General features: G+C 42.6%; 1 protein-coding gene across 2 annotated transcripts; it reads left to right on the forward strand.

Moving 5' to 3' along the window:
* The first annotated feature begins 11,360 nt into the window (after positions 1 to 11,360).
* ARHGAP36 (Rho GTPase activating protein 36) lies at positions 11,361 to 41,301 on the forward strand. Of its 2 annotated transcripts, XM_047844264.1 has the most exons (12): positions 11,361 to 11,418; positions 34,281 to 34,439; positions 35,649 to 35,714; positions 36,212 to 36,447; positions 36,691 to 36,883; positions 37,097 to 37,152; positions 37,397 to 37,547; positions 37,999 to 38,147; positions 38,324 to 38,500; positions 38,733 to 38,830; positions 38,967 to 39,073; positions 41,082 to 41,301. In XM_047844264.1, the coding sequence occupies exons 1-12, from the start codon at positions 11,361 to 11,363 to the stop codon at positions 41,237 to 41,239; spliced, it is 1,608 nt and encodes a 535-aa protein (XP_047700220.1). In that variant the 3' UTR covers positions 41,240 to 41,301. The 2 variants fall into 2 exon arrangements, with proteins under 2 accessions (XP_047700220.1, XP_047700219.1); XM_047844263.1 differs by lacking the exon at positions 11,361 to 11,418 and having other exon boundaries at positions 34,187 to 34,439.
* Positions 41,302 to 72,089: the final 30,788 nt, after the last annotated feature.

A 72,089-nucleotide genomic window follows, 5' to 3' on the forward strand; every position in this document is an offset into this window, starting at 1 on the left:
TGAGAGACAGTATACTGAAGAGGGTCACTGTCAGAGAGTTTGAAGGCTGGGTCTGAGTCCTGATTCTGCATTAGCCAACTGTGTGGCCTTGGGCAGGTTGCTTACTCACTGAGAACCTCAATTTCCTCCTCTATGAAATGGGAATCCTAATAAGGTTTTCTCATAGGACTGTTATGAAGATGAAGAGAGATTATGCATGAAAAGTGCTTAATATTGTGCCTGGCTCATAGTAAAATCTCCATGAGTGTTAGCTATGATTATTACTACTGCCTGTCTCTTTGTAGGATGCTGAGCGTACTCATGCAAATGCATGAGAAAATTCGTCTGGGGGAAGGGAAGACATAATTGATGAGCCAGCTTCCACAGAGGTGTCCCTGAGGCCATCGATGGGGGAAGGGACCCAGAAGGGTGAATTCTAATGGCAGAAGGAGCTAGGTATCTGCATGGGCTGGGGGGAGGGGTACTGGGCTGGTTCTAGGGAACTGGAAACAGGCAAAAACAGGAAGGAGCTTGGGGGATCTGTGTTCATCCCTAGACATGTGTCAGTAGCATGTTGTTCAGCAGAATCAGTTGCTGGCCTTCAATTCCAGCCAGCTAGTGTTTCCCTTCTCAGGGTCTCAGCTGTCAGTTTATTGGGATGATTCCCTTCCTCAAAAGCTGGACAGAGGACTTTTTCTTCAGGGAATATTGAAGCCAAAAAGATTTTGCCAAAGGCCAGAACAAACTAAAACTAATGAAATCTTGTGCAGAAGCCTTTTGCATAAATGGAAGTTCTCTGTACAAATAAATGTAAGGATGATTATTAATATTCTCAATAATAACAGAAACCATCAATCTTTAGAGCTCATTCTGTGGAGTGTGGCTGCTAGAGGTTGACACATCATCTCAGATGGCAAGAAACATCCCCAGGGTCCACCTGCGTGCAGAATCACAGCCTGCATTCTCCTCCCGCTTTACTGGGACCTCATCCTCCTAGAGTCACACACATAATTCAGCCTTCAGTGAAATATCCTGACGCTATTGAGGCTCCCTGGAGAATGGATGCTGTGCAGAGGCGGGGAGTGTGGGCTCCTGACTTCAAGCTGCGGGAAGGTGAGGAATTGATACATCTCCTAAGCACCAAGGGCTCACCTCCTTTGGAGATGAGAAGGGCTTTGTCAAAGCCTGGTGGTTTATTAATAATTCTCTCAACTGAAGAGAGCCCCGTGCTTACCAACTGACAAGTATTTAGTGAGAACCCTCTGTGGGGGATCTAGGTTTGGCAGAGCTGACAATGTGGTTGAGAAGACAGACCACAGACATATAAAGATCATTGACAATACAAAGCAACCCCTTTGACAAAGAGATACAAGCAGCTGGAGTAAAGTGAAAAAATATAAGATACAGAGTCAGGAGACTTGACGTCACTTAATCTCTTTGACCCTTGGTTTCCCTATCCTCTTGGAAATGCAGCTAGGTGGCATTGAAAGAACATTAACTTTGGAGTCAGACCAACCTGACTTAAAATTTCAATTACCTTACAAACTAACTAGGGGTCCTTGAACCTGTTACTTAACTCCTATGAGGCACAATTATCTTATGTATAAATTGGGGTATAATAGTAGCCCTATGTAAAGCACTGAACATAATGCCTGGCACACGGTAATCATACAATAATCAGTTCCTATTATTATAATATGCAGGGAGAAAGACAGGGAATGTTTAGAAATAGAAAGATTTTATTTTCCTTTTCAGCTCTTTATATGCCTGACATTACATTTCATAGGAATGCAAACTAAAAAAAATACTTATAGGTAAACAATAATTATGATATCACTCTGTGATACCTTTTATATGCCTCCCCAGTATTGCTCACTAAATTTGGTGTGATCAAATTTACAGAACAATGAAATAGTAGAGGAGGGAAATTATATACTCCTTGAAATCTTAGGCATCTCTCTGAGCTTCAGTTTTCCCATCTGTAAAATGTAGCTAAGAACAGCTACTTCACAGGGCTGTTGTGGAAATTAAATTAATATACATATAAGGCATTTGGTATAGAATAGGCAGAAAACAAATGTTAGCTCCATTCCCCTTCTCTCTTATAAAAGTGGGAATGATAAAGAACCAACCTCACCAGGTTATAATAAGGAGGAAGTCAGATGAATAGAGAATGTTTGTAAACTGTAAGACCCCCAATACCAGCCTTTATGGAACATTTATTATGTACAAGTCACTGGGCGGTTAACAAATGTTAATCAACTGGATAAACATTAATTGTGTCCCATATACAGGACACCATTTTAGGTGTTGTGAGTAATCTAGAGAGATCAGGACCGTGGGAGTGGATGAGCTCCTCCACACAATAACAGAGCATTAAGGAGAGGACCTTGAGGGATGCTCCTGTTTAGGGTGCCAGAGGAGAATGCAAAGAGATAAGGAGAAATCACTGATAAGAACATTAGTCTATCACAATATCCTCAAAGACATATGGAAGAGTCTGAATATCTGTGTGGGCTATGGGAAGAAGCCCATGGGGGGAAAAAGAAGATGAGTAAGCAGGTGAGAGAGAGGAATAATGAATAGGCAGCAGTCTGGGAGGTGCAGCTAAGGAAAGAGGGACTTTCAATTAGTATGGACTAAGGAATCGTGGGGCAGCAAATGCTGCCACTTTGTCAAGAAGATTGAGAACTGGCAAGAGGCCACAGCATGTAGAAGTAGGAATCAGTGAGGGCTTTGGGTAGTGGGTGTGGAGTAGCAAGAAGTAAAATAGTGAGTGGATAGCAGAGACCATCCATTTGAGAAGCTTTGTAGACCTGAGAGCAGGTAGAGAAAGGCTAAGGGAAAGACTGTATTTCCTAGGGAAGGTTGAGATTTGTGTAGGCACAGAGAAGGAGTCAGGGGAAGGGGAGAGGCTGGAGGGACAAGGAAGTGAGAGGCTCCTTAGTGGCTGGGGGGGCACCAGTAGGAGGGGCTGAGTATCAGTGAAGAGGGCCCCAGAGAGGGTCTTTTTTCTTTTTTTGAGGCAAAAGGAAGGACAAAAGAACTGAGAGGCCAAGGTTTGGCATTCAGTCCTTGAACCTGGCCGTGAGTGCTAATATCACTATTCCTTCCCCCATACATTTCAGGGCATCTCATTACTACTGAGTAGATTTGAGGGAGAATCTCTGAGGACAGTAAGATGTGCAATTTGGGTGGACATACTGGTGGATCTCTCTCTAGAGAGGTGGAGGAAGCTGTAGACCCATTCCTAGGAAATGGGGCCCCAAAGCGTGGCCCAGCCTTCCATCCATGACCTATACCAATGCCACACAGTCTTTCTCCCCAATTTTCTTCCTCAAATCAGCCCTCTCTTGGAAACAAAGTCAAGGCCACAGTCACTCATAGGCTTGCTCAAATTTTCTTGTTTTTTGCTAAGGCACTGGGGGCCCACCATCCTGTGATCTAGCCAAATATTTCTTCTACTGAGGACAAGAAAAAGACATTCTGAATATAGCCTGGTCTTCAGCTTTTTGACATGCACATGCAGCCTTTGAGTGCATCATACAGCCTTACTGCCATTTGATCTGGCCCCAACTATGGCCCTTCTTCTCAAGCAAGGCTGCTCTCTGGTCCTAGGCAGATACAGCTCTGGTGGCTCTCCTTGCCTTGCCCCTTAGCTTAGTCTCTTGGGGTTTAGAGGGTGGATAAGCACTGTAGTTATAAGCCAGGAGTGGGTGAAAGTAGAATAGTGTTCTGGGCCCCAGAAGTAATGAGAGGGGGGCCTTGGGCTGATGCAAGACCCAAAGTAGCTTGGCAGATAGTCAGTCCTTACAATCTTTTGTCCTGGGGCCAGATCTAGTGCTCATATATGCCTCCACAGTACCTGGAAGATAGGAATGCAGGGGATAAGGACAAACAACTCAGTAGCTAGGGAAAATTAGGGCTTTGGGGCTATCCCTGAGTCCTTTTTTAAGGCCTGAGTTGTTCCAGGATTGAGTTATAGTGGAGAAAGTCTTATTGAACTGACAAATGGCAATTAACAAAGGAGGTGTTAAAAGTGAGAGAAGCTACAGGCGCAGAAATGTCAGAGAATTCCTTCTTGCATTTTCCTCTCCCCTCTCCTTCCTCTTTTTCTCCCTCCCCTTTTGCTCTTCTCCCTTCCTCTCCTCTTCCCTCCTCCTGCTTGCTCCATCCACCCCCACCCACAGCTACTGATGTGATTTCTCATGATCTACAGTCAAATGCCATTAACCCAACAGGCCCACGAGGGTCCAGCTAAGCTGTCCCATGAACCAATCCTGTGAGCAGACAGACCATGGGAAGTGTCAGGCAGACCCCTGCACCCCGCCCCCTCAAGAGCAATGGCAGCTAAACCAATGAACCAGAGTGGCTTCCCTGCAAATGATCAATAAATCACTTGGGGTCCAAGAAGGATGGGAAACTCCTCAGCAAACGGTGCTCAGGACATTTTCCATGACCTCCTCTGCCTTGAGTGTCCATGGTGCACCAGCCACACAGGCCTGGACTGACTCTGCTCTCAAGGTACTGCTCCCAGATTCTGCCTGGCCCATCTCAGTTTCAGAGGGAGGTCATTGATTCCAATGGGATGTGACAGGTGCCATCTTTAGGCATCTGGCTCTGCTCCCAGCGGCAGGAGCTGTCGCTGACTGCAAATCCCCCGAGTGCCATGCTGGTCTGAAGAAAGCAAGACCTAGGATAAGCAGATGACCTTTCAAGAACCCACGATCCTAAGGTGGGATGGCAGAATGATATAATGGACCCAGCCCTGGACTAGAAGGCTGGACACTTGGCTTCTAGTTCCATTTCAGCTACTAACTTGCTGGGCGATGTTGGGTAAGTCACTTTCCTACCCTGAATCTCCCTGCCCTGCCCTGGATGTGAGGAAGTTGGACTAGATTATCTCTAATGACACTTCCAGTCACGGTAAGCAAACCCTGATTTTTTTTCAAATCTATTTTTGGAAAAATTCCGATTAGAATTTTGGGGGGATTCCTTCTTTAGGCCTTCCATTTAGCTGCTCTGCCCCCAAATAACATCACCCTAAACTCCCACTCAGCACACGCAGACATTTCCCAGCACCCAAACACCATCTAAGACATCAAAACTACTCATGGGTCTAGCCTGCCTCTCTTACTGAGCTAGTTCTGTGCTTGGGGCTGGGCCATCTTGATGGACCCCTGAGGTGGGACCCTGTGGGAGGGTATATGCCTTTGACCCCCAGAGTTTAGCATAAGCAGATAAGATGGCTACTTACATGGAGAGATTTCCCCCAAGTGTGTATTTTCAAACTTTTTACCATACAGTAAAATTGAAAGAATAGTACACAAATACTTGTACACACCTTCATTAATAATTTGCCATGTTTGCATGCTCTCTCCTCTCTCTGTCTTTCACTCTTGCTTTCTTGCTTTTGCTCTCATTCTCATTCTGAGAGTGTATCACAGATATCATGACACTTCCCTCTTAAATACTTCAGTATATACCTCCTAAGAATAAGGATGTTCTTAGCTGGGAAGCTTTTTTAAGGGCTCTGCAATTCTCAGCTAGGGGAAAGTCTTCAGTCTCTGGAGTCTAAAAGGGGACAGAAAGTATATACGAGGTCTAAAGACCAGATTTCAGTCTGGATATGGGTAGTGCAAGAAGAAGCTAAGCACAGGAGAAAGGAGGCACAAACAGTGGCTCAAGTATAGGCTCCAAACCAAAAAAGAAAAAAAAAAAGAGGAAGAAGCAAAATGACCTTGGGAAAGTAACTTCCCTTCCTTGAGCTTCAGTTTCTTCATCTATAAAATGGGGATTGTGCTAGTCTCTGTCTTTCCAAAGCTGTAGAAAGTTTAGATGTGAAAATAGATTATGAGAACACACCAGGAGCTGCCACACTTAAACATGTAAGGGCAAGTGATTCGCAGAGATGACCTTCTGAGCAAGTGAAGCTAGGGGCAATACTTCCCTGGCCCTGGGCCTGGAAGTCTCTGTTAACACCTGAAAATGGACAGTCCCCCTGCTCAGCCCCCAAATTCCTGCTAATGGAAACCACGGAATTTTCATCTATAATGGAAATCTCAGTGGCTCACATCTCTTGCTGTTTTTCAAAGACATAAACACACACCCCAGTTTTTTCTAGTTCTTTATTTCAGAAACTCCATTTTCTCTTATTGATTGTGGCATCACTTATCTACTTTTTCTTCTTTCTGATTATTTTTTTTTCTGTGCTCCTTTCTTACTTCCTACTATTCTCCCCCAACCTTGTCGAAACTTCTAGAGTTGGAAAATTCTCTCATCCTACCTAGCCCTAGCTCAAAGAGCAAAAATGCTTTACAAAATTAAGAGAGCATTTGGGATTTTTAACTTGATTTTATCTTTTCATTCAACCAGAGGGGGTATGTGTGTGGGAGATGCACTTGTCAACTAAAAGCAATTTCTCTGCCTCCTTGGGGACTGAAGCGTAATCGTAGCTCTGTCTTCCTGGTGTCAGGATGAAACTTGCATTTTCCTGAGTGGTGTCAGCACACTGACAGACAGCTCCTGGGATCTAGTGAGAGGTACTGGAAAAGAACGGGATGGCAGCAGTGGGGGGGGGGGGCCAAGATCCAGAGGCTGGCCTTGGCTCTTCTCTCTTCCCCTGGGTGACTTTGGGCTAGTCACTTAGTGTCTTTTGCCTCAGCTCTTCTAACTTAAAAAATGGGAATAATTCTCTCCCATTTCTACCTCATAAAGACGATGCCAGGACCTTGTCAGGCTTTGGTTAATATGACAGTGTTTGGAAGCAATGGAATTATGGGAGGAAAAATGTGCTACGGAAGCAGTGTATCCTAGGAATGCTAAGTAGCTAGAAAGGAACTTCAAGTTTTCCTTGTACAATCCCATTTGGGAAATGAGGAAACTCAGACCTTTCTGAGGTTCAAAAGGTCCCCCCATAATTTCGCTATGTTTCCCATGAGCCCAGATAAATCTTTCCCAAACAGAAAAGCAGAGAGGCAAAGTCCGAGGTCTTAAGGCTAATAGCCCCTTTTAGAGAGCACAAACAATCCCTGTGCACACCATGTAAACCTTCTAATAGGACTCCTCAAAAGGGAGTGCTGGGAGACAGGGTTGCTAATCGCCAATTCCATCCAGGGGCCTGGAGGTAGAGTCCTCTGCCATCTCACCCCTGAAACTGCGGAGCCTTCATGACAACCTGTTGAAGGAAGTGAGCAGGGGGATAAGGATCCCCATTACATAGAGGAGGAGCCCCGGGCTCAGATTGGGAGGCAGACCTGCTTTCATTCATCCAGCTAGTCGGTCAGCACACCCAGCCTCACTCCTGATATTTTAACTTTAAATGCCATGCTTTTTCCACTGCACTCCAACTGCCTTTGCGTGACTCAAGGAACCCAACAGGTAGGGAGTCTCAATGAGATAAGCAGACTGAAAAATGCTATGTAGGCATACACCAAGTTCTCAGAAAACCCAAATGGATGACTTTTGTGGGGTATGCTATTTTGATACCACTAGACCTTTCCAAGTTTTGAGGTTTGTTCAATTTCTCATTCTACATATTTACCCACACACCAAAAGGAAGTAGAGCGGGGTGAAAGGGATCAAGTTCTCCGGATGGCTGCCCCAGTGTTCCTTGTAACTGGAGTGCCGTGGGGAGATAGTGCTGAGGGGTTTTCAGGGTAAGACTTCTTTCCTTTATATTAGAGTTTCTTTAACTTCATTGGATATAAGAGCCCCATGGAGAGCTTACTAAAAATGTTTTTTTTCTGGTCCCCATGCCCAGAAATTCTTGTTCAGTAGGCCTGGTGTGGGAGCAGGGAATCTGCATTTTTACAGCACATCCAAAGTGATTCTGATGCATCTGGTCCAATGGGCCATACTTTGTGAAACCATGATTCGTGACAATCTTTGATTCTTGGAATCCCATTTAATTAGCAACTGTTTGCCTGGGTGACAAGTACTTTTGAGCTTCAGAGAAAAAGATAGGAAGGTTTGAAGCCTTCCTTCTCACAGTCCACAAGCCTTCAACTTGACTTCGTCACTGTGCCTTCTTCCCAGTTAAACATATATTTTCTCTCTGCTAAAGACCTCATGGTAAAACAGTGACCTAAGTAAGGAGCAGGGTGCCTGTCTCTTAATTGGAATTGCAATGAGAGACCCTGAAGAGGCAACTAGCTGTCAAGCTCGAGGCTTTGGGCTGTCAGAGTGAGGGCAGATGTACCCAACCTTCCCCTTGTGAGCACATGCCTTAGGTTGAGAGGTTGCAGACCCAAGCTAGCAGGCTTCTAACTGCACATAGCAGGTGCTAAGGGCCTCTGCGTTCTGGGGAAGGAGGTATCATAACCAGTTATGTGCCTCTGCACAGGAAAGGCACCTTGCATTTTACTCACAGACCAACTTTCAGCTTTTTCTGGGTCACCAAAGCCAGCCCCAGTGTCCTGTACAATAGTACAACCCCAGCCTAAAGGCACCAGTCATTCCCTTATCCTTTCTTCAGCAGAGACAGGGTTATAGAGTTTCTTTTCTTTAGGTAGTATCTTTTAACTCCAGAAATAAGATATGCTTATTAAAGAAAGCTTGGAAAATACTAAAATATGGAAATAGCAAAACAATTAAAAATTACCCACAATTGCATTGCTTAAATACAATCAATATTAAGATTCTGGTGTGTTTCCTGTTATCCTTTTTTCCCCTCTATGTGCAGGCTTATTATTTATTTGTACTGCTTATGTAATAATGTACATCTATTTTGCATTTTGATTATTTTTCATTTAAAATAATCATTAGTGTATGCTCAGGTTATCACATGGGCTTTCAAATTATACACTTACAAATAATTGTGCAATCATTCATTGAGCCAATTGACATTATATACATAGCTCAGTGTCTTGCATACAGAGAACATTGGATATATATTTATTGAGTGAATGGATGGATGGATGGATGAATAGATGAATGCATTCCCCTTGTGTGTGACATTGAGTTGAGGGTAAAGACTTTCAAAGGAACTAAACAGTAATTACGTAGCAGAGGAGGTGGATCAAAGGAAAGGGAGGGAGAGAACTGCAAACTCAACTGCTAAGTACATTTTCTTGAGAATTCTTAACTTACGTTTCTCCTTTTATTTATTTTTTTTCAAGAGTTGGCTTTGGTTTGTCTGGAGCTCATTCACAACCATTAATATCCCCACTTTACAGATGAGGAAAGCCAAGCCTCAGAGAGGCTTCCTAAGTAATTTTCCTGAGATGACACAGCTAGTATACAGCAGAATTGGGCTTTCAGTGTAAACCTGTGAGCATCCTTAGCTTTGTTCCTTTGCCACATCACATCTCTTGCAAAAAAAGGCAACAAAGAAGGATAGCTGTCAGGAGTTTGTATCTCTAGTAGAGCTATTCTGGAAGAAGAGAAACTTCAGTTACTAAGGCTCATTGGATTGCACTGGGCAGGCAGCCTCCTTGTGAAGGAGCCAAAAAAGAAAGAAAGAAAGAAAGAAAGAAAGAAAGAAAGAAAGAAAGAAAGAAAGAAAAGAAAGAAAAAAAGAAAAAGGAAAAAGCTCATTCAGCTGGAAAAAAAAAAAAAAAACAACAACCCATTGACACCATGACAAAAGCTGGTGGTGGATAAGCTCATGGGAAGAGGTAAGGCCAAGATTTCAATACCAGGGCCCGAAACTGGACATTTCTAGATGTCAGACTTGTTTGGCTTGGATGACGGGTATTTGTACAGCAGAAATTGGTAAGAGAGCAGGTCTGGTGAATGTTTGTTGTCTTTGATTGCTTTTAGAAAACAGAAAATTGGAAATGATTCTAAAACACTGGTGCAAGGCAGAGTGGTACCATGTTTCCCAGAAAGGAAGGCAAATGAGTGGAACCCCTTTAAACTATGACTAGAGCCTTGACTTTGCTAAGAATTGCATAACAAAGTACAGGTGATTTTTTCCATTTTATGCACCCCTTTTGCAGCATTAATGCTAATATCAGCGGTTAACAAAGCAAATGTAATAACTACTCTCCCCAAAGGACCTGTGATTGTAGTTTCCACTCCTCAGGCCTGCAAGCAAGCTGTTGGAAGAGGATTTTTCATATTTCTTGCTACCTTCTCACTAAAATTTTGATAGAGCCCCATTTTCCTAGTGGAGAAAAACAAGGCACAGAGTCATGGCCCTACGACTGCCAATGGAGAATTGGGGGAGAAATTAACTTGGGTCCCTGGACTTAAGGAGCTCAGGGCTGGTTTACTACTGCCAGATGCCCTACACACCAAACCCATCATGGCATGTGCCCCCATATGTATTTAAAATTTTAATATGTAAAGTCATAGACAAAGTGTAATAAAATCCAACTCGTACCACCCCCCCAGTGAAATATCAAATATCAAATTCTTTCTAAAAATAAATGTTGGTGCCCCTTCTGTGCCAGTTCCCAGAGCAAAAGTATAGGCAGCGGAATCTGTAAGTCAGCGGCAACTGGGAGCACTCCATACTGATACATACATCTTTCATCTCACTTGGAGATCAATCCCCTAGAAAAGGAAGGTTCTTTCACGTCACTTGGAGATCAACCCCCTAAGACACGAAGGTTCACCAGGAAACATAGCATCTTCCTCTTTCCTGAGGGATCGTCAGGGTAGGGAGTGTAAAATTACTCTCAGCTTTCAGTCTCCTTGGGGGACAAAGCCCTTTTCTTCTACTCACATTCTTGGTTCTGTAGAATGGAAGAGGGGCTTAAAATCAGATTTGGAGCTACCCAGGGCTGAGGTGATGTCTCTCCTAGAACAGAAGGTTCCCAAGGGCCTAGGCAGTTCTTCCCCTTCAGATTCGGGGCTCCTGGGGCAGACACCGCTTGTCGCCTAGACTCTCCTCAGGGCTGAGACGATGTGTCCCCCCAAACGTGCGGGTTTTTTTAGGTCTGGATATACAGCCTCCCCCCTCAGATCTGAGGCTCCTTGGGACAGGTGCACCACCTCGCATGCAAATTCCAGTTCCTGGGGACAGGCCCGCTTTTACGCGCCGATCAGAGGGCTCCTGGGGGCAGAGACCTCCCCTCCCACTCAGATTCGGGGCTCACCGGGGCTGAGGTGGCGTCTCCCCTCAGACTCGAGCTCCCCGGGGTAGGGGCAGGGTCCCGTCCTCAGAGTGAGCTCCCCGGGACGGGAGCTGCATCTTGGCCTCCCTCCGCGTGGGAGAAGGGGCTGCAGGACCAACGGCCTCTCCTCCGGAGGGGGGCGGCCTCCCCTGAGGCCCTGCCCCCTTCGCGACAAGCCCGAGGTGTCCGGTGACCAAGACACTCTGAGCTGGGTGCAGGGTGCGGCTCAGGGCGTGGTCACCGGGGGCTACTTAGGGCGGCCCTGTGCGGGGACAGCGCGGAAGCCAGCTGCGAGGCGGCCGGCGCTCGGCGCGGGTCATGGCGTGGATTCTGGACTGCCTTTTCGCCTCGGCCTTTGAGCCCCTCCCCCGCCGTGGTGAGTGGGGCCCACCGAGTCGGGGGGCTGGGGTGCTCGGGCCCGGGGCGGCCGGCGGCTGCGGCCACCATCTGGGCGCCCTGGGGCTTGGCTCGCCGCCCCTTCGCTTCCCTTCCCGCTGGCTTTTAGCTAATTGTTCCTGGCTCAAGGGACTGCCCCGTCGAGGCCCCGCATAAATCACCAGCTTTGCCGGGAACTGCGAGCAATCGCGCTAATGGCCCGGCGGGACGCGGGGCGAGCGCGGGGGCGGAGTCGCTGGCTCTGCCGCGCCCGCGCCCAGAGACCTCGGAGCCCGGGGCCCGACGCGCCGTCCCGCAACCCAAGGGCCCTAAAGCCCCGAGGATGAACGTCCCGCGCAGGGCTGCCGGGACCCAGGGACTCCAAAGATGGGGCGGGGGAGGGGGTCCTTTTGACTGAAGCTTGTGCCTCGCATCCCAGCCTTAACTACGGAATATCAACATGGGCCCCCTTAGAGTCGTCGAATTCAAGCCCTTCATTTAAGAGATGGCGACACTGAAGCCCAGAGATGGCGAAGGCCTGTCCAAGGTCATACAAGGAGGTGGCAGCAAACCTGGTTCTGCTGAAGCCCTGCCAACTGCCCACTGCCCCAAACTGCCTGGCGGCAGAGGCCTAGGGTCTTCAGCCTGGGTCTTTCCTTGGGTGCTTGAAATCAATGCGCGGTTCCCCTATCCCTGTGGAGCTGAGGACATAGGTGTGCAAAGATCACAGCACGAATCAAAACATGTGGGTGGCGTTTCACCCCTTTCCTGGAACTGCTTCTACAAAGTACATTGTGGAAACCGATTATTTTTTTCCTCCTTAAAATTTCAGGAGACTGATTTTTTTTTCTTTTTGAGGTTTCCCAAGACCCCCACCCACACTGTCCTTCACTGCCCCTTGATAGGCCCCACCCCTTCCAGGCTGCCACCTGCCCCCACTGCCACCTGTTTCTCCATAGTCTCCACCTCCAAAATCTATATTGGTGAGAGTGCGTCATTGGTCACCAGCCATAGACCAAACCTGGGGCTGTCTCCTCTTTCCTCTGCCCCCTCAGAGGCGGGAGGAGAGGCAGGGAGAGGGTGGGCCTCAGCAACTTATTTCACTAAAAACTTGTTTTTAGTTCTTTTCTGCCCCAGCACCCTGCTGAGAACCATCCCAGGAGTCTGACCTACTGCTAAGGGACTACAGCTTGCTTAGCAAATTCAAGTACAGTCTGGCAAGTCATAAGATCCCTGAGAAGGAAAGAAATATGCATACACAAAGAAAGTTTAGTTTTTTGTTCTGTATATTCTTTCAGGCTTATGTGATCCTGGTAAAATGATAAAAAGGCAGGAGGAGTTTTATGAATGCCTTTTAAGGCCTTATGCCTTAGGCACCCTATCTTTAAAAAAAGGGTAGGGGGAACCATTCCACCCCTACGTGGCCTACAAGGTTGTGATGTGACTCCAATGAGATCAAGGATACAAGGCTTTCTTTATGAATAGCCCCATTGAGAGGGGGTTAGTAACACACAAGGAAACCCACCCCCATCCAAAGATATCTATTAGAAAGTGAAGGCTTTTCCTTAAACCAAACCCAAATCTATGTCCTTCTGGCCCAAACACTGACCTTCATGATCCTTCCAAGGGAACAGTGCCAGCCCTCCCCATTCCCCCACCCCCACCCACCCCTGTTCTTATCCAGGCCAAACTTCCCCAGTTCCTTCATCTGTTTAACATGTGACATGGCTGCAAGGCTCCTACCCATATCTAGCTGCTCTTCTTTGAACATGCTCCAAGTTGTGAATGCCTAGTGACCTGGCCAAAAGAGGATTTCCAGCTGTGCCCCTGTAAATATAGTCCTGGATGTCTGACTTTCCCTCATTTGGAAGCCCGCATTACACTCGTGGTGCACAGATATGTAGCCATAAATTACATACATACATGGACATTCCCACACTCACACATGCCCATGTACAAATCACGAATGCATAAACACACACACTTCAAATGCATGACATACTTTTGACACACAATACAATACACCCACATCATACATAAGCACACCACACACAAATCCCACATACATACCACAGAGTTCATACAGATAGTTTATTTATATTGGAAATACTTTCAACTGAGGCTACCTTTTTATTTTTAAAGTAAACCCAAGTTCTTTTCAGAGTGTCCATTCTGTATTTAGTTGGTGTTTGAACCCAAGTGCAAGACCTTAGATTTGCTACTGAATTTCCAGTCTGGTAAGACCTGTCATATGCCAGAGGCACACCGCTGCCCACACCAGCTCTGTGACTCATACAAGAGCAGCCAATATACGTGAAGTGCTTCCCAGATGCTGGGCCCTAGACTAAGTCCTTTACATATATGATCTCACTTAAGTCACACAACATTACTCTGAAATAAATAACTAGTCTTTGGGTACAGTTTTTTAACCAGGTAAGAATGAATTCATCAAACTCCCCCTCAGAAATGCTGTGCCACCTGGAGAGTATCTGTTAATATTCTGTAGGGCTATAATTGTCCTGGATGCCTCCCTTCAAATGTCTTCCAGAAATCCTCTGGAGTCAGAGGTGGGGGGATGTAGCTGGCCACTGACTGGAAAGAGAGGGGGAAGTGTTCTAAATGTTCTTTCACTCACCCACCACCACCCCTGCTTTCCCAGGAGATAGTTGGTATGTCAGAGCCATCTTTTGAGGGTGCAATGGACAGTGGATGAGCATCTGAAGACATCTGGATGAGGCATCATTGAGATCTGGGAAGAACGGCGGCCCAGAAAGGTCTTCTTTCCCAGGGAAAGGGACAGCACGACTGACCCACTTGAAATTCTCTCTCCAGTTCACTTTTGGCATTGGATTTAGCCTCAGACAGTTGGACTTCTGTAAAGCAGCCAAAACTCTAAAGCTGAAGGGACCCTGGGGCCCACTTTACATACAAATTTGATCTTTTCTTGGAGATGGGACTCAATCAATTTGCTAAGACCGGACCTGGTTGAGCTGTAACAGGATTTTTTTTCCAGAGCTGGGGCAAGTTTGCCAAAGCAACACCCCCATGCCCCTGGTCATGCTATCAGAATAGCACCCCCATTCACCAATGGCAGGACTTCCCGAAGTTCCTTTGTAAATCATTTGTTTGCACCTTCAAAGACATTTGTCCGCAAGGAAAAAAAAAACAATGTGGCGCTCTTGAGCTTAGGTTCCTGGGTTAGCCCACACTTTACACACCATGAGGATAAAATACAGAATCTGTGTGATGAAAACTGGCAGAAAATACTACTCTTGCAAAACATACCTCAGGTTCCAACAGTAGAGCTGACATTCATCAAGCTTAAATATCAAATGATGAAAAGTGCACTGGGCATTGATAGAGCAGGACACTAGGTCCCTGAGGTGAAAGCAACATCATTCTGTTCTTCACACTTACCTACTGAGACAACCTAAATGTCTCTACCACTACCAGTGGTAGTGGAATGGTTAAATAAACTATATGACACGCCACTTGTTAGATTAGTCTATAGTCATAAACATGGTGTTCATGAAGAATATGTAGCAACGTGGGAAGAGGTATGATTATAATTGGGTCAAGTATGCATTTTTGAGAGACTGGAAGAAAATTCAGCAATGAGGTAAAGTAAGTGATCCTATTAAGCTGGTGGGATAATAGTTGTTTTTTTCCTGTTTCTTAAAATCTTTATCAAGTTTGTTTTCACATTACCCTTATAATGTAAAAAATGTTTTTAAAAGGGTCATACAAGGCCTATGATATGCAAATAGCCCATACAGTGATCTAGAAACCTACTATACACTGTTTAATTCAAGGGATTTTTTCCTTCAAATTTTACTTTAAATGTAATGACTAGAGCAGGTCAGCCAAATGTGGTCTTCTCAGTGATCATGAAATGTCCTCTAAAATTGAGTGGGAAGAGGCAGAACTGGTTTGAGTCTCAGGCCTGCTTTTGTAGTGTTGCTGTGAGCAAGTTATTTAACCTCTCTTTAGATGATATAATAATACCTACATTTCCAGATTATAAATAATAATATTAATACGGTAATATCAACTACATTAAATACTGTCTATGGCTCAGGTATCAAAAGGTATGTTTTGTTCCTTCTCTAAATATTTACTATGTACCAGTCACTTTACATAAGTGATCTCATTTGACATTGTTTACAACTCTCTGAGATAAGTATTATTTTTATTTTAAAGACAAAAGCTCAGAGAAGTTAAATAACTTGTTCACTGCCACACAGTAGCTGAAGAAGGATTACAGCCCCCTTTGGTATGATTTCAAAGCTTGAGTGACATTAAAAGAGATAACATTTGCAAAGCCCCTAGCACTATGCTGATACATAGCAGACACTAGGTGGTCAGTATGATGTTGATGCTGTTCCCTTGCCCAGAGTCCAAATTCTGGTCTTTGATCTATTTGATTGCTTATAGATTCCTTTCTATGAAGAAGTGCACATTTCAACTGGAAGATGCAATGCAAATACAACCTGTGTTCTCATTGCTGGGACTCTGAGTCACTAGGAAATGATTTCTGTCTCCTTCTGGCAGTATCATTTGTTCTCACATGTATCAGCAGAAGTAGGTAGATGGCATGTTTGATGAGCCTTGGCAGCTACTGTCACGTCTCAAATACACCTCTTGAGAAACCACCACACGGCTTCCTTGGGATGGGCACCCAATACCCGGCAACCAGTAGGTCCCTGAACTCAGGGAAGCTTATTAAATTGGCCAGGGCCAATCCTAAACCCCTGCTTCAAGAGAGATGTGGTAAGGCTGACCCTTCGTTGTTACTCCTGTCACTTCCCTCCTCAAAGCTGAGGAGGCTACAGGGCTTCCTCAGAAGCAGAGATGGGTAGGAGCTGGAGATATTTTTCTAAATTCCTAAGTCCTCAGAGGGACTCACGAATAGATTGTCTTGCATGCTGGAGTCTAGGGTTAGTGAGGGCAGCATGCAGGATGAATAAGAGGGGTGAGGGCAACGGAGTAGCTGAAGGCATCTTTCAGAGACAGGGAACACCTGGAGCCCAGCCTCTCAGACTTTTTTGGCCTTGAATCTCAACGCTTCTCTTCTCTGTAGCCTCTTTATCCCTCCCTGGGATTATATCCACCCCCTACCTTCAACTTTTTCACCTTCTTCCCCTACCACTCCCTGCTTACGTGCAGCTTTAGCTTGTAATGACTTGATTTTGTCTCTAGAGGGAGACAACAGCATCAGGGAGGAAAGGGCACATATTGGGGTCTTCTCTCACCTTACCATTTTTGGCAAAGGGTAGATTTTAGTTTCCTTTAACTGCGAACAGATAAACAACGAATTGGAGCTGTATTTTAGGTGCTGCAAAGTATATCTCAGAAAAACACCCATCATCTCTCTCCTCGTCGCCCAATCTACCTCCCAACCTTGGTGGCTGCCAGAAAAAGGGTGACCTTTGAAACCTTTTTTAATGACTAAGGTAGAGGTGAATAAACAAAACAAAACGGAAGTCGTGGGGGCAGTTTAGTCAGGAAATAGTCATGCTGTCATTCTCTTGAGTATAATGGCACATATTGGGGAGACAGGGTTGGGACTGGGTCTGCAGTGAGGGTTGGGGATTCAGGCCATAACTGGGTTGGGGGAGCAGTCCAGACAGTGGGCAGGTAGTTTGAAACTTTCCTGCATGGAGTATTATAACTGAAACGTTGGTCTCATTAACACTGACAAGAGAAACCGCAGAGTGAGAATTGGACTAAGGGTCCAGTTCTTCCTGGGCTGCATTAGGCTGATCAAAACATTGTCCGAAAAGAAGAGGGGCTATTTCAAGAGTGCCAGACAAACCAGTAATGAGGAAAATTGGCAAGTCAGTCAGTCAGCTTCAGTCTCTGAACAAAGTGGTTGAGACATTCTGAGGTATGTGATAAGGGTGGGGGAATACAGAGAGGGAGAGAATTAACCTTTTCTTGTACATGTTAGGCATTTGGCTGGCACTTTCCATATTTTACCTCTTACAGACCTGAGCATTTCTAAGGCAGGTGTTAACATCTCCAATTTACAGATGAAAAAACTGAGAATCAGAGAGATGAAGTAACCTTCCCAAGATCACACAGCTAGTAAGTGATGGAGCTGGCCTACAACCTCAAAGCTGTCTTACTGCAAAGCTCCTCTGCCACCATAGGAAAAAAAACAAAGATTCTCATCTTTAAAGGGCTTTACTCTCATGGGGAAACCAAGATCCTTCTCCACAATAAAATTCACATTTGTGCCTTGCCACTACATATTCTTGTTGTTAGGATGAAAACAAGCAAATTTCTGGTCACATTTGAGAGTAATGGGGATTATTAATGCATTTTCCATCTTTACAATTCTCCATATAATCCTCATGTTATGAACTCCAAAGAGAGAGAGAGACATATAGTGGGGGATTTTAAGCTCCAAGTAGTGTGTGTGTGTGTGTGTGTGTGTGTGTGTGTGTGTGTGTGTTGGGATGGGAGGCAGGAAGAGAACCTTAGAAGTGGGAGAGCCTCACAGGAGTGACTCTCAGGAAGTGAAAGTGAAGCTGGTATATTCAGAGGTGTCAGAGAGACCCACAGCAGCAGGAAAGCCAAACGCCTGGAACCAGATGCTGGGAGACACCAAAGTTTGCATCAACTGCTTTTATGGACTTACCAAAGAGCCTCAGCCAGTCTGTGCCCTGCGTGACTTAGACTGGCCTCTCCATTACACCCCCCCCCTTTTTTTTTTTCAAAAGGAGACTTTCTGGCTACATATTAGTTTAAGCAATGCTTTTCCTGCCCACCCAGGATGAGGTGCTGACCCAGGCCCAGCTGGGGGGAAGCTTTATGGATGTTCCAGCTGCTTTTCAGCCGCACACCAGGCTCATTTGTGCCAGTTGAAAGGGCACAATAATAACAGTAGCAATTTAAATCGTGCTTCTCACTTTCCCCCCTGAATAGTGGTGAAGTGACTCACCACAGCTGAATTGTCCCTCTCTAACCACCCCCTGACCTCTTTGCAGCAGTCTAGGCTGGTTCCCTGGGGGCTGAGCTGGAAGCTGTAACTTGCCTGACACCCCCCCCCCCTCATAAATGTGTTTCCCCCAAATTGCAATGTATTGTTTTAATTTGGATTTCTCATATGAGGCTGCTTGGAAGGCATTAGAGCAGCATGAGCCCCATTAGGCAAGCACAGTGCTCCCCCCCAATTCAGAAATACAAAATGGGGCCATTCAGGAATCTTTTGGGGGGGGAGGGGTCTGCTTGTTTTTCTATGCGCAGCTTGATATGGAGATGACTGTCCTGCTTGAAATTTACCGCATACCAACTTCTGGTGGTAATGCTTTAAAAATGGGTCTGGGGAAGCTGTGAAATCATTCCCTCACTCCATCCTGACCCCTCGCCTCCGTCCTCCTCCTCCATACCCAATTCCCCGGACCCCATGGCTAAAAAACGCTCATTCTCTGATCTTTCTTTCAGCACCAGGCTAAGGAGAGCTCCCAGAACTGGAGCTGGTGAGGTGCTGACAAGACTAGAGTAATTAAAGATTTTGAGGTGTCAACAAAGCAGGTAATTAGGTGGAGAAGGTATCAGCTGTTGGAGAGACAAAGAAAGTCATTATGCTGAGCACTCTTGGTGATGTCAGGAAACTCAAAAGAAAGATTTGTTGGGAAATGATACCGTTTGATAGGGACTTCAATGCCGAGCAAGGATCGGGGACCCTTGGTGAGGCTGCCTGGTATAGAAGAAAGTTTTAGGCAGCACAGCAAACCTGTGTTTAAATACTGGCTGTGCCTCCCTCTGGCTGTGTGGCCCTGGGGAAGTTACTTAACTACTCTGAGCTTGATGTGTGAGGTGTAAAATAGCCACAATCATAGCTCCACCTACCTCACAGGGTCATTGTGAGGACCCAAGGAGGTGATGCATGTAAGAGCACATCGTCCAAAGCCTGGTGCACAGTTAAGTGCTTAATGAGTGGTAACATTATTATTATGATCACTACCATTATTCTTACTCTATACCAGGTATTCTCTTCGGGAGCTCAGAGTTTAAAAGGAGAGGCCAATAGTTGCAGTTATGTATGATCATATCATGAGAAGTATAAAGATTGTTAACTATGGTGGCTCAAGGGAGGGAGCCCTCACTTGGGAGGGAGGGGTACAGAAAGCAGAGAAAGTTTTTTGACCCTTAAGTTAGGTCTTAAAAAAAGTAAGGAGGAATTTGTCACGAGGCCCAGGGTGAAAGGGATTCCAGGCAACTGGATCTGCCCACACGAAGGCAAGGACGTGTGAAACAGCCAGGCCCAGAGCAAATAGTTGGGTTCAGCTAGGCAAGGGCTGGGATCTCCTCGGGGGAGGGGTGTTGGGTGAGTGACCAAGAATCTCTCCAGTTTATTCCCACCAGCCCCTGCACCGCGCCCTAGGCGCCCTACCTGGCCAATCACGTGCAGCGCTCTCCTCTTCTTTCCTCTAAGCAGCCAGGTAAGCTCACACCCTGCCCCAGCGGGCCTTGAGCGCACCAGCACGGGGCAGGCGGACCCAGACGGGGCAGATCAGGCCAGCGGGCGACTCTGCTCGGTTCGGGCCCCTACAGCTTTCCTCGTCCCAATCCTGGCGCCACGCCCCACACCCCCAATTAAAAACAAAAACAAAAACACCAAGCACACAGTCACTTGGATTCTTTAGACAACCCTGTTCTCTCACACACCATACCCGTACACTCAGGCGGCGACCCCACTCCAAATACACACGGTATTCAGCCCTTCAGCTGAGCACATACACTAGCCACTTGCGGCCCCACCACACACATGAACACATCACACCCAATGACATACACACCCCTCACCTTCACGCACAAGAACCTTTGAACATACATACCTTAAAAGCTCACATAAAGACCTCGCTCATGAACTCACTCACACACTCTACACCACAACAAACACCACCCATAAACTCACATTGGCACGGCACATCTAAGGGTAAATACACACCAAACACACATATACATATGAGCTTCAACAGGCACATACACACATATGCACACTGCACACACATACACACTCACCACAGCACGACCACAAACCCCGGCAGAAACCATACATCGAACACACCTACATCCAGATCGCACCCACATAGGCACATTATAATCAGGCAGGAACGTGCAACCTACAAGCGTGCACACACAAACACTGCACAAACACACGCTCTATGTCCGAGAGCAAACCAAATACACTCCACACCAAGCACTCGGGCTAAAACATGCGCCGCGCACACACACCCCACACCCAGCCACACACTGAACGCACACACAGACGTACCGCACCCGCGCGCGCGCACACACGCGTACATGCATACATACATACACACACAGCCCGCCCCCTCCTTCCCTCCGGGCGGAAGAGAAGGGGGCGAGGAGGGGAGGAGGGGAAGGAAGGAGGGGGGATGTGCCAGAGAGGCGGTGCAGGCACAGACGCTCTTTTCCCTTTGACCTGAGTTGTTGCCCCCTTAACGCGCCCGTTTCCCATTCCCAAGCAAAGAGAGTTGAGTTGGGTCCGGGCCGGGTCCAGTCGCAACCCCCGGAAAACTGGAAGGTCGGGGGAAATGCGCCCGCGGGTGGCGAGCGCGAGGGCTCGGCGGGGACCTTGCTTCGGAGTACAATCGACCCCCCGGGAGGCTCCTCCTCCGGCACCCTCCCCCGGACCCCTACTCCGCTTGACCTCTGCCCCTCCAGCGGGTGCTTTTTCCTCCCCTCGCTGAGAGAGTGGACAACTGTTAAAGAGTGGAGGGCTTTATTGGTTTCAGGAAGTAAGGAGTTTAGATCTGCAGAGAAGCTTTTTGCGAAACCTGCCCTAACCTAGCTTGAAGACTTCTCTCAATGGAGAACTCATTATTTTGCAAAGCAACTGATTTTCTGCATAAAAATCACTGACCCCACGCTGGACACATAGTAGGGCGTCATAAATGTTCCTTCTTCCCGTTTTTGTCACCAAATCTGGTAGAGCTATCTGCAGCCCCGCACCAGCCCGTGACAGCTGTTGGGCGATCGGTGAGTTTTTTGCTTTGTTTTGCTTTATCTTAGCACACAAGCCCTCCTGAGAACAGCAGCCACGGCAAGGCCAGGAAGCCACCGGCCGCAGGGGGCGGTAGAGTCGCCAAAGGCGCTTTGCACTCCTGGCCCCGTAGCACCCCCCCCCCCCCCGCCCCCGCGGGAAACTCTGAGGTCCCCTCCTGCTGTAGCAGGCTACAGGGGTCACTCCCGAAGGCTCCGCGGCCAGATGACCATCTGGCTTCTGTAGCCTGCTTTCCTCCTTTCTGTTCAGATGGACAGCGAGTGGAGGATTGGTGGAGGAAGAGGATACCTGCCCCCTGCGGCGCATTGTGTAAAGTGCCATGCCAGCAGAAGGCTTCCCTCGTTTCAGTTCGAATCCCAGCTCTGCCACTTCGTAGCTGACTAGCTTGGCAAGTCACTGACTTCGGTCTGTGGGGTGGTTGTGAAGTTGAAAGGAAACACATGTAAAGTGCTTATTCCAGTGAAGATCTGGAAGACCTCCATTCCTTTCCAGTGCCTCCCCTTCTCCCCAACTCTAATGAAAGATAAAGATTTGAAAGTGGGAAGCAGGGAATCAGAGGGAGGGATATATGGCCACTAGATGATGCCCCCAAGCCCGGTTAAAAAGGCAGAGGAGGAACAGGGGTTCAGTTAGCAACCAATTATTTAAGCAATGTTCTGTGTTTAAGGGAAACGTTTGCAGCAGTGATTTTAGTGATGCCACTTGATAGTCACAAGACAGTCCAGGTCACAGCCCCTGTCCTTGGGGCTGCAGTGAAGCCCTTCTCTCCATCACCTCCATTCCTCACAGGTACTTCCTAATTTACTTCTCCCTGCATTCTTTTCTCCCCCTTTCCAAGTTGCCACATTACTGTTTGTTTGTTTGTTTGTTTTTTTACATTTGTGGCGAACACTCACTGGGTTCCACTCCTCCTACCTTATGTCTCATCAGTGCCTAGCACAGTGCCAGACACAGCACTGTGGCTGTTTACATGTGACAAAGAGATGTCCTGGGTAAACTCTTCTGGAAACACGGTGACTTGAGTGTATACCTAAGGAGTTATACAGAATCTGGAGCGAGGACTCCAGTAGTGGCACCCCAGGCACTGTGGGGATGAGGTAGTAGCTTTAGGGTAGGGGTTATTCCTTTCCTCCTGAAAGCCCTCCCTCTGTAAGCCTACCCGTAAGGGTGTTGTTCCACTGCGGCTGAGGCTTCTGCAGTCAATTAAGAAGAAATCCTCTTTCCTAGAGGACAGAGGCCCTGGCCAATAAGAGGGTGAGTCACTGTCTCAGAGTTGAGCAGAAGAGGTGGCGCTAAAGCGGCAATGAATCAGTCCAAGATGGCAGGGGGAGATTACCTGAGTGATGGTGAGCAGGGGGATGAAGCCGAAGCCTGAGCCCTTGGGGCTGGGGCTAAGTGATAGAGTCTCTATATACAAATGCATACAGTCAGCTCCTAACCCACCTCCTCACTTCCACTCCAGCCAAGTCCCCACGGATAGCCCTGGCAGCCTTCTTAGAGGAGGAAGTAGAGTGGAAAGCACCCTTCTTGAGGAGAGTGTTTGGGTTACCTGGGTTCCAATCCTGACTCTGCTACCTGCTATGTGATCTTGGGAAACTCTTTTCCTTCCTGTGCCCAACACCAGACGGAAGTTAAGGGGGCAAGGGGCTCTGTGCCAGGCCATGTACTAAGTACTTTACTGATGTTATTTCACACACTCTTCCCCACAGTGCTATAGGGTGAGCATTTACTGCCCTATTTTGCAGTTGAGAAAACTGAGGCTAAGTGATATTTAGTGACCTACCTTCTCACTAATGTGTCATGAAGTACTTATGTATTTATGCCACCAAGGCAGTCACTATAACCCAAACCAACAACCTGCTGCTTTTCTGCCTAATTTGGCTCCCTGTGTACTCAGGTTCAAATCATGTCTTCCAACTGCCCCCAACACTGACCTGTGCTGCTTTCCTGGCAAGGTAGTTGGCTCTCTGAATGGGTTTCTCTTTTCATCTTCTGTGACACCCACCCACCGGCAACTAAAATCTTTCCCTGGTATATCAATCTAAGATCCCACATTAGAAAGCAAGCATCACCAGAAAGATGCCCCCCAATATCAGTGCCATGTCACAAACGTGTGGGGAATGGCTGCAGGATGCTGCAGCAAGGAAGGGGAGCAGAGTCGCAGGGCCAGAAGGAGGGGCTGCAGAAAAATCCAACAGGGAAGAGAGAGAGAGAGAGAGAGAGAGAGAGAGAGAGAGAGAGAATGCCAAGGACAATTTGGACCAGCCTCAAACTGCTGCTCCCTCCCTTTCTCCCCCTCTCCTGATCTGGTGCTCTAGAATGTATAAAGGGGCAGTACCCAGCCCATTTTCAGCAGGAGGAGAGGGAGAGATCCTCTTCTTCAATGGAAAGGAAAACTGCCCTGAGCATTCAAATTACATTCCTGTGTTGGGTAAGATTTATTGAATTGCTGTAGGGGGAGGGGGAGGAGGAGGAGGAGGAGAAGAGGGCATCTTCCTGGTCGTGATGGTGGCAAGGTGGTACTTCAAGTGAAAAGAGCGCCACCAGTGCTGCAGCTCTAGGGCCAGAAGCTCTCTCCCTTTGCTAGGGAATAAGAGAGACTTGGCCACTGGGCTCCTGGACCTCATTTCCAATGCAGGTCCCTAAGAGCCACATCCCAGAGCCTTTGGGGAATAAGTCCTTGTCTCCCTGGGCTGCCCCAGTATCTGTGTTTGCCTGGAGTCAACAGTTGCCCTCTTTCCTGTCCCCTCCCTTTCCTTCCTTGTCTCCTTTGCCTAGGCTCTGCTTCCCGCTCCTTCTTGCCAGGTTCACCCATAGACTCTGGCATTTTTGACTCTCCTCTTTCTTTTCCCTTCCTGTCCCTCTGCAAGTCAACAACAACACCCTCCCTTTGTCTATTTACTTTGTCCAGAAGAGGAGAAAATCCAATTGGGTGGGGGTGTAATTGCATATTTGAAATTCTCCCCACTTCAGAGCTTGTGTTTATAACCCCGCATTACCTTTGTTGCATCAGATGAGAATATTTAGTACTTGTGAATAATATATTTTTGCTTGGCTGAATAGTGACTTGTATATACCATTGCTGGGCTGCAGATGAGAAGGGAAGCAGTTTTTGGAAGAGGTATTAGAAGGTAAGATGGTTTGGACAAGTGTGGATGCCTTGTGATTTCACCAGGTGCCAAGAAGATAGAAAAAGAAAGGTGAAGACTATAGTTGTGTGTGTGTGTGTGTGTGCGCGCGCGTGTGTGTTGCAGGGGGGGGGGAGGTTACTGAGACCATTCTCATCCAGGTGGGTAGAGGACTTTGTGAAGTCAGCTTCTGTTTGCCCTTGCACTGGTCTTTGAACAAAATGATCTTTTTGTCTCTGAATCTTCAAGGGCAGAGGTCCTGGACACAATGGGAAACAAGGAGCCAGAAGAGTGAGGCAAGGAGAGGAGGAGGGTGTTCCCTGTGCACTCCCTGTGTGCAAAGGGCCAACAAGAGATGTTCCGTGCCCTCCAGTGCCATACAAAACAGGGCAGAAGGGAAGCAATGAGGGGTAGCAAAAAGTGTGCTGAGCTGGGATCCAGGAGTTCTGGGCCTTCTTCTTGGCTCTGTCACTAATTATCTCTGTCTGCCCTTTGGTAAGTTTCCTAGCCATCTAACCCCCCACCTCTGCCTTTCTTTCACCTGTAATGTGAGGTTATGTGGCATGGCCAGGGGAGGGGAAATTTGCAACACTCAGAGGAAAGGATCCTTGGGCTGAATCTTGAAGGAGAGATCAGCGTTGAACAAAGGGAGAGAAGATTGTGGGGTACAGCAAGAAACAGTGGGAGTAGCCCAGGGAATTTAGCAAACAGGTATGCGTAAGGCACTGAGCTGGCTGCCGCGTGGAAAATTGCTATGAATCACCCCTGCCCCACCGGGGAAGGCTTTACAGAGAGTGGGGGAATTTGAGCGGCAGAGCTAAGCGCTCGCAGAGCCTGCAGCTTGTCCCAGGACGGGCCGTGGCCGCGCCGCACGACTGACCAGCGGGTCTCGCAGCCACTTATTCCCTGGCCGGACCAGGACAGTCGCCAAGAGGTAGTGCTGGGGCAGGGCTCCAGGGGCCTGAGTGCAGCCCACTGAGGGGTTAGAATGGGAGGTGAGGGCTCTCCAAGCGGAGGACCCGACGTGAGGGAGGGAGGGAGAGGAAGCCCGTGAGTGCTGCACAAGTTCCAGGTTTTCGCGTTCAGTGCTCAAACCTGCAGCACGCGAGCAAGATTTAATGTTTCGAAATCTCGGGAGAGAGGTAACCGAGAGCGGTCTTTGCGCGCCGCGGGGCTTTGTTTAACTTTGCAGCTTCTGCGCTATCTCGAGCCACACAAGGGTGAGACGCGCGTGGCGCACCCCAGCCAGAAGGCCGTGCTCTGCAGCCCGGTGGCAGCCGGAGGCCCAGGACCAGCCTCCAGAAGCCGAGGGTGCAACGTCCGCGCCGCCCCCGCTCCACCCCCTCTGCGGTCACCGAGCTAGGGGTCAAGGGCAGAAGGTCCAGCTGGGGCTCCAGGAGCGGGAGATGGGAAGACCTGCTTAGACCCTCCACACTATGGTGCCCTTAGACCTGCGGAGGGGCGAGGGGCGCTCTCTCTTCCCAACTGTGGTCAGAGGCAGTGTGGCCCCTGTCCTGGAGTTGGCGAAGTCCTGTAGAAGTATCAAGGACTCTGAAAAATTGATAGCTGTGTTTCTACGGTGCTCTTAGATAAACAGGATAATAATAAATTACGCCAGTTGTGTTTGGGCTTGGAGATGGTCTCAGATTTTCCCAAGGCCACTCAGCTGCTTAGTAACTATGCAAGCTTCCTGACTCCTGGTATAGGGTTTTTTTTTTCTTTTTTCACTGCATCACAGCCAAGACAGTGACCTAATTTTGAAGAGGGGACAGATAGGTAGTTAGACAGACAGACATTGATATTTTTTAAAAATATGGTTATTTTAATGTAGTTTTAAAATACCATTCATAGCATGACAACTACCTGGGAAACATCTCCCACAGCCCCAGTTCTCTATGACAGCCACTCAGACAGGATTTAGAAGAAGAAAACTGGCAGAAATTGGATGCTTGTTGGGGGAAGATGCAATCAAAGGAGAAGAGAATCAGGTGGGGGTGGGGGAACAAAGATGGGGAAGAGGTAGCTGTCAGCACAGATTGTGAGAACAACTTTATTCTAAAGGTTTCCTTCCTAGGCATCTGTCCAGATAGTTTGGGGGAGTGTCCCCATTAGTTCCCTGATGCCCAGTCTGGAGAAGCCCCAGCTGTGGTCTGCAGGTACAAATGCTTGATGGCAGAGTCTTGTTTCCCTCCTTCTCTCTGTTGTAGCGAATACATTCTGTGTGTGTGTGTGTGTGTGTGTGTATAAAATGCATATGCAAAAGAGCTTGAGGATGTCTGTGACAGTGAATGTGGGTGTCTGAAAGGGAGTGTGCCTCAAAGAGGGGGGCTTGGGGTGGCAGGGATGTTGAAAAGAGGGGAAAAACGAATCAGAGTTTACTGAAAACCCACAGCTGAGTAAGGGTCTTCTTAGTGCTAGTGGACCTGAGGAAATAGTCAATTCTTAATGTTCCTTAAAGTAAAAAAGGAGAGGAAATGGATTTAAATTAGTGCAGGAAAGAATGACATTAGACCCATGGGCCTTTCTTGATAGTCCTTCAGATTCCTGACATTAAGGTGACCTCCAACTCGGCTGCAAGATCCCAAGGGCAGAAACTGGGGCTTTCCACTTCAGATGGCTCCCCACTTTCCTCCACCATCTGTGGCATGGATGGCTTGCACACTGTGCTTCAGAAGCCAAAGGTAGGGACTAAATCCCTTTTGTGGGCCAGTTATCTTTCATCTACATTTTGCAGCCTAGACTAGCCCCCATTCCCTCCACACACACAGTTGCCTTGCATCTCTGATCATCGAAAGACCTAGTGAAGAAACACCTTAACTCATCCCCTCCGAAAAGTGTGTGCTTCCTGCTGACAGGGGGTGAGTAGCCACCTTTGCTTTCAAAGGATGGTGTGAGGGCATTCTTCAGTGGGGATGCTGTCTGCCTCATTCCAGAGCACTTCTCAGTCTTCCTCTCAAATTTCACTTTCATATATATTTGGGGACAATTCCTCACCTTGGTGCAGCAATGTACCCTTTGGAGAATTATTTCATTCCACCCTGTCTTTTATTTAATCTTTACCACAGTCATAGCTAATAGGTATCATGATTCTTGTTTTGCAAGGTGATGGAACTGAGGCTCAGGAAAGTGAGATAATTTGCTACAGGTCACTTGGTTGGTGAGTGTGTGAACTTACATGTGGCAAGGCTGGGATTTGAACCCAAGTTCCAGTCCATATCTCAGGACCTTTTCAGGATGGCATGCTGTCAGCTTGGGGGTAGGCTAGGATGAGGGATGCGGTGGGAGGAATACATAGGGTTTTTGGTGTCTTTTCCCTCTACCCACTCCTGTTCTCTATCTTTTGTAATAGTCCTTTCCTGAGCCTTCTCTCTCTGTCTCTCTCTGTCACTGTCACTCTCTCTGTCTCTTTCTTTCATCATCATCATCATCATCATCATATTTACCTGTCGTATCTATCAATAGATTAATTGATCTATCTAATCTACCTTTATTACCATTTCCCAAGAAAAGTGTGTATAAATGAGACCTCAGAAATCCAGCCACCTTCTTAGGAAAGAATTCAGTCTCAGTTCAGACTGTCCCAGTCTCAGGCAGCAGCTGAACACCAAGAAATACCATGGTTTAGTGGGAAAGGAAAGCCTGGCCTGAGGATAGGTAGGGACAGCTGGTTCCCAGATCATATTCCTCCATGGTGTTTTCGTGTAACCTCAGGTAAGTCACAACCTCCTCAGAGTCCTAGTTTGTTGTTATCTGTAAAATGGGGAAACATAATACCCACCTCCCTCCTTCCCAGGGGTTGTTATGAGAATAAAATGGCATGATTCATTTATCCATGAATCACGAAGAGCTGTTTCTGTTTTAATTACAAGACCTTTATGTTCTCTCAAAACCCTCGAAATTTATAATCCTATGATTCACCCAACAAATACTTATTGAACACCTACTGTGTGCTAGGGCCTAGAGATAATGGACATTTTGAAAGCTTTTAAGAAAATGAAAAGCACAGGACAAGTTAGACATTTAAAAAAATTTACCTCCTATTGATGGAACATCTTATTTTTTTAGTTTTTCTGCCACAACATAATAAAAGCAGCAACCAAAAGAGGGGGAAAAACAGCAACACAGCTTGTGATGCCAGCGCCATTACGCACTCTGACACATCCTGCAGATAATAGTGGGAATATCTATATCTTGTTGTATTTGATGTCACATCACCTTGTTTACACTATCCTTTGGTATGTTTACAGCATAAAGATTGCCTCTCACCGTCCTGGGCTTGAGTTGTTTCTTTAGTCAATAAAATTTAAAAAGGGCATCCCACATTCTATACAGTGACTACCATACTTATTTTACAGAGATTGTAATTTGTGGTGGTTGTCTGCCTTCAGATGTGACCTCCCCTGGCTTATTGACTCACACTTTGATTATATGTCCATTCTTTTGATTTCATTAATTAGCTGTGCATTGTTTTGCAGCTATTAAGAGTAAAGGTGGATGGAGCAGTGGAAAGAGCCCCAGGACTGAGAAGAACTGGGTTCTTGTCTAGATTCTGCTGTCAAATTGCTGTGTGGCCTTTGGCAAACTTGCATCTCTCTCTCTGAGCCTCAGTTTTCTAAACTGTAGAATGGAAGCTTTGGACTAGGTGATGGCTAAGGTCCTTTCTCTCTGTGATCCATTCTAATATACTAAGCAATTCCTGAAACATTCAAGAATGTGTGTCAGAAAAGCCAGAAGTTTCCTCAATATACTTTAACAGTACTACCTCCAGTTTATGAGCTTCGGCTATGGCATGATGAGCTGACTCCGCGTATAGAAGGGCACTCTCCCAAATTTAATTATCTTGGGGGCACCATCACAGCGTAGGATAAAATGAGCCATTTTGTTCATCACGACTGCAGCCTTTGCCAAAATGGAGGTTATGGGATAACAACTTAAAGGCTAACTCATTAACACTCAGAGATGAGTGAGGTAATGTGCCAGCAGACCAAACTGGTGCTCAAATATTTTTATCTGGAGACCTGTATCTCTTTCCCATGTTGTGATACATTAACAGGGATGTCTTTATCGATTGTCACTGCCTGTAGACATTTGAATAACATAGACAATGCCTGTGGGGCACTCAAGCTCATGCACTATCAATTTCTCAAACTCTGAAGCGCCATCAAAAGCTTGGAGCAAAATTCTGATGGTGCCATAAAGTGCCTAGGTTATAGGAATTCAAATGATGGCATCCGTGAAGTCCCCTGCTTTTTTTTCGCATAGGTGTTTACTAGTGAGTGCTATGCCATCCCTAACTATTTGATGGGGACAGTGGAGTAAATTAGTCCTCCAGATTGTGAGGGCTGTGGATTTATGCCTAGCTGAAAGCATTCCTGTCCTCACAATGTCGAAGAGGGTGACCTTTCTGACGTTAATTTGTTTCTCCATCTGTGCCATGCATTTCAGCAGGATGTGAGGAACAGGCCTGATGATACCCAAATGTGTTTCCCCCTTTTGTATTTCTGGAGACTTGCTCTGGGTCTCCCTCTGGTCTTTGTTCAAATTCTCTGTTTCAGCATCTGCTAATATCCTAGCCCCTCTACTGATCTACATACAATTAATTATGCTTTCTTTTGCCAGTGTCAGTGTAAAATTGGATGGTTTGAAAGAAAAAGAAATTTTGAGACATATAGGCATTTTGCTAATAATAATAGCATGAATAATAGCATTTAAAAAATTGATCTATGCAGTTAGTTTTCCTATTTTGTAAGATGACTTTTTTTAAACTTGACCCTGAGGCTGTTGGAGACTGAAGAAGAAAGACCTATTCCCAACAGTCTCCCAAGATCTCTTTACCTGTTTTAATTTAATTCAAATTTAGTAGAGCTTGAACAGAATAAGACTTTGTATGCATTGATACAAATTCTAATTTTATGTAATTACTTTTGAAACCTGATATTTTCTCGTAAACTCCTTTGCAAAGAACCTTCAAGATCAACGTTTTTATTAAAAACCAATGCTAAATATCACGCATGCATTATTCATTTATTCTCACACAACTGCTGAAATGGGTACTGCATCATTTTCCCATTTTATATAGGAAGTCACTGAAACTCAGAGAATTCAACTGATTTTCCTAAGGTCACACAGCCAAGATATTGTAAAGCTTGGCTTTGAACTGCATTCTATTTAGTTCTGACTCCAGCGGCCCCTGCAGATACATGTCTAAAGACTTTGTTTTTGCAAATGTCTTGAATTCTAGGCTGAAACTGAGAGGCCTTGCTTTCCTCTTCTGTCTTGTATATTTTTTGATGCCATGGTCACTTCAGGCCAGCCCTAAGGCATGCTGAAAGGGGAAGAGGAAGACACTTTGGAGCAGGAGAGGTCTCTTGGCACCTTGTTCCCTGTGAGGAGCCTCCTTTTGTACTCAGCTTGGAAAACCAAGCCTGAGGACAAGTATTCAAATCTCAAGAACCTGTTTCTGTGTCTCTTTTGGTGTTGAAACCTGCTTACTTGCCCCCCCCCCCCGCCCCCATCTGCTTCCTGTCTGGGCACACTGGCCTTCCTAACTTTACTTCTGTCCTGTATTCTTCTGGTGGCTTGAGAGGGTTGAAAGCAAGCAAGACAGTGTCAGTTTTGCTGGCAGAATAGCAGCATATGATTGCTCTTAAGTTTAGCCCTGTATCTTTGAGCAGGAGGGAATGACAAACGGTTTATTCTAAGGCCTTTGATTTCCTTCATAATTGTAAGCATCTAGGCTGACTCATCTCTCAAAGGCTTTTCTCTCTGTCTCTCTCTTTTTTGGCTGGTGTTGTTTTGAGATTTTCTTATTTGTTCTTACCTTATTTGGGGGGGGGGGAGAGGGATAGATTTTCATCTTGGTTTCTGGGTAAAAGAACCAGCTATACTCTTCAGATGACCAGATCTGGTAAGCCTTGGCAAGAAGAAATAGCCGCAACTTCAAAGCAGGTACAAATATGCCTGAATTGGGGAAAGGGAGAGGGGGAGTAACCTCAAAAAAAATTAAGAAGAGCTAGGCTGTATGTGTCAGGATGAGACCCTTGGCTAATAGGGTCTGGACCAGCTATTGTGAATGGGGGATTGCTAGGGACTTAGTCTGGGACTGAGGTGGGTGCTGTGCATATGTCTTTGGTTAAAATGATCATCTTGTGGACAAAGTTTGGTGGTTGGGCTTAGGCATTCAGTTTGGGTCCAGGGAATGGTGCTTTGGAGTTGAAGGAGATTTAAAAAATCCACGCTAAGGATTTTTCCTCCTAGCTCAGTTCAAAAGCCATAGAAAGACTCCTCACCTTTTCTTATACTGCACTTCAGTTATCTGGTAAGAACTTATTTTTGATAAGCGTGACTTTGGCTATTAAGGAAAGTGGGCAAAAGAGAATTTTGGAAACAACAAGGGTGGGATTTTGGTGGGTTTGTGGGTTTGTTTGTGTGCTTGTTCTGGACAGAGCTCATTTTTATAGATTGTTGAATGATAAACGCCTACCTGCTTTTCCTCTGTCAAAGCCACATTACCTGATCTTTGGGATTTAAGCCGCCTACTCAACTATAATATATAGAATATTACCGTAAAACTCCATGACAAAGGGGAGCTCCAAGAAATGGCATGTGACCCCTTCCCTTATTGTCAAAAGGTTTAGTTCCCTATGTCCCAAATTATCTTCTCTATCAAGAGCCAGAATCCACACACTCACCCAAACTATAACCTTTGGAGCTGTCCTAAATTCTATCCTTCTTATTACAATTCCCCTAAGCTCTGTCAATTCTACCCATAGAATCCTACCCCAGCCCCAGCCCCAGGGACACTGGCTTGTATCAGCATCTCTTTGCCTCTTGGCTGATCTACCTACTTCAGACTCTCTACTCAGACCAGGCTTTTCACTGCTCCCTGTGATTTTTCCAACTGCAGCTCTGACTCTGTCCCTCTCCACTTAAAACCCTGCAGTAGTTCCCTACTGCCTTCAGGAGAAAGTCCAGTTCCATAATATGGCTTACAGGGCCATTCCTCAGTTCATGCCTGCTTATGCAGATTTATCTCCTAACATCCCCTTTCTACAGCTTTAAGAATATGACAACCTCTCTCCCATCTCTTTGCCTTTGCACAAGATGTTCTCTTTCTGGACGCCCCCCCCCCCCATCTCCAGGCAGACTTAGATGTTTCCTCCTTTCTGCTCTCACAGTACTTTGTTTATATCTTGGCCATTGACTTCTCACAAGGTTTTGTAAATTGTTACCAACCTGTGTATCTCCTTCACTGCACTGTTAAATCTTTTATGAAAGGAGTAGTTTCATTTGCCCATAGTTGAATCTTTAGTGCCTGGCACAAAGTGAGTAATTAATACAGATTTTTTAAAATAAATGAATGAATGAAAGAACAAATGAGGCCAGGATGTGCGGGGAAGAATGCTGTGTGGGGTCCAGAGAGATCCCCACTGGGGGATCCTATGCAGCCTGGGAGCAGCAGTATGGGATACTGGGCGCCATGGAGAAGGGACATGGAAAACAGGTTTGCCAGAACACTAAGACAAACTTCACTCTGATCACCAGTTCTGTGTTGGGAGGAGACTCACTAGAAATGGCCAAGAAACGATGTTTGTTTCTTTTGATACAAACTGATGGTGTTTTCATGAAAAACATAATATACTCAAGTCTCACAATTTTTAGTAAATAGAGAAAAATCAAAGGCAAACAAAATCCTACCACTTAATAAAGATGCTGTTCATATTGGGGTGCATTTCTTTCAGTCTTTTATTTTTATGCAGATTTTCCTTCACATGGTTGTAATCATAATTAACACAATCCTATATTTTGTATTTGCTGTTTAAAAGCTCTTTGTAAATATCACTTTAATGATTTCATAATTTTCCAGACTGTGGTCCTTCCATAATTTATATAACTAGTCTCATTACTGGGATAGCTTTTTTCCCCTAAATTTTTTCCTGTTATGGCTCATGTACATATGTTTTTGCCTGTCCGAAGGTAGATTTCATTAGGACAGATTCCTAGAAGGGGAATTACTAGGTCAAAGGGCCTGGGGATGATTTTTGGCTCCATACTTATGTGCCCCGTTTGCCTTCTGGAAGAGTTGTACACATTTTCAGTGCTCCTAACCTAAATGAATGTGCCCATTTCATCCAGCCTGGACAGCACAGAGTATCACCATTAAATGAACTCTATCAATGTTCTAATTAATTGAGGGAAAATATTACCTTATACCTGTCTCAATGTACATTTTACAATTGTGAATAAGGTTGGTTGGTTTTCTTTTTAATCTCTTTTTTCCTTCTTTTTTCTTTCTTTTTTCCTTACTTTCTTTTTCTTTCTGTCTTTCTTTCTTTCCTCCTCCTCCTCCTCCTCCTCCTCCTCCTCCTTTTTCTTCTTCTTCTGCCTAATTAGGTTTTCTCTTTTCTGGACTATCGGTTCAGGGATGATTTTTTTTTTAAGTTGGTTTTTTTTCTTCAAATAAGCAACCAGAGGCAGCTATGCTTGAGGGTGAAGCCGCCTCCCAGTTTTCCCTCCCCCTTTACCATCCTCCCCCCCATAGCTCCTTCCACCAGGTCCAGTGACAATTGGATGATGCAGCCTTGATATCATCCGATTCCAGAATGGGTGGCTGCATTCCTTTTCTGAAGGCAGCAAGGACACTGTGCCCCAGAATCATGCCCCCTTTGCTGTTGTTGTCCGCCTTCCTTTTTTTAGTGAACGTCCTGGGAGGAGCCCCAGGAAACAATCCGGACCGCAGAACGAAAATGATATCAATACACAGTCTGTCGGAGCTGGAGCGTCTGAAGCTGCAAGAGACTGCTTACCACGAACTCGTGGCCAGACATTTCCTCTCTGAATTCAAACCTGACCGAGGTGAGCCGGCCCCGGAGCGTGGTGTCCCCGCCTTCGAGCGAGCGGACCCCCGGGCAGGACGGGCCGAGTCTGGGGTCCAGGAGGGTGGGAGGGGCTCCCGCCTGGTCTCGGCCCCGCTCGGTTCCCCTGGAGCCTGGACCACCGAAGAAGCAGGAGTTGAAGGGTTTTGGTTGAATTGTGGAAGAGGTCAAGATTAGTTGAGTTGGGTCGAAGCCTGGGGGCTTGAGGGGGCGGTCAGACAGGCGGAAGGCAAGGACAGACAGGTGGACAGAGGGCAGGTGAAAAGACTGACGCACCAGGTGCGGTGCGAGGAGTCAGAGCGAGGAGGAGGTGCAGAGGGACCCTTTGAGAAGGGACCAGGACGCACAGAGACGGCGTGCTCGAGAGACGGCGAGTCCGGGGAGATAGCGAGACAGCGAGAGAGACACGCGCCAATCCGGGCACAGAGCGGGAGGGCGGTGCGGGCGCGGGGAGCGTCGGCGGGAGGTGCGCTGGGATCGCTGCCCGCCCCCCCCCAACTCAGCCGGCTGCGGGTGAGCCAGCGGGACGAAGCCCTGGATGGGGCCCGAGCGTGCAGGGGGCTGGGCGGCCCGGGGGAGGCGGGAAGGGGCGCACGGGCCGAGGGGCGCCCCCGCGGCAGAGAAAAGTGCGAGGGGCGGGGGGCGCGCCGGGCGCGCGCGGCGGCCGTAACCTGGGGACGCCACGCGAGGGACTAGGAGACTCCGCTGCGGGGGTCTGAGAGCGGGGACTGCGCGTGTCGCCGCTGCCGGGGCTGCGGTGTGGGGAGCCGACGGCAGCCCGGGCGCGAGCGCGACCACAGGAACTTGGCGACCCCTACTTGCCGCCGGGACGCAGGCGGAGCCCCTCCCCTAGCCTGTTGCATAGTCGCGGCGCCCCAGAGTCCGCAATGTGTATCTGAAGCCCTGTGCGGAGCTGCTGCTGGTGCGTGACACGGGGCGCGCTGCGCACGAGGCGCCTCCGATCCTCTGATTCGGTTAAATTCTTGGAGTCTCAGGGGTGGTAGATGGGCTTGGTCCCGTTGTCAAACGGGGAAACTGAGGCTGAGAGAAAGCAAAACACTTTCAGCGGGCAGGTCGGAGCTGTTTGCTCCGCCCCCTCCCCCGCAGATCAATACATTGCGATGTTTTCATCATTTATCAAATCCTATTTGTGTGAGTGTGCGTGTCTTTTCTTTTTCTCTTCCCATAGCTCTACCTATTGACCGTCCAAACACCTTGGAGAAGTGGTTTCTGATTCTGAGAGGACAGCAGAGGGGTGAGGGGCTCTCATACTTAGGAAATAAATGGGGCTTTACCCCCCCCCCCGCCATTGTGTCCCTGGCTACTGGAGACTCGGCGGTGCCCATTGCTTCTGGGGGTACTGAACCCCCCCAACCCCATAGGGGATGTTTTAGGAAATGGCGCACTCGCTGCAGACGCGGGGCGGTCCCAGCAGATTTCCCTAAGCCTTCCCCGTGGATCCACCCCAGACAGTCGCCCAGAAGAAACTGCCCTCATTGCTTCAAGGCTGTCACCCCCCTGGGAGGACCTAAGGCAGGGATCCCGAGCTCCGTCGGGGTAGTGGAACTGAGTGCTTCTGCCAAACCACTGCAGGGTCTTTTTGGCTCCCTCCCCAGGGAGGGGCGCGGCGGGTCTGGAGGGGTGGGGTTGGCTGCAGGCAGTTGCTTAGAGGAGCGCTACAGCCCCTGCACTTCCTCCTGATTTAAGCGCTGCGGAGCGTTGACGTGTCTCATTCTCTCCCTGGCTCCCCAGTCGTATCACTCAAGACGTTTGGCATTCGCCTGGAAGAGGTCCTGGTGAATGAGCTTACCCGCCGCAAGCATCTTGAACTAACAGCCGCGATGCAGATTGAAGAATCCACTGGTCAGGCCTCGGGACGTCGTCGGGGAAACGTGGTGCAAAGGATGTTTGGCCGCATCAGGCGCTTTTTCAGTCGCAGACGGGATGAGCCCACCTTGCCCCGGGAGTTTACTCGCCGTGGGCGTCGAGTGAGTTGAACCCTCCAAGCAGTGGCCGTCCCTGAGGTGTCCATCGATGCAGGGCGGGAGGGTCAAGGCCTGTGACCTCAGAGGGAGGGAGAGCTGAAGAGAACATGTGTGTGTGTGTGGGGGGGGTGTAATTGGCTTCCCACGGAGAGAAGGTCTCCTGTTATGAATGTGACACAATCCCCAGGAAGGTCCAAAGTGACCCTCCTGCTCCCCCCCTTTAAGATAGTTTGGGTTTCTCCACAGGGGGCAGTGTCCGTGGACAGCCTGGCTGAACTGGAGGATGGGGCCCTGCTGCTGCAGACCCTGCAACTTTCCAAGATTTCCTTTCCGATTGGCCAGCGACTTCTGGGATCCAAAAGGAAAATGAGCCTCAATCCGATTGCTAAACAAATCCCCCAGGTTGTTGAGGCTTGCTGCAGCTTCATTGAGAAACATGGTAAGGGGGCTGAGAATGATGGTTTAATCAAGGTAGGAGGCAATTAAAGGGCAAGAATGGTGTTCTAGAAATGGGTAGAGAAAAGAGGACATAGGGTGAAGGGTGGGAACATTCCCCTGCCACCAGCTGGGGCTGGGATTTAGTTGGGGAGAGGGGAAATGCCATGGGGAAGGGGACCAGAGATACTTAGCATCTCTTGGTCTTTTCTTTCAGGCTTAAGCACAGTGGGAATTTTTACCCTGGAATACTCAGCAGAGAGAGTGCGTCAGGTAAACTGGCTCTGTTTACACCTATGTTCCTTGAGTGAGGAAAAACAGGTGGGGGTGTCTTCCCCATAGATCTGAGTGGAGTTTCATGCCTGGTGGGGGGGATCAACGTCTTCTTTCTAGCCCCTCAGCCATGCCATATTGCCAGCCACCTCCACTGAAGCTTGAGACTTATGGAGGGAAATGCCAGGAGGGAGCATGTGATGGGCAGGGCAGAGGGTCCATGTCTTCTCTCCCTTTTTTCTAGCTCCGTGAAGAATTTGATCAAGGTCTGGATGTAGTGCTGGATGATAATCAGAATGTGCATGATGTGGCTGCACTCCTCAAGGAGTTTTTTCGGGACATGAAGGACTCTCTGCTGCCAGACGATCTGTACATGTCCTTCCTCCTGACAGCAAGTGAGTCTTGTGCTGTCCCTTGTCAGGCAAGGAGGGGAAATAGTATGGGGGGGGGGCGGTAGGGACTGAGGTCTGGCTGCAGGACCCCAGAGAACTAAAACAGAGTAAACATCAGAAGATGAAAACACCTATCCAGATTGGTTTCCCTAGATCTCTTAATAGTCCATTGTAAGTCTATTGTTGGGAGATTTCTCTAGAGCTTCTTGAAGCTGTGTGTGTCCTCCCAGGGCAAAGAGGAACCTAGGTTCTGTAGAAGGGATCTGCTTTTGATGGGAGCACTTCTTGCTTTCAGGGCTCCTGAGCTCAAATGCTTTGGGAATGAGCAAAGACAAGATGCCTGGGTACTTCCTCCATAGCTCTTCTCAGTTTTCAAGCATAATCACATGTCTTTTGGTATCAGGCTGCTGTCAAGGCTAGCCCCCTGAGCCATCCACTGCTTTCCTTCTTCTAGCTCTAAAGCCACAGGATCAGCTTTCTGCCCTGCAGTTGCTGGTTTATCTGATGCCACCCTGCCACAGTGATACCTTGGAGCGTCTGCTGAAGGCCCTGCATAAGATCACTGAGAACTGCGAGGACTCCATTGGCATTGATGGACAGTTGGTAAAAACCTGTGGAGAATGGTAATGAGAGCTGTAGTAGGGGACATGTGTGGGAGTGTATGAGAGAGACACAGAGACAGACGGTAGGAAGGCAACAAGAACAAAAGGAGACATTCATATTTGTGTCATTTCCATTACTGCCTCAGAGTCGATCACTTTCTGCTTTCCTTTTTGTAGGTTTCAGGCAACCGTATGACTTCCACCAACTTGGCTCTGGTGTTTGGATCTGCTCTCCTGAAGAAGGGGAGATTTGCCAAGAGGGAGTCTAGGAAAACAAGACTGGGGATTGACCACTATGTTGCTTCTGTCAATGTGGTCCGTGCCATGATTGATAACTGGGATATCCTCTTCCAGGTAAAGGGAGCTTTTGGACAAACTTCCTTCATAGCTTTCTCCTATTCACAAGGCAAGTGAGGGTCATACATGCATCCCTGACAGTAGCCAAAGCAGGCAGCCACTAAATCTTCCAGAAATTCCTCCTGCGTTCAGTGGTCATGGTATCTTCAGTCCTGGGTACCTGATAGAGAGGAGTATAAATTTTAAAATGTTGTGTAATAAAGGCTAACATTGCTCATTTTACCCTCAGGTGCCTCCCCATATTCAGAAGCAGGTTGCTAAGCGTGTGTGGAAATCCAGTCCTGAAGCCCTGGATTTTATCAGACGCAGGAATTTGAGGAAGATACAGTGAGTGTTTTCTTGGTTTGTTTAAGCTTAGCCTGAAGCAGAATCTCCTATGGGGGCTTTCACTCCAAGACCACCGTCATGTTAGGCAAACCAAGTATGAAAACTGACTTGCTTTTTCAAATTCATTTCCACCCAGGAGTGCACGAATAAAGATGGAAGAGGATGCTTTACTTTCTGATCCAGTGGAAACTTCTGCTGAAGCCCGGGCTGCTGTCCTTGCTCAGAGCAAGCCCTTTGATGAAGGTCAGTTCCCTGCTGGAGGTCAGGCCCTTGCTGAAGGTCAGTCCCTTGGTGAAAGTCAGGCCCTTCCTGAAGGCCAGGTCCTTGCTGAAGATGAGCCCCTTGAGGAAGATGAGTCCTCTGAGGAAGATGTGTCAGGCCATGAAGAGCTAGTATTTGAGTATCTCCATCAAGGAGTAGTCTTTGGGGAAATTCAAGGTCTTGAGATCCCAAATGATCTTGAGATTCAAGGCCCACATCTTGAAGGCATACCAGAGCTTGATGAAGAAGATGATGATGACGACAACAATGATGATGATGACGATGATGATACCCTGAATTTTGATGATCTTCCTCCCCTTGAAGATATTCTAGACCCTGATGATGAAATTCCCGAACTCATTGAAATCCCAGACTTTGAAGAAATACCATATTTTGATATGGTCCCAGACCCTGAAGGAGCCCCAGATGTGCAAGAAATCCCAAATCCTGGAGAAAACCCAAACCATGACCTTGAAGAAGGGCCAGATTTTGAAGACAACCAAAATCTTGACCTTGCAGGAATTCCCTATCTCGATGTAATCCTGAACAATGAAGAAGCCTCAGATACCGATGAAATCTCAGACCATGCAGATGCTTCAGAACATGATGAAAACCCAGATTCTGAAGAAGATCCCAATCTTGAAGAAGTTCCGGCTCTTGATGAAATCCCAAATGATGTATCCTCAAATGCTGAAGCAATTCCAGGCCACGAAGATGCCCCAGAGGTCAATGGGATTTCAAGTTCTGATGAAGACCTTGATTTTGAAGAAGTCCCAGCTCTTCATATGTTGCCAAGCCCTGAGGAAGCCCCTGGGGGTCATGAAATCCTAAATCATGAAGAATCCCCAGAGGTTAATGGACTCTCAGACCCTGAAGAAGATCCCAATCTTGAAGAGGTACCAGCTCTTGATGGAGTCCCAAATGATGAAGAAACCTCAGATACTGAAGAAATTCCAGATCAGGAAGAAACTCCAGAATTCAATGGAATTGCAGGCTCCGAGGAAGGCTCCAACCCTGAAGAGGTCCCAGCTCTCCACGTGGTAACGAGCCCTGAAGATGTCTCTGATTTTGATGACATTCAAGACCAGGAAGAATCTTCAGTTACTGAAGAAATCCCAAGACACGAAGAAGCCTCTGATGTCAGTGGAATCCGAGACTCTAAAGAAAACCCCCGTCTTGAAAAAGACTCAGTATTTAATGTGGTTCCAGAGCCTGGGGATGCTGAAATTCACAATGAAATTCCCAGTTCTCAGAAAGACCGAGCCAACACTTTTGAAGAGGATGAAGTTACCAATTTGGTTCCAGAGCCTGAAGATGTCTCCATTCTCAACACAATTCCAGACCCTCAGCCAGACCTTACTGTCAGTCTTGATGAAATCATGAATGTGGAGGCTGTCCCAATGCCTAATGATCTTGACTCTAGAGAAGTTTGGAGTCCAAAGGCAATAAAGTCCCACAAAGAAGATGCAGATGTTACATTTCTTGTAGATACCACCCTCCTTAAAAACAAGTCTCAGCCTGGCCAAGTCATGGACCACAAATCCTCCCCAGAGTCATTGATGACTGACACCTGCTTTCTCCCCTTCACGAAGTGCTGTAAGCTTCCGGCTCCAGCTTTGTTACTCATTTGCTTGGTAAAATTAGTCAGGCTGGTTGTAGGGTGGTGGTGGTTGTTAGGGGGCCGCCCTCTTCCCCGCCTGCCCGGTGGTATTGTCCATTTGCTGTAAGCAAGGGGTATCTGTCTCACTCTTCCTGTTCTCTAACCCAGCCCTACCCCCACCACCTTCTACAGGGGGCCTAGATTTAGAGATATGTGTTCCACTGTTAGGCTGCAGTTTTCTTAACATGTCAAATAGGGATAATCTTTCCTACTCTAACTTCTTGCTTCGTATTGTATTTGAAGTGCAAAATTAGGTCTTAGTCCCTTGCGTGCTGTGCAGAGTATGAAGTCTGGAAACATTAAGGAGTTAACACTGTTACTATTTTCCAGGTTCCTCTGAGGAGCCAGCTGTGCCTCCCGGCACTGCCCGTTCCCATGACGATGAGGAAGGAGCGGGTAACCCCCCCATTCCGGAGCAAGACCGCCCATTGCTCCGTGTGCCCCGGGAGAAGGAGGCCAAAACTGGCATCGGCTACTTCTTTCCTTAGATGTTTTTCCTTCTATAAGGTGCCGGACAGGGGAAAAGGGTGGGGGTAGACCTGGGATGTCACAGGAAACATTGAAGAAACGTTGAGGGTAAAGATCTGAGGGTAAGAAGGATTTCCACCTGATGCTCGGGTCAGGCTGAGAATTCCAAACACACTGCCAGCCCCTTCACTGGGGATGTTTGGTCTCTTCAGCTAGTACAAGCAGAGATGTTTCTGTGTCATGCCCAGGCTCCCTGGTGCTACCTTGCCTTTCTCTTTTACCCCTGATCCTGGCTTTCCCACACTACAGCCTGTCCTTTAATTGATGTGACATTTGTGGTAAACACCTTGTCCCAGAGAAGCTCACAAATCTCGAGGTGCTTTCCCTCCCCCCAAAAAAGGGAATTGCATGTTTTTCCTGACTTTCCTTCCCTCCTCCCAAGAGCTCAATTGCAAAGGCCCTCAAGAGGCATGCTAGGACGTCATGTCAGGACTGACAGCTGACAAACAATTAACGCTAAACCATGTCACACCAACTCATAGCCGTGTCCCCGCAGCAACTCCACCACCTCAGGATTTTTTGCCCGCCCCAAATTATTTAGACCAATGGCTCATCAAATAGCCACCCCCAAAATTCTGTGCAGTTTTGCTCAGGTCACGCTAACAGGGAAACCTCAAATGTAAGCCTAACTAGCCTTCTGGGGTCAAAACTTAGAGGACAAATTTGATTTTATTACCTAGATCTGTTTTACAGACAGCTGGAGTTCACACCCTGCTGTCAGCAAAACAGCTAGTTAGGTAGAGACACATAGTTCCAAGTAGTTCAAGTCACCTGATTCCAAACGTTCTTATCTATCGTCTCTGTAGCTCCTCTCTGCAGGACGGTACAAATTTGCGGGACATGCTCTGGTAACACGCAGATATGGGTTATGTATGACATCCAAAATTATAGCTGATATTGAGGGGTAACAACTGCTAAGGTCCATAGAATGAAGAATGTATTGTATTGAGGGATAGAAATTGATCACACAATGGGTAACAACCGCAGAGCTCGAAGATTTGTGATTGTTAAAACTTCTCTGGCATTTAATCATTAATAAACATCTGTGTTGTGACAGCAGCATATTCATGGCTTAATATGTGTGTGTGTGTGTGTGTGTGTGTGTGTGTGTGTGTGTGTGTTTAATTTGAAAATTGGATTGGTGAGTTGGGAAGCTCTGACTAGAGCTGAAGGGGAAAGAGAAATAGGGAAGAGGGATAAAGGAGAGGGGGTGACATGGAATAATGGGATGTGGGGGAATGGACTAAAGCAGGGGGTGTGTAGAATAAAGGGGGGGTGATGGGGAATAAAGGAGAGAGGTGACACAGAATAAAGGAGAGGGGGTAAGGAATAAAGAAGAGAGATGATTGGGAATAAAGTGTTGGAGGTCAGAAGGACAAAAGGGGAGGCGTTATGGGGAATAAGGAGGAGATGATGGGGTATGAAGGGGAAGGGTGATGTGGGACAAGGGGGGGTGATGTGAGATAAAGGGATGGAGGTAATGGGGACAAAATGGGGGTGATGGAGAATAAAGAGGCGGAAGTGATGGAGCATAAAGGGGAAGGGTGGGCGACATGGAATAAAGGGGAAGGGGACATGGGACAAAGGGGAGGAGGGTGTGGAGTAAAATGGAAGAAAGGGGAAGTGCTCTAGTTGAATAAAGAGAATGAAAGGGTTAAAGTCGGATAAATGGTTGAGAAGGGATGAAAGAGAAACTGGAAAGAATGAAGCTTAAGAGGAGGGCCTCTAAAGGGAAAAGGAGGGGGATAAAGGGAGAGATCACTAGATGTTCTCAACTGAGAAATCCCCTTTGGATTGGTGAAAAATGAAAACCTGAAAACATCTGGAAATACATGATTTTCAGGGCAAGAGAAGAACGTGTTGCTGTTTGATTGACAGGACCTCCAACCTTTCTTGAAAACTTAAGACTTCATGACATGCTTGGAAATTTCCCGTGTCAGGCACAGGGCCCCGGGAGAGTGAAACGTTGTGTATTATTTATTTTTGTACACTTTGCTTTAGGATATTTCCTCACATAGAGTTTTACAGAGAGCAGAAATGTAATAACATTGGGTCCCTCCCATAATAATTATCGTAATTATTATAATAATCATTGACATATATTGAGTTATTCCAAAGTGTCTGACACTGGGTTTGAAGCTTTACATTCATCATTTTATTTAATATTCACAACTCTATGAAGTACATGCTACTGTAATCCTCGTTGTTTCCTGGAAAACAGTGAGATACAGAGAGGTCAAATAATCTGCCCAAATTAAACACCTGGTTAGTGGAAAACAGCCAGTCTCCAAACTCGGGTGTTTCACCACTAGATTACCCTGGGCCATCCATTTTAGAATTCTTCCTCTGACAAGAAGGTGCTTTGTGATGTCTTGGGGGAGTTATTTGAATGGGATTTGCACTTTTAACAAGCAAGGTTCACCCTCCTTCCTCATAGGTCCTTTCTCTCTAGATAGAATAAGCTACTAGACAACAACTGTGCTAGCTCATGCGGACCCTAGTATATGCATCTAGGGCCCATATGTATTAAAGCCAGTGGGAAATGTAAAGCTCATTTATTCCGACTCTGTTCTTATATAAATGGTCACACAAAAGGTTTATAATGGCAAACAGCTGACTTGAGGTCAGAGATCTGGATTAATATTCAGACAAACCTTCTGACTGCCATTCCAGAACTTTACAGGGCTAAAATAGTAAAATGTGTCCCCAGAAGAGTTTGCCTGTACTTTCCCCACTCAGCTTAAAAACCAACCAATAAACCAGATAATAAGCAGGAAAGTTGATTGTTTCAAAACATTCCTTTTACTTCCAGGCCTTCCCTGAAACCAGGTTTTTTCCCTAATCTTATTGTTTCCCTTGCATTCCTCCCCAGTGCTGACTGCTAACCAGAGGGTTTGAACTGAGAGTGACCAATGGATGTGGGCATTATCCCCACTCTTCCCCATACTCTAAGGGAGATCTCAAGAGACTTCCTTGACACTCCAAGTCCTGGTCTCATCCCAGGTGGCCTTGACAATATCCACACAGAAGACCCATCCTGCACAGCCTGGTCTCACCCTCACCACACTGTCCTTTAACTTCTTAGTGCTTTAACCAATCACTTGGCATCACTGGGTATGACTGGATTTCTGAGGGGTCAAGTTCAATATCCCATTGTGTCTTGAATCTCCTAACAGTGGCTGGGTCCCACGCATCTGCTATTTGGCTGCATTGAGGTGCCTAGTGCCTCAAGCCTTTCCTTTCTTCTTTACTTCTTCCTTCATCCAGCCAGATGTCAGGGCATATCAATTTAGAACTGACCACCTCTTCAACCCTTTGCCCTCCAAATACCACACCTGCACTAGTCTTAGGTTTGAGGTCCTCTGAACATCTGATCTCTCCAGTCTCACAATAACCACTGTGAGAGACAGGAGTAGCACTCCACATATTGGTGCTTCTAAGAGTTAGAATTTCCAGGCTCAGCTGGTCCCTCAGTCCAGTCAGTAATGCTTCACGTGCCCCAGGTTGTCTTCTCTAAATCTCCACTCATTCATATTCCATTTCTACATCATTCCCCTCAAATAGCAGCCCTATTCACTTGAACTCATCTCAAATACATCCTCTCTTCTGCTTTATACTGGTTTACTTTCCTCTTTTCTAGTTTCTTTAGGTAGGAACTTAGATTATTGATTTTCTCTTTTCTGGTGTAAGCTTTCAGTACTTTGCGGTGTACCACAAGTTTGATATGTTGTATTTTCACTCTGTTTAGCATATTTTTTTTTATTTTCCCTTGAGACTTTCTCATTGACCCACAGGTTATTTAGATGGTTAGTTTCATTTTCAAGTGTTTTGAAAATTTTCTGTTATCTTTCTGCTATCGATTCATAGTACTGTTTGGCTCACCTGATGTAGGTGGGACTTCCATTTGATCTAGAGGAAGGATGAGCCTTCCTGGCCCACATTCTATTGCTAAAATGAAGCTGGTGTTCAGGAAATGGCAGGCCGGGGTCACCTTTTTCTGTTGGATGAGAGGTCATAAGACGTCCTCATACTGTGCTGTTTCTCCAGTCCTGGGATCCCAAACCAGTACACCTTCCTCTGTCATCTTTCAGAATTCTCTTTTGGTTTGCTCTGAAGTTATTTCCAGGCTTTATAGTAGGTATTTCCAGGCTTTATAGTAAGTTGTATTTAGTAGGGAGGAGCCTGGGGGAAAAAGGCCCATATGATCTCGTCCTCAGCATTAGTCTACTGGATATATTAAAAAAAAACCTTATTTAGATATAATTTCCATATCATACAACCTATAAAGTGTATAATTCAATATTTTTAGTATATTCAGAGTTGTGCAACTGTTGCCATAATCTAATTGAATCCTATTTTCACTACTCCAAAAAGTAACCACATACCAATTAACAATCAATCTCTATCTCCCCCTTGCCCAAGCCTAGGCAACCACTAAACTACTTTCTATCTCTGCAGACTTCTCTGTTCTGGGTATTTCATGTAAATGGAATCATACAATATGTGATATGTTGTGATTGGCTTCTTTCATGTAGCATATCATTTTCAAGCTTCATCCATATAAGAGCATGCATCAGTACTTAATTCCTTTTCAATACCAAATAATATTTTATCATATGGATGTACCATATTTACTTTGCACGTACCTACTAAACAATGATGTTGAGCATTTTTCATACACCTCCTTCCCCATCCTTTGGTCACGTATCTGTCCAAATATTCTGCCTACTTTTAACTGGTATTTTTGATTGAGAGTTGAAAGTTCTTTATACATTCTGGATTTTTTTTTTCCCAGTCTGTGATTTGTCTTTCATTCTCTTAACAGAATCTTTTCAAGAGCAGAAGCTTTTGATTTTAAGAAAGTTCAGATTATCATGTTAAAACATTTTAGGATCTTACTTTTGGTGTCATTGGTAAAAATTCTTGCCTATTCCCAAATCACTAAGCATTTCTCACAAAGTCTACACTGCAGCGAGGAGATGAAGAGCCTAGGGTTCAAAATTTAAGGAGGATCTCACTTGCAAAGTTGTGCAAGTCCCCGAGAGTGAGGAGATCCTTCAATTTTGCACACTAGGTCCCCCTCTCACTTCATTTTACTGTTTTCTGTTATGTTTATTCCAAGAAGTTTTATAATCTTATTTATCTAGTCATCAGCTGAAGGTGAAATGGATTGTTTCCCCTTTTTCTTATCATAAATAATGCTGCTATGAAATTTATGTTCAAGTTTTTGTGTGAAGATATGTTTTCATTTCTCTTAGGTATATATCTATGAATGGAATTTTTGGGTCATATGGCAATTCTATTTTTAACATTTTTGAGAAACTGTCAAACATTTTTTTTTAAGTGAGTGCACCATTTTACATTCCTACCAGTGATGCGTGAGATTTTCAATTTCTTTATGTCCTTGCCAGCCACTTTTATTATGTCTTTTTGATTACGGCCCTCCTAGTGGTGTGAATTGTTTCTCATTGAGGTTTTGATTTACATTTCTCTGAAGTCTAGTAATGTGAATCAATGCAATACAAATATAAAAATTATATTTTTAGTTTTACTTTTTCTGCCTACAATTTATTTTGAGTTGATTTTGTATATAGTGTGAGGTATGGATTGAACTTCAATTTTTTTTCTTCCACAATATCCACTTTATTGAAAAGACTATAATTTCTCCATTTAATTGTCTTTACAACTTGGTCAAAAATCGATTGATCATTCATTTTTTGTATATTTCTGCATTTTTCTCTGATGGCTCTATTTGTTTACTTTTATGTCAGTACCCTCTCTCTTGATTGCTGTAGATTTATAATAAATCTTTAAATTTAGGAACGTAAGCTGCTAATTTTTCCCCATCTTTATTAAAGATATAATATTATGTAGACTTAAGGTACGCAATGTGATAATTTTATATATATATATATATATATATAGTATGCAAAGTGTTTACTGAAAAAAATTAGTTAACATATACTTTACCTCAAACACCTGGTGGTGGGGGGTGATGAGAACATTAAAGCACTACTCTCATAGTAGTGTTCAAGTATACAATACAGTATTATAAACTGTAGTCATCATACTATACATTACATCCCTGGAACTTAGTCATTTTATAATTGAGAGTTTGTACCCTTTGACCAATAACTCCTTATTCCCACCTCTCAGCCCTGGCAACCACAGTTCTACTCTTTGTTTCTATGAGTTTGATGTTTTTAGATTCTACATATAGGTGAGATCATACAGTATTTGTCTTTCTCTGTCTGACTTCTGACTTATTTCACATAATGCCCTCAAGTTACACCTGTGTTGTTGTAAATGGCAGAATTTGCTTTTTTAATAGATTTCTATTTCTGTCTTTTATATATAATATGTATTATAGATATTATACATGTACTATATATTATATTATATATTGTGTATATATTATAGATTATATGCATTTTATATTATATATGTATCATATATATATTTTTAGTTTTCATAGTCTTGTCTTTCTGTCAGACTTATTTGTAAGCATTTCATATTTAGAATATTTACCTCCCCACCAGAAGAAGACTTATACACATTTGCTGTCACTCGCCATCCATCTTTACCCCTCAGTCTTAAGCAATTACTAACCTAACTTTGGTCTCTATAAATTTACCTATTGCAAACATTTTCTATAAAGGGAGCTTCACCATATGTGTCCCTGTGTGATTGCATTCTTTTACATCACATAATGTTTTCAAGGTCGACCCATGTTGGATTATACATAAATACTAGATTCATTTTTTATTGACAATAAATATTCTATAGCACGGACATACCACACTTTACTTATCCCTTCATTAGCTTATAGGCATTTGGGTTGTTTCCACTTTTGGCTGCTATGAATAATGCTACAATGGACATTTTAGTTCAGATTTTTGTGTGGACATATGTTTTTATTTCTCTAGGGTAGACACATGGGAGAGGAATTTGGGGGTCAAATAGGAACTCTGTGTTTAATATTTGATGAAATATCACACTGTTTTCCAAAGTGGCTGCATCATTTTTCCATACCATCAGTGATGTATAAGGGTTCCAATTTCTTCATATCTTTTCCAAATGTTATTACTTTTTGTCTTTTTTAATTACAACCACCCAGGAAGGTATGGAATGACATTTCATTGTGCTTTTGACTTACATTTCCTTATGTATCATGATACTGAGCATCTTTTCATATTTTTATTTGCCCTTTATGTATATTCTTTAAAGAAATGGTCTATTTAAAGTCTTCCTGTTTTTTTTAAGTTTATTTATTTATTTTGAGAGAGACAGAGAGACAGAGAGAGAGAGAATGCATGAGCTGGGGAGAGGAAGAGAGAGAGGAAGAGAGAGAATCCCAAGCAGGTTCTTTGCTGTCAGCTCAGAGCCTGATACAGGGCTCAATCTCACAAATCACGAGCTCATGATATCTTTGTTTCAAGTTTTTATTTAAATTCTAGCTAGTCAATATGCAGTGCAATATTAGTTTCAGGAGTAGAATTCAGTGATTCCTCACTTACATACAACACTCAGTGTTCATCACAAGTGCCTTCCTTACTACCCATCACTCATTTAGCCCATCCCCCCCACCTTCCCTCCAGAAACCCTCAGTTTGTTTTCTATAGCTAAGAGCCTATTTTATGACTTGCCTCTCTTTTCTCCTTTCCCCATGTTCATCTCTTTTGTTTCTTAAATTCCACATATGAATGAAATTATATAGTATTTGTCTTTCTCTGACTTATTTCGCTTAGCACAGTGCACTCTAGCTCCATCCACGTCATTGCAAATGGCAAGATTTCATTCAAATGGTGCTGAGAAAACATGCAGAAGAATGAAACTAGACCACTTGCTTACACCATACACAAAAATAAAGTCAAAACAGATGAAAGACCTAATTGTGAGACAAGAAACCATAAAAATCTTAGAGAACACAAGCAACAACCTCTTTGACTTCAGACATAGCAACTTCTTGCTAGGCACATCTCCAGAAGCAAGAGAAACAAAAACAAAAATGAGCTATTGGGACTTCATCAAGACAAAAAGCTGCACAGAGAAGGAAATAATCAACAAAACTAAAAGGTAACCTCCCGAATGGGAAAAGATATTTGCAAATGAGATATCTGATAAAGGGTTAGTATTCAAAATCTATAAAGAACTTATCAAACTCAACACCTCCCAAAAACCATATAATCCAGTTAAGAAATGGGCAGAAGACATGAATAGGCATTTTCCCCAAGAACACATACAGATGGCTAACAGCACATGAGAAGATGCTCAACATCATCGATCATCAGGGAAATACAAATCAAAACTTCAATGAGATATCACTTCACACCTGTCAGAATGGCTAAAATGAACAAATCAGGAGACTATAGATGCTGGAGAGGATGTGGAGAAAGGGGAATCCTCTTGCATTGTTGGTGGGAATGCAAACTGGTGCAGCCACTCTGGAGAACAGTATGAAGGTTTCTCAAAGAGTTAAAGTAGAACTACCTTATGACCCAGCAGTTGCACTACTTGGTATTTACCCAAAGGATACAAAAGTACTGATTCGAAGGGGCACATGCTCCCTGATGTTTATAGCAGCATTATCAACAATAGCCAAATTATGGAAAGAGCCCAAATGTCCATCGACTGGTGAATGGATAAAGAAGATGTGGCGTATATACACAATGGAGTATTTTTATATTATTTTATTTCCTTTTTTATTCTTGAGATATATGTATTCTTTATCAATACTAGATGTAAGTATCTTATCAAAAGTATAATTTTCAAGTGTTTTTTACAACCTGTGGGTTATTTTTTCACTTCTATTATAATATACTTTATACTACAAAACTTTTTAATTTTGATTAAGTTCATTTTATCTGTTTTATCTTTTGTCACTTGCACTTTATTTTCATATTAAAGAAACTACTACTAGTTAATGTGGAAAAAAGAGCACTGAGTAATGTATAGTATTGTTGAATCACTGTATTGTACACCTGAAACTAATATAATACTGTTTGTTAACTATATTGTAATTAAAATTTAAAAACCTTAATTAAAAAAAGCAGCAGAAAGAAAAGAAACCACCTATTAACACCAAAATCACAAAAATGTACTCCTAAATTTTCTTCTAGTAGTTTCATAGTTTCAACTTATGTTTATGTATGTGATCTATTTGAGTTAATTTGTGTGTGTGGTGTGAGATAGTGGTCTAATTTCATTGTTTTGTCCATAGATATTCAGTTGTTCCAGTAGCATTTGTTGATGATACTATTCTAGGCCCATTACTCTATCTTGGAATCCTCATCATAATCAATTTATTTCTGAACTTCTGATTTCTTCCCATTGATCTATATGTCTATCTTTATATAAGAACTGTACTCTTTTGATTAGTGTAAATTTGTAGTATGTTTTGAAAATGGGAAGTGTGAGTTGTCCAACTTATACTTTGTCAAAATTGTTTTGGCTGCATTGGATTGTTTGAATATCCATTTAAACTTTATGATGAGATTGCAAAATTCTAAAGAGCAGTCAGTTGAAATTTTGATGGGGATTGTGTTGAATTTGTATACTGATAACTATGTTATATATTCCTATACATTAATGTGGAACATCTTTCCATTGATTTAGATCTCCTTCAACTTTTTTTCAGTGGTGTTTTCTAGTTTACAATGTGTATGTCTTGCATTTATTTTGTTAAAACTTATTCCTATATCCATCTATCAGTATGGAGGAGGGCACTTGTTGGGATGAGCACTGGGTGTTTTATGGAAACCAATTTCACAATAAATTTCATATTAAAAATAATAAATAAATAAATAAATAAATAAATAAATAAATAAATAAAATTTGTATCATCATCTTTTTCTTGTGAACTGACTGAACTAATTTATTGGTTTCAATAGTTTTTGGTATATTTTGTAGGACTTTCTATATATGATATTATGTCATCTACAAGTGTAGATATCTTTACTTCTCACTTTCAATCTGGATGAATTTGATTTCATTTTCTTGTCTAAGTATCCTAGATTGTACCTCAGTACAATGTTATGTAGATGTGGTAAGAATGGACATCCTTTCTTGCTCCTGATGTTAGGATGAAACTTACAGTCTTTCACCATTAAGTAAGGTATTAGTGGGGATTTTTTATAGAAGCCCTTTATCAGGATGAGGAAGTTCCTTTCTGTCCCTAGTTTTTTTAATGCTGTTACCATGAAGGAGTGTGGGATTTTGTCAAATGCTTTTTGTTTATATATTGAGATGACTGTGTGGTTTTTGTCTTTTATTCTATAAATATGGTATATTTCATTGATTCTATTTTGGAATCTGAAATAAGCTTGCATTCTTAGGATAAATCCAACTTATATCCAATGTTGTATATTCTTTTTTATATGTTTCTGGGTTCAGTTTGCTAGCATTTTGTTGAGGAATTTTTGCCCACATTCATAAAGGATATTGGTCTGTAGTTTCTTTTCTCATGTTGTGTTTTTATGGTTTTGGCATGAGAGTAATACTGGTCTCAGTATTAGTTGGAAAGAAGTGATTCTCTTCCAGTTTTTGGAAGAGTTGGAAAAGGATTGGTGTTGATTCTTTAAAAAAAGATTTTTTTAACTTTAAAGAAGTTTGATGGCATTCACCAGTGAAACCATTGAATCTTGGATTTTTATTTATAAGAAGTTATTTGTCACTAATTCAATCTCTTTACCTATTATTTATATAAACATATTTTCTATTTCTTATTGTTATTTTCAATAGTTTGCTTTTCTAGCTATTTGTCTATTTTATCTTATTTATCTAGTTTGTTGGCATACAACTGTTCATAGTATTCTCTTATAATCCCTTTTGTTTATGTAAGGTTGGTAGTAATATCCCCTCTCTTGTTCTTTAGTAATTTGAGTCTTCTCTCTTTTTTTCTTGGTCATTCTGGCTAAATGTTTGTCAATTTTGTTGATCTTTACAAAGAATGAAATTTTGGTTTTGTTTTATATTAATAACTAATTTCTGCTCTAATCCTGGTGTCTGAAGGTGGAAGATTAGGTTGTTCATTTGAGATTTTTCTTCTTTTTCATTCTGCATTTTACAGCTCTCAATTTCCTTCTAAGAACTACTTTCACTGCATTTTAAATGTTTTTAATTGATAGTCTTTATGTTTTCTTTTTATAATTTGAAGTTTATAAGAAAAATTGAGTGAAAAGTGCAGAGATTCCATTTATCCCTCAGGCCATTCCCCATTTCCCCTATAATTAATATCTTGCATTACTGTGGTACATTTGTTACAATTGATGATCCAATACTGATGCATTATTATTAAATAAAGTCCATAGTTTACACGAAGTTTCACTCTTTGTGTTGTAAATTATATGCATTTTTGCAAATACATAATGACAAATATTCATCATTATAGTACCATGCAGAATAATAGTTTTATTGCCCTAGAAATCCTCTGTTGTAATGCTTCACTTATTCATCCCTTCCTCCCTCCTACAGAACTCCTGTCGACTGCTGATCTTTTTACTGTCTCCATATATTTGCTTTCAGAATGTCACATATTTGGAATCATATGGTATATAGCTTTTTCAGATTAGCTTCATTAAGTTAGTTATGCACATTTAAGTTTCTTCTATGTCTTTTTGTGGCTGGATAGCCCATTTCTTTTTAACACTGTTTAACATTCCATAGTATAGATGTAATACAGTTTGTTTATCTCTTTGCCTCCTGAAGGGCATTTTGGTTGCTTCCACATTTTGACAATTATGAACAAAGCTGTTATAAAAATTTGTGTGCAGGTTTCACCTATACCAGAGCTTAGGATCTGAGCACAGATAGGACTGCAAACATTTTTTTGTGCTTTACAACTTGCTGCCCACTTCAAGACCTACGGAAGATTTCTGTCTGTTTCAGAACTTGGACAACTCTTTAGTTCTCTGATAAGTTTTCTTAGCTCTCCAGCGCTACCTCTGTTTTTTTGTGCTTCAGGAAATATTACATCACATTGATGCCCTGCCCCCAGTCTTCATAGGACAATTTTAGCTGCTATCTTGTAGGAGTTCAAGATTTGGAGTGTTGTGGACACATATCTTTCAATTATTATTAGCTTTCATCAGCCTCTGACTTGTACTCATAGAAGACCTGCAGTGATTCATTAACAGTTTCTCTCAGCTCTTCTGTACAACACAACTTGGGGTGAGATATCTCTGTCAGCTTCAACCCTGTTACCAGATTTTACTGTATTACCTCCATGCATTTAGGAAGACTCTAGGAAGTAGTTGGTGAGTAGGTACAAAGTAACTGATTGAACGAGACTCCCTGGGAATCTAAAATGTCACACTGATCAATATGGGATATTTAACCTTTCTTTAGGGAGTTTAGCAGATTTCTTTTTACCCCTATCCACAACATTTTTCTAGGGATGAAATGGTCATGGGTCTCTCAGGAATGGCTTATCATTTTCTGGAAAATAGTTCATTTTTGTTACTTTGCAGCCTCAACTTTTTGATGGTACTGGAAAAACACCATACTTTTGTATGTTACACAGCTTGGTCTCATTCATAGGGTAGGAGCAATGGTCTTTTGTGAATTTTTACATTATAATCTAAAGTGTAGTAGCTTTTATGCTGGATTTTGTCAGATGTTTTTCTGCATCAATTGAAATAATGTGTTTTTCTTCCTTTAATCTATTAATGTGGTGTATTACATTAGCTGTTTTTCATGTGTTGAACCACCCTTGCATTCCTGATAAATCCCACTTTATCATCGTGTATACTCTTTTTAAAATGTGGCCAATTCATTTTACCTGTATTTTGTTGAGGAGTTTTGCATCTATATTCATCAGGAATGTTGGTATGTAGTTTTATTATCTTGTGATGTCTTTGTCTGGATTAGGAATCAGGCTAATGCTGGTCTTATAAAATAAGTTAGAAAGTGTGCTCTACTATTTTATGTTTTGGAATAGTTTGAGAAATAGTGGTATTGATTCTTCTTTATTTTTTTAAATAAATTATTTTTATTGACCTATACTTTATATGCAATGTTATATTAGTTTAAGGTGTGCAACATAGTGATTCAACAATTTTATACATTATGCTATGCTCACCACCGTAAGTGTAGTTACCATCTGTCACCATACATTATTATGTTATTATTGACCATATTCTCTATGCTGTAGTTTTCATTCCTGTGGCTTATTTATTTTATAACTGGAAGTTTATATCTCTTAATCCTCTTTACTTATTTTGATCATCACCAAGCCCCTTCCCCTCTGGCAGACACCAGTTTGTTGTCTATTTATGATTCTGTCTCAGTTTATTTGTTTGTTCATTTGTTTTGTTTTTTAGCTTCCACACGTAAGTGAAATTGTACCGTCTTTGTCTTTGTCTGATTTTTTTTCTTAGAATAATCCCCTCCAGATCCATCTATATTGTTGCAAATGGTAAGATTTCATTTTTTAAATAACTGAGTAATATTCCTTTGTAGGTATATATCACATTTTCTTTACCCATTAATCTATCAGTGGACACTTATGTTGCCTCCATATCTTGGCTATTACAAATAATGCTGCAATAAACTTATGGGGTTTTATGTCTTTTTGAATCAGTGTTTTTGTTTCCCAGTAGTAAATTCCCAGTAGTGGAATTACTGGATCATACGATATTTTTATTTTTATTTTTTTGCAGAACCTCCATACTGTTCAAACGTAAAGCCATCTGGTCATGGGTTTTCTTTTTTTAGGGCAACATTTGATTATTGACTCAATCTCTTTACTTGTAGGTCCGTTCAGATTTTCTATTTTTCTTCTTGAGTCAGTTTTGGTAGTTTGTGTGTTTCTAGGAATTTTTCCATTTTATCTAAGTTATTTAATTTGTTATTTTATAGTTGTTAATTTATTTTCTTAAAGTCTTTTATTTCTGTAATATGATTAGTGATGTCCACTTTCATTACTGATTATAGTCATTTGTGTCTTCCTTTTTCTCAAGCTACCTAAAGTTTTGTCAATTTTGTTGATGTTTTCAAAATACCAGCTGTTGGTTTTGTTACCTATTGTTTTTTATATTCTCTAGTTTATCTCTGCTTTAGTATTTATTATTTACTTCCTCCAACTTTTGTTTAATTTGCACTTATTTTTCTAGTTCCTTAAAGTGAAAAGTTATTTGAATTCCTTCTTTTTAAATGTAGGTATTTGCAGTTAAACATTTTCTTCTGAGACTGCTTATCATAAATTTTGGTATGTTGTGTCTTTATATTCATTTATCTAAAAGTACTTTCTAATTTCTGTTTTGATTTTTTCTTTGACCAATTGGCTAAGAGTGGGTTATTTCATTTCCACACATATTTAAATTTTCTAGTTTTCCTTCTGTTACTTATTTCTAGTTTGATTCCATTGTTTCCAGAGAAGAACCTTTGTACCATTTCAAACTTAAAAAATGTTTGAGCCTAGTTTTATGGCCTAGCATATGTTTTATCATATAAAATGTTCTCTGTCACATTAAAAGGATGTGTATTCTGTTTTTTGATGGCTGCAGTGTTCTATAGATATATAGTTAGTTTATAATGTTGTTTAAATCCTCTATTTCCTCATTGATCTTTCTAGATGTTTATTCATTGTTAAAAGTGGCATATTTAAGACATTTGATTTAAAATGTTTGTCTAGGAAGTTTCATGTCTGTGCTTCCTCAAAGACAACTTCTCTTAATTTTTTTTGTAAGCCATAATTTCTTGTTTCTTTGTATTCCTTGTAATTTTTTGTTGAAACCTGGAAATTTTAAATAATACAGTTTATAAACTCTTTCAAAAAATAGAATAGAAAGACACTCCCAACTAATTATTTGAAGCCAGAAGCCAGTATTACCTTGATACCAAAACCAGAGAAAGACAATATAAGAAAATAAAACTATAGACCAATATTCCTTATGAATATAGACCAACAATCCTCAACAAAATGCTAGCAAAGTGAATACAGTAATATAAACAGGATTATACATTATTATCAGGTGGAATTTGTTCCAGGAATTCTAGCTTTGTGTAACATACAAAAATCCATCAGTATAATACAGTATATTAATTTAATAAAGGATAAAACCACACAACTATGTCCATAGTTGCTGAAAAAAACATTTGACAAAATTCAACACCTATTCATAAGGAAAACACTTGACAAGCAGTGAATAGAAGGAAAGTCTTTAGATCTGATAAAGGGCATCTATTAAAATCCACAGCTAATCTCATGCTATAGGATCTAAAGGGGATTCTTCTTGTATCTTTTCCTGGTTCTCTTTGATAAACTTCTAGTTGGTCCACCTTTTAGCTTGTTGTTGTAAGTATCAGAGCTACCAGTTTTCTCTTAATTGGTCACCAGTAAAATTTGAACTTTTTTCAACAATGCCCTTGTGCTTGAACTTCTCCACACTCTTTAAAATAAAGTCAGTCCCCTTCATATGATCTGTGAAGTTTTTGTTCTTGTGTCTGTCTTTTCCCCTGGAAAAACTTATGTGTCAATGCAAGGGTGCAAGGAGTAGGGACAGGTGCATGTTTCTCCTAGAATTTTGCCCCAGCTTGAGGAGCAGAGCTCTGGGCATGAAGCAGAGAGGTTCCTGATCCTCCCTGCTTGACCCTATTAGTGTGTAACCTCTACCCTTCTAGGGAGTTGGGTCAGGTTTGTTCAGGGTCAAATATACTCTTCCTGCCATGCTTGGAATAGAGCTTCCATTCTATGAGTGGAGACTGGTGGAGGGAAGGAAGGCTAATTCACTGTAACTGCCTAGAATAGAATTTCTGAAATATGGAACTTGGGGTGATAAGTGATGCTGTCTGTCAGCCCCTCTCAGGATAGAACTGTGGTCCTATACTGGGAGCTAGGCGGGAAGGGAGCCCATCTTCTTGACTGCAGATGCCTGGAGAAAAGTTTCTATCTCACTGGGCTGGAGGGGATATAAATATGTGAAGGCTCAAATGCCACAAACTTCCATTATTCTTATTGAGATTTAGGTAATTTTCTTTTTAAAAAATTTTTAAATGTGTATTTATTTTAAGAGAGTGTGCATGAGCAGGGGAGGGGCAGAAAGAGAAAGAGGAAGAGAGAGATTCCCAAGCAGGGTCTACACTATCAGCACAGAGCCCAACGTGGGACTTGATCTCATGAACCATGCTGATAGTGTGGAACCTGCTTGGAATTCTCTATCTCTCCTCCCCTCTCTCTCTGCCTCTCTCTTACTTGTGCACACACTCTAAATAAATAAATAAATAAATAAATATAGACATTTAAAAATTAATTTCCAGTAGTGCTTTGCTGGGGGTAGTGATGGCCTCTGTGCTTCTCAAATTATCATTTTAGAAATGTATCCAGAGTTTTTTTTTCATTTGCATATTCTCTTGACCTAGAAGTATTTATTAAACATACCATTCTTTCTCCAAAGTACTGCAATGTCTTCTTTTCATAAATCACATAATCATATATGTCTGGGTCTGATTCTGGACTGTAGATTTTGTTGCATTAATTAATTTGCTTATCCTTTTGTCCATATTACATCTTCTTAATTACTATCTCTTTGTATTATTCCCTGGTAGTAAATTTATCTTCTTTTCTCCTCTTCTACAAAATCCCCATTATTCCTACCCTTTGTTTTTCCTTATGAATTTCAGGATCACCTAGTAAATTTTCTAAAAACATACTGGATTTTCATTAAGATTATGTTGAATCTGTATATTAGGGAGATTTTACACCCTAACAATATTTAGTCTTCTGATCCAAAATGCATTCTATCTCTCCATTTATTTATGTCTTTAGAATTTTTCTCAAAATGTGATTTTAAATTTCAGTATAAAGGTCTTTTGTATCTGGCATCAGATGTATTTCTAGAAATATCTGTATCAGTCAGCGTTCCACTAGAGAAATGGAACCACAAGCATATGAATGTGGGGGCTAGGCAGGTCTGTAATCTATACAGCAGACTGACAGGAAGACTGTAACCTTTCAGTACCAGCTGAAGTTTCAGACTAGAGACAGAATATCTTCTTCAGAGAAATCTCAGTTCTGCTCTTATGGCCTTTCAGTGGAATCAGTCATGCCTACTCATATTTAGGATACTCTTCTTTACTTTAAGTCAACTGATTATACATTATCATATCTACAAAGTACATTCACAGCAACATCTAGATTAGTGTTTGAATGATTGGAGACTATAGTTTAGCTAAGTGGACACAGAACTGTATCACAATGTTACTAACTTTTCTTTTCAATTTAAATGTTTGTTGTTAAAATAAGTAAAATTGTACCATTAAGTTGTTTGTGTAGAAAAAAACTTAGAGTATTATCTTTAGACTCCATTCTTAGTGTCTATTGCACATATAGAAAGTCAATAGCTTTTTTGACTCTACCTTTTTGACATGTCTTTGATGTATCTTCTCTTCATCCCCATGGATACTGCTGCATTATCTTCTGTTTGAACTCTTCCAGAAGATTTTAATTGGCTTTCTTGCCCTCAGGAAGAGTCTTGCTCTCTCTAATTTGCCCTCAATGTAACTGCCAGGGTTATCCTTATAAATCATAAATGTGACTTATTACCTCTTTGCATAAAACCCTTAAATTGATTTTTATTACCTGCAAGATACATTTGAAACTTCAATGTCTTTGTAGTAATATTATTTTTTCCTGAAATGTCATATTTGTATTCTATTTCACCCTTTTGTCCACTTGGAAAAGATCTCTTCCATTTTGCAAGAATGAGTTCAAGTGTCAAGTGTTTGCCCACCCTCCACTAGTATGGAATACTTCCACCATTATTTTCTTACTAAGTTCAATATGGCCTTCTATCACAAAACTTCTAAAACTTTATTACACTTAATTTTACATTTTTATGACACCCACGTACCCCAAGACCAAACAATTTAATATAAAGAGCTTTGACTGGTTCATCTTTGTTTAATTCACTATTGAAATTGCCAATTACTAGACACACCAATAAATATTGATTGAGTAGATGGAAAAAATTAAAATTATATATAATTTGCTATATTTTCACCCCTTTAGTGTTAAAATATTATAAATTTTAATAATCTTAATCTATTAATCTGGTTATGTCCTGTATTTGATCAGAAACAACCTTATTCTGTGAAATAGCTCTGTTCTGTCTGTGAAATCTCAACTGCTGTAGGCTATGTCTGGTATTTCAGTTAATCAATTAAGCTACCATAGGAATAAGTGAGAGGATAAATGATTTAGACAGACTCTTTAGCGTGACATCTCTCATGAGAACTGGTTCTTCACTTTACCATGTAGCAGAGTGGAGAGAGTAATAACAGTCATGTAAGGTGATCCTGAGAATAACTGTCTTTAGGAAATCCCACAGGTTAAACTCATCTTCCCACAACCCACTCCTTTTTTGCATTCTATGTCACAGTTAGTGGCATCACCATCCATGTACATGTAAAATCAAACACCTTGGGGTCATTTTTTAACTTTCTCCACACCATCTTATAACATATGTAATTTCTTAATAATATTTATTGTATATTTTATTATTTCTTGTGTCTCATCTGTAGACTGTGAACTCTCTGAGAGCAATGTGCATTTCTGATACTTTATCGCTCCAGGGACATGTTGCTATCAAATATAAAAGTGGGTGCTAATAGTACATTATTTTCCCCAAGTATTCTATTTGCCTTTTAACAATGGACTTTCAGAAATATGCTTTAGAACTATGTATTCCAAATGGTGGTCTGTGAAACACTAGTCAGGTGTTCCAGGTTAAATACCCGGGAACACTGCAAACTTTATCCCATCTTGGGTAATTATAGTACCCATTTACTATATTAAAGGGCTCAAAACATATTACAATAAAGCATACAGTTTAACTGTATGTAGCCCAGCATTTTCCACACTCATTTGACCAGAGAACCTATTTTTCATGGCACATCTATTAACATCCTGCTGGAGGATGTATTTTGGACACAGTCTATAAAATGACTTACAACCAACTTCAGACACCAACTTTCCAGTGTAGGACAGTTATAAAGGATGGGAAAGATTTGGGTTAGCCCTGACATTAACTTGAAAGGCAGAGGATGGCTCCCAAATGACCCCAACAACCTCTTAATAGCTTGATATGACTATGTCCAAGGACCAACTCCTCAGCCTAACTTTTGGTCTGGCCAGTATTGTTTCATCCCAGAGTATCTGAGTACTCTTGAGGATACAACAATATATCCTTTGGGAGTACCAGGTGATTCATCCTGTTTCTTTTTCCCATAAAAATGAAGTTATTTTAAAATTGTTAGTCCTACTGTAGCTCATTAGTTCTGTTTGATTATTTTCCCTGGATAGAATAAGTAACTTTTTGAGTTGCACTATTCAATCGGCTTTATTCAAACTTGGCATTAATAATCCTCAGGAAAATGTATTCTTTACCATTATAAGAAGACTCTGGTTCCCGTGTGTGTGTGTGTGTGTGTGTGCGTGCGCGTGCATGTGCGTGCACACACACATGTGTATGGGGGATGATATTGGAGATTTATAGGTATAGCTGCTTTAACTTCTGTGAAAATTACAACAGTTCAACAGGTTGGAAGCTTTCCTGACCCATGAGAAACACAGGCCATGTCTGTCTTTCTGTGGTCGTTACTTACAAGTCACCCTACTGCTGTCTAAAGGCCGTGGATATTTTGCCTCACTGTCTTGCAATCTTCAATTTTATCACTGTCCTCTATGTCCCCTAAGGGTACTACAGGCATCACATCAGTCTTCAAAGTGGAACTCTATTGGAAGAAGAGTTATCACTTTTCTGTTAGCTTCTCCTTCCAAGAAAAGGGTGCCCTTCTCTTTTAGAAGACAAATTCCTACCCTAAAATCTCTTCTCTTCCAGGTCCTGAAAGACGCTGTTTCTATATTTTCCACTTACTCATCTATCCATTTACAAATAGTTATTAAACAATTCCTACCTTCCATGCACTGTCCAAGGTACTGGGATTTACAACTGAGAATGAAACAGTAACTGTTCTTGTCCTCATGGAGCTCACCCAGTTCAGTTCTTGGATGTTTTCCTCTCCACTATCTTCTTCTCCTCACCCCTCAAAAATAGACACAAACGTTCCATATAAGAAAACCAGTCGTCCTCTTAATGGCCACCTGGTCTCCTGTTTTGCCCTGGCCCCACTCGTTTTGTCCACAGTTTGTAAAGTGACCTTTCTAAAGCAGATATGACCAGTTTTCACTCTAAAATCCTCCTGATTCCCCACCACTTGCAAGCTCAAGCCTCAACTTCTTATTAATGCATGCAAGACCCTATACAATATGGCTCAGTCTGGTCTCTTGAATAATTTCTCCCAACTCCTCATTGCAAACTTTGTGTTCAAAGGTGGGACTAGGGTGAGTGATGTACCTAGGGCATAAATCTAAGAGCGAATGTCTCCTTAAGTTTTTGTGCTTTGGGTGTTTCACTCAGCATACTCTAGTCCCAACCCTGCTTGTATTGGAACCATTTATGATAGGTTCTGTGTCCCCAAAACATGAAGCGCCTTTACATATCTGTGCCTTTGCAATGTTTCCTTTGTTTTTACCCTCCCTCCTTTTTCATAACTAAAGACAGTGTTTAATTTTTTGCTTACATTTATTTGACTCACACCCAACTATAGTATAAACGCCAAGAAAGCAGGATCATGTCTGTGCTGTTCACTGTTATATCTCCAGCAATTAGGAAAAGAATGAATGAAATGAATCCAGCTGAAAAGCCACTTCTATTGAACTCTCCCTGACTCTTCTGTTCCTCTGAAAATTCAATTACTATTACTTTTGTGCTCCAAGGATATATAACTCAGTTATAGTTTTATCACATTATAAGATATTTACACTAAATATCTCCCTTTGACTATATATATAATTTGTTTTGAATAAACTTTTATGTTAGAACAGTTTTAGATTTACAGAATTATTGCAAAGATAGTACAAAGACTTCTCATTTACTGCACGCCCAGTTTCCCCTATTATTAGCGTCTTAAATTAGCATGGTACATTTTGCACAGTTAATGAACCAATATTGATACATTATTGAAGTCCCTACTTTGTTCAATTTTTCTCAGTTTTTCCCTCATGTCTCGTTTCTTTTTTTTAAAAAAAAATTATTTATTTATTTTTGAAACAGAAAAAGAGAGAGAAAGAAAGAGACAGAGACAGAGGGAGACAGAGAATCCAAATAGGTTCTGCATTGTCAGCCCAGAACCTGATGTGGGGTTCAAACTTATGAGTTGTGAGCTCATGACCTGAGCCTAAACCAAGAGTCAGACGCTTAACCGACTGAGCCACCCTCTTGTCTCTTTTCCGTTCCATGGTATTCCATCCAGGATACGACATTATACTCAAATACCATATCTCTTTAGGCTCTTCTGAGTTGTGACAGTTTTTCAGACTTCCCTAGTTTTTGATGACCTTGACAGTTTTAAGGATTACTGGTCAGGTATTCAGTACAATGTATTTCCATTTTTTTCTGATTTTTTCCTCATAATTAGATTGGAGTAATGTATTTTGGGGAGGAAGACCTCAAAGGTAAAGTGCCATTCTCATAATATCAAAAGTATACTATCAATATATGTTGACCTAGATCACTAGGCTTGAAGTAATATTTGTCAGGTTCTCTACTGTAAAGTTACTATTTTTTCTCTCTTTTCACTCTGTACTCTTTGGAAGAAAGTCACTATGTGCAGCCCATACTTAAGGAATGGGGAGTCATGCTTTACCTCCTTAAAGGTGCAGAATCTATATAAGTTATTTGGAATTCTGCACTGAGATTTGCCTCTTCTCATTTATTTATTTTTTCAGTAATTTATTTATATCAGGAAGGACTCATGCTTTTGAGTTACAAGCTTATACTATTTTATTTGTTTTGTTGCTCAAATTGTTCTAGCTTTGATCAGTAAGAGCCATTTCAGTTGACTCTTGAATTCCTATCACATAGACCCAATTTATAGGCACCAGCACATTTTTTATTTCTGGGATTAGAAGATACTCCAAAGTAGTCATGTACAATTCCTGTTCCAATGCTAAAATCAGCCATTTCTTCAAGGAGCCCTAGTTTCTTTTATTGGAGAATGGTGTCAGAAACCAGATCCTGGTGCTAGCTGTGTTTTTTGATTGTTACATTACTTCTAGGGTTTCTCATCTCACTGAGCAGGAAGATAGAAGTGTGTAAATTTAACCATTGTGTATACATTTATCTATAAATATGTCACTTTATTGAGATATAATTGATATATAACATTGTGGAAGTTTCAGATATACAGTATGTTGATTTGGTACACTTATATATTGCAATATGATTACCACTATAGCATTAGCTAACACATCCAGCTGGTCACATAATTATTTCTTTTTTGCTGTGAGAACATTTAAGATCTAGTCTCTTAGCAACTTTCAAGTATATAATACAGTATTGTTGATTATAACCATCATGCTGTGCATTGGATCCCCAGAACTTATTCATCTTCTAAATGCAAGTTCATAGTCTTTGACCAACGTCTCAATTACCCCTTCCCCTGGCCCATGGTAACTACCATCCTACCCTCTTTTTTCACAAGTTCAACTTTTTAAGATTCCACATACAAGTGATATCACACAGTATTTGTCTTTCTCTGTCTGACTTATCTTTTTGAGTTAGTATTTTCATTTTCTTGAGATAAATACCCAACAGTGGAATTGCTGAATTATTGGAAGCTCTATTTATTATTTATTATTATATATTATATATTATTGAAGCATAGTTGACACATAATGTTACATTAGCTTCAGGTGTACAACATAGTGATTCAACAAGTCTATATGTTACAATATGCTCACATAAGTGTAGCTACCATCTGTCACCATACAATGCCATCACAATACCACTGATTATATTTCCTATGCTGTACCTTTTATCGCCATAAATTCATTCCATAATGGGAAGTCTGTATCTTCCACTTCCCTTTACCCCTTTTGCCCATCCTCCCACACCCCTCCCCTCTGGCAACCATCCGTTTGTTCTCTGTATTTATGGGTCCATTTTTGCTTCTTGTTTATTTGCTTGTTTTTTAATATATTTTATTTTATTTATTTTATGTATTTATTTTGTTTCAAGTTTTTATTTAAATTTTAGTTAATTAACATATAGTGTAATATTGGTTTCAAGAATAGAATTTAGTGATTTATCACATACATACAACCCCCAGTGCTCATCCCAACAAGTGCCCCCCTTAATGTCCATCATCCATTCACCCATCCCCCCACCCATCTCCCCTCCAACAACCCTCAGTTTGTTCTCTATAGTTAAGAGTCTTTCTCAAAAATAAAAAAGAATCTCTTATGGTTTGCCTCCCTCTCTTTTTCCCCCTTCCCCTATTTCATTTGTTTTGTTTCTTAAATTCTACATATGAGTGAAATCTTATGTTATGTGTCTTTCTCTGACTTATTTCATTTATCATAATACCCTCTAGGCCCATTCATGTTGTCACAAATGGCAAGATATCATCCATTGTTGTGGCTAATATTCCATTATATATACTACATAATATACTATTCCATTATATATGCTATATACTATATAATTCCAATATATACTCTCTCTCTCTCTCTGTATATATATATATATATATATTATATAATATACCACATCTCCTTTATCCAACCAACTGTTGACAGACATTTGGGCTGCATTTATATTCCACTACTGGGTATTTACCTAAAGAAAAACAAAAGCACTAATTTGAAAAGATATATGCACCTCTATGTCTAGTTTTTATTTTTTGAGGAAACTCCATACTGGTTTTTTTTTGTAAACATTTAAAAAAAATTTTTTAAATGTTTATTTTTGAAGGAGAGAGAGAGACAGAGTGTGAGTGGGGGAGGGGCAGATAGAGAGAGGGAAACACAGAATCCGAAGCAGGCCCCAGGCTCTGAGCTGTCAGCACAGAGCCTGATGCGGGGCTCGAACTCACAAACCGCGGAGATCACGACCTGAGCCGAAGTCGGATGCTCAACTGACTGAGCCACCAAGGTGCCCCATAGTGGCTGGACCAATCTACATTCCCAGCAATAGTGCGAAAGGTTTTTTTCCCCACATCCTTGCCCAAGTATGTTATTTCTTGTATTTTGGTAATGGTCATTTTAACAGATTTGAGGTGATATCCCATTGTGCTTTCAATTTTCACTTTTCTGATAAATAATGTTAAACACCTTTTCGTGTACCTATTGTCTATTTACATATCTTCTTCAGAAAAGTGTCTATTCAGTCCCTCTGCCCATTTTTAAATATATTTTTCCAGTTTTATAGAAAAAGAGTTTTATTCTACAAGTTCTTATCATATGACCCAGTCCCTCTATTATTTTTCCTCTGTCTGAGAGCATCATCTCAGAGTACTATGAGGAATGATCCTCTAAGATATTCTCATGGCCAAATCATATGCCAGTTGAAGACTTTTTCTGTGAATTCCAGCCAAGACCTAGGGTTTATGCCTCCCCGCCCCCTTTTTTAAGAAACCCTGAGCTATTCAGGGGAAGGACAAACTGGAGGAGATGTTCTCTTTAGGAGGCCCCTTTAGATTTGGAGAACAGGGTGCCCCAAAACTGCAGAGTCACTCAAGGGAGTCAAGGAAGGGGTAGGGAGAGAGGCAGTCAGTAGCTAATAAAAAATAATGCCACCATGGTCCATATATGTATTTTATACCCTCAGTTAGATTCAACCACCCCCAAATACACACACACACACACACACACATCCTTTCAAGGGAAAAAGAGGAAAAGGAGGCAAAAGTAGAAGCTGATGACCTATCTCTCAATGTCTACAGCTGTCAGCCACAAAATAAGCTCCAATGAAAATGTAAAGCTTCTTTCCTGCTTTCCCACACCAACCTTACCACTTTCCTTAGACTGTTAACCAGGTTTCCTTGCAGTATTGGGGTTGCTGGCTTCCAGCCTGTCATGCCCACTGCTCCCCTCTGCCCCAGAGATTATGACTTATTATTGGTCTTACATCATAACTGCCCTCAACTTGGAGGCAAGGTGACTTTCTGCCTTCTTACTTTTTTTTAAATAAAGTCCACAATATTCCATATCTCAACTTCTATGACCTTGATCATTTCACTTATCAACATGAAGTCTATTTCTTCATCTTTAAAAAACTAATGATGTAATACTAATATCTATTTCAGAGGGTTGTTTGTAAGAATTAAATGATATTTTAAAAATTGTTTACTTATTTGAGAGAGAAAGAGAGCAAGCACCAATGAGGTAGGGGCAGAGAGAGAGGGGGAGAGAGAATCCCAATCAGGCTCCATGCTGTCAGTGTGAAGCCCAGCGTGGGGTTTGATCCCACAAACCATGAGATCATGACCTACGCTGAAATCAAGAGTCAGAATATTAACTGAATGAGCCACCCCGGCACCCCTAAATGGGATTTTTCTAGGTAAAACACCCAGCACAGTGCCTGACACAGAGTACACACTCACTAAATGTTATTGGTTAGAATCTATTTCACACAGATACATTTTGGCCATACAGTTAATAAGAGACTGAGTAGGGACTTGAACCAATGTTTTATGACTTGATCCAATTTATTGGCTCATGGTTCTTTCCACTTATCCTAGAAGGGAACTTTGCCTTCATTTTCAACCTAGAATCTGCGTGTTTGCTATGTGTAAGGCACTGGGGCTTAGCACTGGATATATCAGGATGAATAAGACATTACTTTTGCCATTGAGGAGTTCACTGTCTCATGGAGGAGAATGGTGGCTAACTAGACAATTACAGTACAAGGCTATAATGTTGTTATAGGTGGAAGCAAAATTTCATGGAAGCATAAATGAGAGGCAATTTGTTCCAAATGGGGGTAAAGGGGAGAATTCCTGCATGAGATATCACTTGTGGTGAGTCTTGTCAGATGAGTGAGAGTGGTCTTTTGAAGGGGAAAGATCTGAGTGTATAGGGGATTGTAGACAGGGTCCACATCTAAGCTAAGGTTCTGGAGTAATATCCCAATGTGGAGAGTTCATAAGGACTGAAACATGAAGAATGAAGCAGGAGATGAAGTTAGGTAGGCAAGTGCCAGGTTATAAAAGTTTTAGACACCGGATTACAGAACTTTTTCCTGAGAGTAATGAGGGTAGTCTACTGGTTTTAAATAGGAGAATAACATAGATGAATGAAATTTTGCCATTTTCAGCAACATAAATGGAACTAGAGAGTATTAGGCTAAGTGAAATAAGTCAGAGAAAGACAAATACCATGTGATTTCACTCATATGTGGAATTTAAGAAAGAAAACAAATAGGCAAAGGAGAGAGAGAGAGAGAGAAGCCAAGAAACAGACTCTTAGCTATAGAGAACAAACTGATAGGTACCAGAGGGGAGGTGGGTTGGGGAATAGGTGAAATAGATGAAGGGGGTTAAGGAGTGCACTTGTAGTGATGAGTAACAGGTGTTGTATGGAAGTGTTGAATCACTATACTGTACACCTGAAACTAAGATTACACTGTATGTTAACTAATTGGAATTTAGATAAAAGTGTAAAAAAATAGATAGGCTGTTTATAAAGATGCAAGTGGGTACACCAGGTAAGAGATTATTGCAATAGTTAAGATTAGAGATGATGTTGGCTTACACCAGGGTAGTGTCAGTGGAAAAGGAGAGTATATATCTGATAGAAGATATATTTAGGAGATAGAATGGATAGGACCGGACAGGATAGAGCTTGTTGATAGATTGGATATAAAGGGGGAGGAAGAGAGAAATTCCAGGATTACAACAAGAATTTTGGCCTAAGCAATTTGGTAAATGATGGTGGCATTCAGTAAGATTGGGAACATAGAATAAATTTTTTCCCTTTCTCTAATTTTGCACATGAGAAAATGGAGTCCTTGAAAGGGGAAGTGGTGTGGCCAAGATTGCACAAAAAAATTAAGGACAAATGGGGGACCAGGACTCATTTTTTATTTAGTTTTTATTTAATACACTTTCTATGGCACGAAAAAGTTCCTCTGCTCAGCAGTCTTTGTACACTGTTAAGAGATAAATGAATCAAATTAACATCAAAAGCCCAATATCAAAGTAGGGAGGGTAGATGGTTGGGTCATAAATCTGCAGTTTTGTTAACATGACTCACATTAAAGAGAATTTATTCACTAGGCATTGATTTTTTTCTTTTAACATTGGACTTGCAATGAATGATTTAATATAAAGCAAAACACACTACCCTTGGTATTTAATGAGAGAAGAATCGCAGTTGGGAGGAGATATGGTTGTTGACCATGAAGAAAAGACTGGCTGCTGAGAGATAGGTAGTTTCATTTCTCTAGGGACTGCCAGTCTTCAGGAACCTTCAGTCTGATGAAGGTAATATTCATTCATCCAACATATATCTATTGGGAACCTACTGTGTTCCAGGCATGGTTCAAGGCATTGGGGACATTTTGGTAGGAAAATAGATGTTACTGGTTCAACTGAGCTTAATTTTGAGTGGGGAAGAAAGACAATAAACAATAAATTTAATATGTAAGTAAAATATACAGTATGTCTGACAGATATAAATGCTAAGGAAAATATAAAGCAGGTGTTATGAACAGAATTTTGTCCCTTCATTCATATGTTGAAATCCCAATGCTCAGTGCCTCAAAAGATGACTGTATTTGGAGACAGGGGTTTCAAAGAGGTAATTAAACTGGGGTCATCAGGGTAGGCCCTAATCCGATATGGTAGGTGTCCATATGGGAACAAATTTGAACACAGACATGTAGAAAGGGAAGATAATGAGAAAACACAGGAGGAAGATGGCCATCTACAAGCCAAGGAGACAGGCTCCAAAAGAAATAAATCCTGTGAGTTCTCAGACTTCTAGCTTCTGGAAGTGTGAGAAAATAAATTTCTGTTGTTTAATCCACTCAGTCTGTGGTACTTTGTTATGGTGGCCCTAGCTGACTGCAGGGTTACATGCAGCAGGAAAGGGGAATAGGGAGTGCTGGAGTGGGAGTAGGGTTACAATTTTACTTAGAGAAGTAGGATGATACCTGAGAAAAAAACCTAGAAGAAGTGGGGGAGCATCACACAGAGATATCTGGGCAAGAGTGTTCTAGGCAGAGGAGATATCAAGTGCAAAAACCCTGAGATGGGTGTGTCCCTGGTGAGTTTGAGGAACAGCAAAGGAAGTCAAGATGGCTAAAGCAGAATGAGTAAGATCAGAGAGTTAATACATGGTGGAGCAGATCATGTAGGGCCTTTTATGTTTTTGTATAGAATTTTTCTCTGAGTGGAATTTAGATCCAGCCACTGTGGAAAAAGAGTTTGTCAGTTCCTTGACAAGTTAAAGATAGAATTACCATATGACCCAGCAAATCTACCTCTAGGTATAGGCTCCAAATAATTGAAAACAGAGACTCAAACAGTTGTTTATATAAGTTGTTTATATATGAGTATTCATGGAAGCATTATTTAAAATAGCCAAAAAGTGGAAACAACTCAAACAGATGACTGGATAAACAAAATACAGTATATCTAGTCAATGGAATATTATTCAGACATAAGGAGGAATGAAGTGCTGATACGTACTGCAATGTGAATGAATCTTGAAAGCATGCTAAGTGAAAGAAGCCAGACACAAAAGGCCACATATTGTATGGTTCTGTTTATATGAAATATTTAGAATAGGAAAATCTATACACACAGAAAGCAGATTAGTGGTTGCCAAGGGCTGGTTAGAGCATGGAACAGGAAATGAATGTTTAACGGGTAGGGGTTTTTCCTTCGGGGTGATAAAAATGTTCTGGAACTACATAGTGGTAATGATTACACAGCACTGTGAATGCACTAAATATACCTAATGGTAAATTTTATGTCATATGTATTTTACCACAATACAAAAATATTTGGATCCAAAGAAATGTTTTGAACAAAAGAATGTCATATTCTGACTTATATTTTTAAAAGATCATTGGGTCTGCTTTGTTGAGAAGGGACAGTTAGGTGGGTGGCAAAAATAGAAGCAGGGAGATCAATTAGAGGCTTTTTAAATAATTCAACAGAGAGATTAGATGGGTGGGTATAAGAGTCTAGAGCTCAGAAAAGAGGTCTTGGAAAGGAGATACTAACTGGAAGATTTCAGCCTATAGATAATATTTAGATCCATGAGACAGATATTTAAACCCACAAGACTGGTTGAGATCACCAAGATATGGTTCTCCCCATCTAGACTATATAGTCCTTCGCATGATGGAGTAGTTTCAATTTTGATAGAGGAGACTAAGTTGCTTTACTCTAAGAAGGCTTCAACTTTTAGGAGATGGTCTTCACTCTGGGGAGGCTCATCCATCAGGAGAAACTTGTCATCCTGACGTATTCTCAGTGTTATGGAGAAGCAATGGTCTGCTTACCCTAGCGATCTCCCAATCTGACTATGGAAACATTATTCATCCATTCTAAGTAGCCCCCAGCTGAAGAGGAAGCCATTGTTCTGCACCAGGGAGCTGCCCCCAGTATAATGGGAAAGACATCCCCCCCCACCCCCCCACCCCCGCCACGGGGCTCCCTACTGCTTATGCCTGTAGCCCTGAGGAGGGAGCATAGAAAGCACTAGCATTGCCTAGGCAGCAGCATCAACTCCCAGACCTAAAGATAACAATGAAGAGATCCATACATGTTGCAGCCCAAAGCTGAATACCGCTTAATGTCCATGTCTGGGAAGAGCAATTACAGTTCATTAACTGAGTTGCTGGTAACACTGCTATTATCAAGGCTAATTATCCTTAATTGGAGTTGTCTATTCAGATAATAAGCATTTAGTTCCGTTACATTCAATTTAACAATATTCCAGGCACTATCCTAGACACTTCAGGGAATACCATACTTTAAGGAGCTCAATGTTTTGTCATGAGATCAGCCTTTTACATAGGATAACTCTAACTTAAAAGGCAGAAAGTGATGAGTGCTATAGAAAGTTATGTGCCAGGATTAAAGCAGTATAAGACCACTTAAGCGGAAGATTAATTCTGCCTGGTGAGGAGGGGAGTTGGATGGAGCTTTACAGAAAAAGCAACAATTGAGCTGGAACTTAGGAGAATGAGTAAGATTTCCATGGGCATTTCAGGTAGATGGGACAGCATAAGTGATCAGAAGCCAAAAAAATGCAGAGTATATATAGTCATTAATATAACCATTAATTTGTTTATTTCTCTCACTTATCAGTTTAGCAAATTTTCATTGAACACCTGTTATGTTCCAGACACCCTCCCAAGTGCTTTGGATACAGCAGTGAACAAAACAAATTCCCTGACCTGTGGAGCTTGCATTCTAAAGGGCAGGGATATATTATAAATGGAAAAAGCAAATAAATATGTTATTTGTTAAACAGTATTAAATGTGTTGAAGAGAAAAGTAGAATAAGGGGTAAAGAGTGATGAGGAAGATGTCCTGCTATCTTACATAGGGTGGTCAGGGAAGCCCTCACTAGTAAGATATCATTCTAGTAAAGGCCTAGATGAAATGAGGGAGTGTGTCAAATATATATTCAGTGGAAAAACGTTTAAGATGGAGAAAATAGCAAGACCCTGTGGTGAGAGTATGTTTGTTATGTCCTAGGACCAGCAAGGCCTAAGCAACAGGAAGAATGGAGTCACCATGTACCAAAATGAGGAAGCCTAAGATAGGAATAGGCTTAGGATTTATTGAAGATCTGGAGTTTGGTTTAGGGCATGATCCAGAGTTTGGTTTAGGGCGTGCTAAGTTTAAGGTGTTTGTTTATTAGCCATTCAAGTTTCCAATGGGCAGTTGGATATGTGGATCTGTAGTTTAGAGGAGACATCCATTCTGGTGCTAATAATTAAGGAGTTG

Source organism: Prionailurus viverrinus, chromosome X (assembly GCF_022837055.1).
Source record: "Prionailurus viverrinus isolate Anna chromosome X, UM_Priviv_1.0, whole genome shotgun sequence".
In the NCBI taxonomy this organism is placed as follows: Eukaryota; Metazoa; Chordata; class Mammalia; order Carnivora; family Felidae; genus Prionailurus; species Prionailurus viverrinus.

Excerpts from the sequence above, each read along its gene's own strand:
- ARHGAP36 (XM_047844263.1), top strand. The coding sequence starts at position 34,187 with ATGGGTGGCTGCATTCCTTTTCTGAAGGCAGCAAGGACACTGTGCCCC. Across the intron at positions 36,884-37,096 it reads CAGCTTCATTGAGAAACATG|GCTTAAGCACAGTGGGAATT; the intron begins GTAAGGGGGCTG and ends CTTTTCTTTCAG. Across the intron at positions 38,148-38,323 it reads TTGGCATTGATGGACAGTTG|GTTTCAGGCAACCGTATGAC; the intron begins GTAAAAACCTGT and ends TCCTTTTTGTAG.